General features: G+C 36.0%; 1 protein-coding gene and 1 non-coding gene across 2 annotated transcripts; both read right to left on the reverse strand.

The window, feature by feature from the left end:
* Positions 1–8,285: 8,285 nt before the first annotated feature.
* LOC138700205 (pro-resilin-like) lies at positions 8,286–37,953 on the reverse strand. Its single transcript, XM_069826647.1, has 3 exons — positions 37,906–37,953; positions 15,172–16,257; positions 8,286–11,556 (listed from the first exon to the last, which is right to left on the reverse strand). The coding sequence occupies exons 1-3, from the start codon at positions 37,912–37,914 to the stop codon at positions 11,323–11,325; spliced, it is 1,329 nt and encodes a 442-aa protein (XP_069682748.1). The 5' UTR covers positions 37,915–37,953; the 3' UTR covers positions 8,286–11,322.
* A 34,010-nt stretch (positions 37,954–71,963) lies between these two features.
* Positions 71,964–72,036, reverse strand: TRNAS-GCU (transfer RNA serine (anticodon GCU)). Its single transcript has one exon. It is a non-coding gene; the product is annotated as a tRNA-Ser (tRNA).
* Positions 72,037–72,089: the final 53 nt, after the last annotated feature.

Here is a 72,089-nt window from a genome sequence, read left to right on the forward strand (position 1 = left end):
GAAATGTCCGTCGCAAGTCCGGCAGGCGTCTAATTTTTCTATAGTCAGCGCCATTCCCACAGCCATCGGTGAACAGAACATTGGTTTTAAGTGAGCTCCGTCCTTTTACAGTAGGGATTCGAAACCCGAATCTTGTACAGTAATTGTTTCCAGCGCTAAATTTAAGACCCCGACATCAGAAAAAGCAACAGGAAGCTGAAGGATTATAACTAGGGACAGTATTTTGTCCCACAAGATTAAGTATCAGGTCTACTGGAGTTTTTAAGTGGACGTTGCGCATGCATCTAGCAAGTGAAGTACTTAACTGACGGCTCACGCGATTCTTGTTTCGTAAAGTAGGACAGAACAAAACATGGACCACTGTAAAAATTGCACTAATATTAACAATTTAAATTACAAATTTACACTATGAAAAAGGTATCTGACTCGGTTAAGAGAGAAGTATTATATGATATTCTTATTGAATTTGGTATTCCCAAGAAACTAGTTCGATTAATTAAAATGTGTCTCAGTGAAACGGACAGCAGAGTCCGTCTAGGCCAGTTTCTGTCAGATGCGTTTCCAATTCACTGTGGGCTAAAGCAAGGAGATTCACTATCACCTTTACTTTTTAACTTTGCTCTAGAATATGCCATTAGGAAAGTTCAGGATAACAGACAGGGTTTGGAATTGAACGGGTTACATCAGCTTTTTGTCTATGCGGATGACTTGAATATGTTAAGAGAAAATCCACAAACGATTAAGGAAGACACAGAAATTTTATTTGAAGCAAGTAAAGCGATAGATTTCGAAGTAAATCCCGAAAAGACAAAGTATATGATTATGTCTCGTGACCAGAATATTGTATGAAATGGAAATGTAAAAATTGGAGATTTATCCTTCGAAGAGGCGGAAAAATTCAAATATCTTGGAGCAACAGTAACAAATATAAATGACACTCGGGAGGAAATTAAACGCAGAATAAGTATGGGAAATGCGAGTTATTATTGGGTTGAGAAGCTTTTATCATGCAGTCTGCTCTCAAAAAATCTGAAAGTTAGACTTTATAAAACAATATATTACCAGTTCTTCTGTATGATTGTGAAACTTTGTCTCGCATTTTAAGGGTATTTGAGAATGTGGTACTTAGGAAAATATTTGGGACTAAGAAGGATGAAATTACAGGAGAATGGAGAAAGTTACACAACGCAGAACTGCAATCATTTTATTATCCACTTGACATAAATAGGAACATTGAATGTAGACATTTCCCGGCCGAGGTCGATGGCATTTAAGTGTGTTTAAATGCAACAGACTCATGTCAGTAGATTTACTGGCATGTAAAAGAACTCCTGCGGGACAAAATTCTGGCATACCGGCGACGCTGATATAACCTCTGCAGTTGCGAGCGTCGTTAAATTAACCATAATTTAAATTTTTCTAGACGTTTAAGATGGGCAGGGCATGTAGCACGTATGAGCTAATCCAGAAATGCATATAGAATATTATTTGGGAGTCGGAGGGAAAAAGACCTTTGGAGAGGCCTAGACGTAGATGGGAGGATAATATTAAAATGGATTTAAGGGAGTTGAGATATGATGGTAGAGAATGGATTAATCTTGCTCAGAATAGGGACCGATGGCAGGCTTATGTGAGGGCGGCAATGAAACTTAAAGTTCTATAAAAGCAATAAGTATTATTATTAATAATAATATTATTATCATTATTATTATTATTATTATTATTATTATTACTGTTATATTATTATTCCACTGTTTTCTGTATTGATCTTATTTATATTTGCTATGTATTTCTATTTTTGAGGGGAAGAGAAGGTCTTAAGGCCTTAACTCTCTCAGTACCAGTGAAAATAAATGAAATAAATAAATGAACAAAAAAAATTTAAATTTTAGGGAAGGTCATCTTAGTAAAATCTTTATCAATAGAATGTGTTTTCAATAACCTTCGAGGTCTAGTTTTGAATCATAAATAGAACGTCAACTGGAGGACAAACAAGATGCAAGTGTTTCCTTATAGTACCTGTGCCATGCACCAACTATGACGTGACGCCAATATAGTCTATGAACAACTAACCTAATCTCCGTATGCTCTGGAACATAATACGTTCCGTATTTACTATTTTCCCATTTTTCGTTTTATTGGAAAATGTTGTATTGTAAAGAGTTACGTATTTGAATAAAGCAAGAAACTTAATATTTGTAAAAGCGTACTCTCTTATTTTATGCTATATGTGAAAAAGAATACATTTGTAAATAACGTCGTATATTTAATTTCATTTTTGAAAAAGAAATGTAGGGCGACCAGGGTCTATAACATCAGCGACCAAAACTAGAACTGCAGTGATTACATACGACAGAGAGCCTATGAAGTAAGGAGACGAAGGAAAGGTACTCGGCATGAAAACTACAACCAGTGGTGGTTCCTGTACTAACATCTTGATCAATCCCGCGGATAAAAATCTCAAGCTTTGCTGTATCAGTAATGTCACAGCTGTAATCAAGAGCCAGTGAATAATATACAATTTTTCTTACTTCTTTTTTTTTAACCTTCCTCTTGAATACAATCAGGAATTTTCTAAATTCTTCTCTCGATATTTGGTCGAGAAATTCGCAGTTTTTCAAAATTAAAAAATTCTTATGGACAAGTTATTTAAGCTATTTTAATCATTACTTTTTTTAGAAATTCTGTTCTATTAAAAGGCTTTAGAGCACGAGATATTTCAAACACCATTAGGTAGCTGACTTCCTTACATTTATTTATGTCATCTTTCTCTTCCTGGCTATGATTTAAGACATGTCTATTCCTGGCGTTTAACAGTTCGTTGGCACATAATATTGAATCAGTTCTTCCGCAATATTACTATTACTCATCTAACGATTAAGAAGATTAAAATTGAGGTAGAAACTAATAATTTTGTCCTTCTAGGGGGAAGATCTAAAAATATCAATATTCATGGACGTACAGAAGAATTATAGAAACACATAGGTACTTAGTAGTGAGTAATAATAATAATAATAATAATAATAATAATAATAATAATAATAATAATAATACATTATGCAGCGTGGCAATTAATGTTTCTATATACTCTTAATTCAACCGTTGAGCAAAGTAAACATATCACATTTTGTCCTACAGAACAACAAAAAAGTTCTCCTCATTCTTTACGAAACCACCTCTTACTGCTTGTAGAGGCAGAGTTTGTAGAGCGACATGATACCACCACTGCTTGCCTTCAGTACGTCAATGAAACACACAGTAATGTACAGGAAACTCCTCGTACCCGTTTGAATGTCTTTGATTACACGATGTAATCATGACACCCGCTTTGGTCACCGCTGGTCTAGAACAAGTTATCGTAATCTAGAACTTCATTTTATAGTCTGTGGTCTCGAATTGCAGTTGAATCACGAAGCTCTGTTTTTTTTTTTTTTTTTTGCATTCGTTTTCGTTGGTCTACACGGCAAATTGAAATAAGAAGTGACAAGGTGAAGTTGTGCAGCTTTGAACGGAACGCGATAGCGGTTCGAATAGAACAGGAAGCGGTTTCGTATCGTGCTGCGTCGCCATTACTGTCTGCATTCCGTATAGCTTCTTAATTCCTTGTCCGAATGTTTTATTTACCTTGTGGGCGGTATTTGATACTCCTTGCATGCTTTGCAATCGTTTTGAAACCGTGGCACATCTTTTAAATCCCACAAGTGACTTCTCACGAGATATTTATAAAAAATATCTTTGTTGGTGTAATCCTACCAGAAGCAACTCCTGCAAAAACGTATTAGACTACCGGTATACGTTCTGTTGAGCACGCGGATTCAGAAGTGATGCAATCATAGGCCTAAAGAAAGTTTCGATTGTTATTAAGTTATTATCAGGCCTTTGTTTAGATATAATTTCTTTTTTTAATCTTTTGATGACTATTATCAATTATTTATTATAGGCCCGCCGCTCTTATTTCCGGCAGCCAATTACGTTGCAGGTCGGCTACATTTAAACGTGTGCGTCATGTGATTCGCTGATGAAGACGTTATTCATTTCCTAAGTCTCGATAAATACTTAATACAATCGCCCGCCATTTTGGTTCTTTCGTTGACGTTCGCAGAAAACACAAGAGGACGTTATTTGCCGCTCAGTTATTTGCTCAATTACAGTGCGTTTGATTTATTATCATAGGAGCTACGACATGATAATGTTTAACAGTGTGGCAAATAGATTTCTCGTCTGGTAACTCGGCAACGAAAGAACAAAAATGGCGAACGATACTACCTACCTAGACTTTATAGAGACTTCACTTCCCAAGACGTAAGCAAAGAGGAGGAGTCACGCCGGGAATTACAGCGTCGCCACTGTAGTTATTCATTTCATAATAATAATAATAATAATAATAATAATAATAATAATAATAATAATAATAATAATAATAATAATAATATAGAGAAACTGATTGAAAATTACGTGGTAGTGTAGCAATGAAGTGAGCTATTAAAGTCCAAGAACTGAAATCAGCCTTCAGTCATCGTCATGAAGAGAAAGATGACATAAATAAATGTCAGGAGGACAACTATCTAGTGGGGAACGAAATAGCTCGTTCTCTTAAGCCTTCCAACGAAGGAGAGTTTTATAAAAACGTAATGATCAAGGTGGCTGAAATAATTTCTCCAATGAAAGTTGTTAATTAATTTTGAAAAACTCTCATTTCTCGACTAAATATCCAGAAGAAAATTCAGGAAATTTCTGATTGTGTTCATTGAGAAATATTAAAAAAAAAAAAGCAAGAAAATTTTTGTATATTTTTTGTTGGTTCTTGATGGCAGTAGTGACATTGCTGATACAGCAAAGCTTGCTATTTTTATTTGCGGGGTTGATGAAGAAATCAATGTTAGTGCACGAACCACCACTGGTTGTAGTTTTCATGACATGTACCTCTCCCCGTCTCCTCACTTTTTAGACATTTACTCTCGCGTGTAATCACTGCCGTTTGAGTTTTGGTCACAGAAATGAAGTACGGGCTTTTGTGTAATAGATAACTGTAAGTTACCTACATTGAAACTCCCTTTTCTCTGTACCCAAAACTTCTGTTCGGAGATTTATCCCGTCTTATCAGAGAACTGTTGATTCCATGTCAAAATAAATCCGACTACGGTGTTCAAGTGTTCAACTGCTCATAACTCCAGGGAAATTTAAATTTAAGATTCCCTTTCAGGAACAAAAAAAAATGAAAATCTTTCGGGACGACATCGGCCTAAACGAGGAATAAGAATATTTTACACTAGTGATTGAACCTAAAAAGTTTTGAACACCTCGTTACATTTACCTGTCTAAATAATAATAATCATCATCATCATCATCTTCTTCTTCTTCTTCTTCCCATCACGTATTAAATATGGTGGTCTGTTACGGTCTCACTGTCTCGTTTCAGCGGACGCCCCAAAGTACTTGTTCCTAAAGGGCGGTAATTTAATGCTTGAGTATATTAGATTTCCATTTCTGTCTATAATTTTTAATTTTGTACAAAATTGGGTCAATGTTTAATCTTTCAAAATATACAAATTTTTATTTTTGTCTAATCTAGTCAGTTAAAAATTTTCATTTCATTGGCAGTGAATCGGTGTTCAATACATTTACGTATGGTCCAATCTCAACTTCCATACATGAGAACAGGTCTCGCCAATGTTTTCTAGGCTTTAAATTGTGTGTTATTGGACAAAGGAAGGTTTCAACATGTTATTAATGGTATTCACTGCATACTTACAAATGGCTTTTAAGGAACCCGAAGGTTCATTGCCACCCTCACATAAGCCCGCCATCGGTCCGGTATTCATTGCATAGTTAACGTAATTCAGTTTTGTAGAAATACACTTTTCTTGTTCATAGCTTAAATGATTATCCAAATATTTAAAAAATGAAACCTGTTTAAAGGTTTATTATAAAGGTATATTTTGCCGTGGAGATTATTTTTTTCCGATGAAACCCCAAATAATAATAATAATAATAATAATAATAATAATAATAATAATAATAATAATAATAATAATAATAATAACCATTATGATCCTTACAGAATTTAACCATAGAACGACATTATTTATCAATTTGTATTATTTATTTCCTTACATCGACCAATAATTGCATGACTCTTCTAAATTTGGAACTTCCCTATACTCATCCTTCTATATTGTATCACTGCCGCGTTTCTAGAATTCGTTGGGTACCTAGTGACGTCAGGGATTGCCGGACACTGTCACAGTTTAAAAGAAACTAGAAAAGTATATTTTATCTCACGAAGTCCGTTTCTGAGAAGTTGCTAGATTTATACCAAAGTTTTTATCTTTAGTACTTTGGAAGTAATTTCCTTTTGTTAGATTAACCCTTTCTCTTGTCTTTGTGCCAGGATACTAGAACAGCTTATTGTCCGTTGGTTAATAACTGTGATGCTGAGTGACACTGTTATTTTGTGTCTGCATTTGTTGTATACAGAATGTTTAAAAAATACGGGGCATAATTTCAGGTATGTATTTCCCACATGTAGACAATCAAAATAGTTCATTACAACATGTGTCCGCAAATGCTTCATTTCCGAGTTATGGCCTTCACAACATTGAAATTCACCGGAACGTTCTTCTTTCCGCACGTCGTTGTCATTACAGAAGATGTTCAAAATGTCCACCTCCTGCTTGAATACAGACCTCACATCGATGTCTCATTGACCTGCGAACACGATCCCAAACTCCAGGAGTATTGCGTATGTCCTCAGAACATGCCACAATTCGATTTCGAAGGGATTCCAAATCAGGCACCGGAGACGAATAAACCAATTATTTTAAATGGCCCCACAAGTAGAAATCGAGAGGGTTCAGATCAGGTGAGCGTGGAGGCCAAGCAATTGGGCCACCTCTACCTATCCATCGACCAGGAAACCTTCGATCCAAGTACCGGCGAGCCGTACGACTGAAGTGTGCAGGAGCGCCATCATGTAAGAAGTGAATGTGTTGACGATGGATCAGTGGAGTGTCTTCTAAAACATGAGGTATGGTGTTTTCCAGGAAGTTTGTGTACGCCTGCCCCGTAAGTCTGTTTACAAGTACATGGGGTCCAACTAATCGATCACTAATGATACCGGCCCACATGTTGAGGGAGAACCGCACCTGGTGATGAGATGGAACAGTTGCACGTGGGTTTTCATACGCCCATACATGCTCATTGTGGAAATTTGTTATGCCATCTGTGCTTCATCTGTAAATAATACTAAGGCAGGAAAGTTCGGATTTACACCACACTGCTGCAAGAACCACTGACAGAACCTAACTCGTGCAGGGTAATCTGCTGGTGACAGGGCCTGTACACGTTGCAAATGATAAGGATACAATTGATACTCTTTCATCAGTGTCCAGACAGTCGTATGAGGAACATTGACTTGCAACACTACCCTTCGTGTGCTGATATAAGGAGTCATGTTCACAGCCTCCAGAATCTCCTCCTGTACTTCTGGAGTTGTAGATCTTGGTCGTCCCCTTCCCAAACCAGGAGAGTTGAATTTTCCATACTCGCACAGACGGTAATGGAGACGTACAAATGTCTTCCGATCTGGACATTGTCGCTGTGGGTACCTCTCCTGCTACAAACGACGAGCCAGCGCAGCATTGCCGTCCGCCTTACCGTACATGAAGTGTATCTCTGCCAGCTCTTGATTTGAATACATGTCGCACAGTCTAACGCCTACATAATATTGAATGTAACCTTCGCCTCGGAATGAACTGTCAGAGTGCCCTCTTAATGTCTCCTTTGACGGCAACGACCTGCGGAAAGAAAAACGTTCCGGTGAATTTCAATGTTGTGAAGGCCATAACTCGGAAATGAAGCATTTCCGGACACATGTTGTAATGAACTATTTTGATTGTCTACATGTGGGAAATGCATACCTGAAATTATGCCCCGTATTTTTGAAACACCCTGTATGTTTTTTACATTTTGTGTTTTCATCTTTTTTTTTTACATAATTTAATATTTTAGGCTAATTTGTATTATTTTCAATTTGTATTTGTATGTTAATTTTTATGCCATATTCATTGTCACTCGTTATTACTGTAGATTAATTGCATTGATGTATATTTTTTCTTGTAGTTGTATTGCATTTCTGGTGGTTTGGAAGAGAAGGCCTGATGGCCTTGACTCCATCAGAGTAAATAAATAACTATTTAAAGTTAAATAAATAAATATTTAGTCGAAAAATGTCTTTAAATGTACCCTCACTAATTTCGTTGAATGAAATAAATGTGCCCACGTCATACATACAAAATAATTTATTTTACAACATTCAAATTTGAATACAATATAAAATTTAGAGTACCAGGACTTTACATTTATCTAAACTAATTACATTTCAGAGTGATATAATATATACAAAAAGAGTGTAAGATGGAGTAGAAAACTCACGCTGTTTAAGAAACAAGATTTATGAATTGCTATCATATTTTCAAGTACTGTTCCATTAATTTACAATGCTAAAAACTGCAATCACTATACGAAGTTTAGATTTATTATTTTTGCCGCTGATTGTGAGTTTGAAAGGTTACTCATTAATTTTACATAATATAGGCCTAAATAAAATTGCGACGTATATCAAATATACAATCTAATATATAGTAGGCTTTAACTTAGACTAGTAATATGCATGTACAGTATTTATATTAATATTATTAAAAAAATACTGTATTTTCTAATAGAAGCTACCTGAAGGAGTACATTGCAAGAAATCTGCCAAGTGTTGTCGACTAGAACATTCGAGAAGTAGTTTAAGTAGATACCATTGCATTAATATAGCTGCAAATACGGTCGAAGTTGATAAAATATTGCTTTGTATGCCTAACTTCGAGAAAATTAATAACCTTAAACGATTCCATACCGGAATGAGAATGCTCGATAAATGTACTTTTACATCTCACCAAAATAAAAATTTAGCTGTACTAATCAACGTTTTGTCTGTCATCCTATTAGCAGTGATAATACATTTTTTTAGAAATGTGATACCGCATTGTCAGAATATCAAAAAGTTTGTATAAGTGCACGGATGTGCAGAGTGGAAGTGAAAATATCCTGCAGGTTGAAAGAGACGATAGGGTACACTGAAATGAATACAAAACCTTTATTATGTTTTGTAATTAAGTGCACGTTAATTAGAAAATTAAGTTTGAAGTTTCAGCAGTCTGGCAACATCGCCACAAACACACTACCCTTTCTTCTCGTAACAAAGATATAACAGGTCAACGAACTCAGGTCTGTCTCCCTTGGTGAACTTCCTCCCACCTCCCTCTCTGATTAGAACGTTGAAATCTGTTCACAGCGTTCAGTGGCTTGAAATTCGTGGTTTTAAAATTAGATTTCCACGAAAACCATTTGAGCTACTGAAATACGCCAGAGGGATAAATGATTCTTTATTCGATTTTCTATCAATATGGACAAAAATCACGATCCCACTAGCATTAGTTATCGAATAAGAGGATGTTAAACATTTGGGGAAAACATTTTTTCTGTGAAAATTAGGGACTTTCCACGAATATGATATTAAACTTTTTTTGTTACATACCATTCGCTCTGAAAATCTGCAGGGTTATTTCTCACCAATCCTGTATAAATAGTTTAATAATGTGTGTCTCGACAATAACGCCGGATTTAATGATGTGAATAAATGTACCAAAAACAGAATAGATAATAGAGCTGCCAAACCAATAAGACAATGGCGCAATTTCCTAACAATATCTTGTTATTGTTAGGTTTTCGGCACAGCTATCTGCTCTGTCATCTGTGTTTGTTGCATTTATTCGCATTTATAAATCCGGCATTCTTGTTGGGATACCTTTTACAATATCAAGTTTTTGCATAAAACACACTTATACGTGAAAATGAAGTGAAGGGCAAAAATAAAAAAGGTATATGACTTTCAGAGAAAGAGTATTTCGTTTTTTGTTAGTCTACTTCTATGAATCAGATACCGAACTATTAAAAAATTAATTCCAGATTTCATCTGCAGTTTTAGAAGCAATGTACTATTATTTCTTCTTCTCAAAGTTACAATGAGATAGGTATAACTCGACCGAAGCGAGTGGAGACGCAGTCGTAATGTGAACTATAGCGATTACGCTATACGAACGCAGGAGAAGTACAAGTGGCGCTCCGGACTGCAGGACTCCACTGGCCTTGGTCGAGTAATATAACAGCATGATTCATGTTATATCGCCACATACAAAGTTCACTTCTAATAATGTTTTAAGTAGATAAAAATCCATATGAATATAGGTTTCATTCCGAAGACTTGTGTTTTTCTCTCAGAATACCAGAACTCAGAATGTAGCTAGAGGAATTTTCCTGTTTACCTTATAAGAGTCGCACACGATTCTCACTCGATGTGAAATGCATTGGAGTGGGAAAAAATATATTTTTTAACGTTACTCAAAACTTCGTTCTTCTTAAGGAGAACAAATTAATAGTATTACATAATTAATATAGTCATTATTTCATAAGCGGTGAAATAAAAGAATTAATTTAGAATAAGCTACTTAAGTTTTCATGAAAATAAATATCATTTAGCAGAGATAATTTTGGTATTTTTGTATATTATGCTTAATAGTGAACAAATATCACTTTCGTAATATTAAATTATTTTTATTTCTCCTTATATACCGGGAAAGTCACCTGCATAGCTCGGTCGGTTAAGGCGTTTGCCTGCCGATCCGGAGTTGCGCTCGTTCGCGGGTTCGATTCCCGCTTGGGCTGATTACTTGTTGGGTTTTTTCCGAGGGTTTCCCCAACCATAAGGCAAATGTCAGGTAATCTATGGCGAATCCTCGACCTCATCTCGCCAAATATATCGCTATCACCAATTCCATCGACGCTAAATAACCGCTTAGTTGATACAGCGTCGTTAAATAACCAAGTACAAAGAATCTACCGAGAATCAGACCCATGTCTATCTGAACAGAAAATGTTAAAAAAACTGTGTTCTCTTTGTGCCGATATAACTTTATGAATCATGCGTGATAAGTACCAAATAAGGGTCACACAAATATTTTGTTAATGGACCTGTTAGAATTAAATTTATTTTCATGACTGAAGGATTTGACTTTCTGGAGAATAATTTATGGCAAACTTCTTGCGAACAAAACTTTTCAACGTTTAATTAACCAGTTAGCCTCATATGTACTTGCACAGTTGATGCAACATCATAAATCAAGTTCCTCGTCCCAGTAGCTGATACATTCATTGCCGTTTAAAGTCCAGTTTCGATGTCCTCATCAGTACCAACACCCGCTGATACTCCAGGTGTTGTCAGTAGGGGCCTGAACCCTGACCCGCACGGGCGCTGGCACCGCCCTGGTATCGAATCTGCGGCTTATAGCCGTCTTGGTTGGCCTCGTATTCCACGATCTGGGTTCTGCCGTCAGGAAGAAGAACGTGGTAGGAGCCGCGAGTGAATTCGTCATTTCCGTTTTCTTCGTGGCCGAACTCTGTGCCATACTCCCTCGCCTCCACCTCGTAAGAGAATTGGTAGTTTGCAGGCTCCTGCAACACAACACAGCACGTACTATCATGGGCAACAGCTCAGATGTTAAATGTACATTTTTGACTCAAGCAAGGAAACCCCTGATCTCATATGACAGATTTATCAAAGTAATATCACTAGAGGTTTTGATTTATCTAGAGAAAATCAAAACTCGAGTGGGATTTAATTGACTATTACGCGATTAGAAGAAAGTATATAAAGATTAGAAGTAACGAAGTACTCCAATACAATAAAATATTGACTTACGAAATACAAACTGTCTTCAAATTTGTATCATCTCAACATTGTAACTATTACGCTAGTAGATGGCAGTAGTGTGTTATTATTAGTTATTTTATTGGTATCAGTTGTGCCAACTATAGAATCTTCATTGAACTCTGTGGAAGGTTACTAGTCAAGAAGGTTTTGTTGATTGAGTTTCATTTTTATTAAAACCTCTGCATTCCACTTCAATCATCCGGATCCCAGTAATCAACGTCATTTGACAGATGATTTTCAATAAATCTTTGTATTAAACAATCTCTGATACGTGACTATCCATAATGTCATATAGCAGAAGCTATAACATAACCTAAATAATATAAACGAGTGTTAGAAAAGTTTTAATTAGGGGTGATTAAATAAACAAGAGAAGTTTTAATTAACGATGATGACATAAAAATAAACATGAATAGTTTTAAAAGAAACAATTATTGAAAGTACAATTTTCAAATTTGAATATTTTAGTGATTGGAGTTTGTGTTTTATATTAGATGTGTGCGTAAAAGAAGTGGAACTCGTTGATGTACATGGTGTATTCCTCAACTTATTCAGGATTTCCGAATGGTGCTGTTCATTTATTTGTAAATAGGATTTCAGGTAAGATGCATAGGTATGACCAGTGATTTTTATTCATTCTTGTTCTTGAATGCCAATGCGAGTCATATTATAACTGCTTAGCATCGACTGGAGTGATTTGTAATTTTCTGTTTTTTTTTTATTATTTTTTTATTATTTTTTTTTGACGTCCAGACCAGTGCAGTTTGAAATGTTGCCAACAAGAAACAAATGCTAGGGACGCGATAAAATTAAACAAATGCTAGAGACGCGATAAAATTGTGGGATAAGCAGCCATGATTGGTTGAAATACGTCCTTTCGTACCGTTTTATTGGTCAAAAGTAGTATGACGTAGTAAAAGTGTAATAGACAGCCTAAATCACTTCCAAGACAACAACTTTTATCAGTTTCACTAAGCTGCTATCTAGTGACTAAAAAAGAAATCACGTTACCATATATTCGTTTTTCTGTTTTCAACTAGAATAATGTTCTTAATGTTGTGAGGTTTATTTCATTTTTTGAAAACATTTTATCGTAGGCGAATAATGAAAATGATTACTTACACGTTTTGCTGCAAGTGTAAGTTAAATTATCATATCATAATTCATAAAATTGAACGCGCATTTTGAATACACCTATGTTGCAATCAATAACGTTGTCTTTAGTTAATTTAGAAAGTCCAAAAAAACAATAATGATAGGCAGTAACATATCAACGTATTTCATATTTCATTTAATGATTCGTAGAATTATTGACTAGTATTTTTTAAATTTTGTAATATTGATATAGCTTAAGTGTACTTAGGTTAAAAAACATTTAGCTATGTTTTTCGCGTTCTACTTACAATAACGAAACGAACGTATCACTTTACATGAGGCAAAATTAATAAGTATAGGACAGCTTTATCCAGTATAGGGAAGCTAAATTTGTTAAAGGTAAAAGAGGAGACGGGAATGATCCGAAAAAATAACTTAAATGGGTAACATTGGAAAACAGACGTATAAAAACTAGAATAACATCAATGTATAGAGCACACCTAGGTCAATAAGCAAGGGTAGACATAACGACTAGGTTAGAAAAGCCAACGTACTATGGTAGGAACGATCATGATTTTATAATCAAATGTAGGAAACAGAAAACGGATGTAGGTAAATTCTCATTTTTAAATCGAACTATAAATAATTGAAATGACCTACCTTCAGCGGTCTTTGAGGGGTGTCCTACCTTAGGGAGATTTAAAAATAAATTAAAAAGTTGTGTAAAAAGTGTAAATTAAGAAAATGGACGTTATATTACTTAAGGTGATATGTATTTACTTAGCCTGATGAGTTATCCCCTTGGTTTGAATTATAACTTATTTTAAAATAGCTTGTAAGAGGGTCTTAAACTACAAATGTTCAGTTTAATGTAGTTCTGTATAAGTATGAATAAGGGTGTAATTGTTTCTTATTTGAACTGTTGTATCAGTGAAGCGTGGTGAGTCAGTGAAGTTATGGTTTACAATGGCAGTGAATAGTTTCGATCAGTGATAATTTATAGTGTGTTCTATAATGTCAGTGAAATGTGTTCTAAAATGTCAGTGAAATATGTCATAGTGCCAGTGCAGTGAGTGAGATCTAACATAGTGCCAGTGTAGTGAGTGAAATGAGAGTGAAGTCGAAGATTATCAGTATCAATGTGAAACTTATGTAGGGCCCATACATATGTGGGTTTTAACAGAAAATTAGGATCACTTATTAATTAGGTTATTTTATGTGTTATTATAAATGTAATTATAGTATATTATATGTATTGTGTATTTTAATAATCTTGTGTATTATTTTTATTATGTGTAATTAAGTTACTACTGCCACCGGGTGTTCGCCCACTTGCAGTGTAAATAAATATATACATACAATATGTATAGTTACCATTAAACGTATTAACGAGATAATATTTTTTGTTTTCATTTCACTTTTAATCTCTTCCTGTTGTTGGAATTACACACCAATGTCTGTAGAGCAACACAGTAGGCACCGATACATGTGTGGGTCTCTCCTAGCCTGGGTTAGCAGAACATGGGAACCTCCACAGAGAGAAGAACACACAGGACAGAACATTAACGAAAGACCTAAGACTAGCACGAGTGTATAGCCATCTGACCAGACATTGACAAATTGTCATATCGAAACACCGTTTATCAGTCACTTGCACTGAACTAAAAATAAGTATATCTGTTAAAATGCACTAAATTATACGCTACACATGAAATTCATAGTGTACAGCCATCTGACCCGACATTAACAAGATTGTCACATCGAACCACCGTTTATCAGTCACTTGCGCTAAACTAAAAACAAGTATATCTCTTAAAATGCACTAAATTATAAGCTACCTATGAAATTCATGGGTTTCACAAAGTGTGAAATTTCATAATCCTTTTATATCAAATAAAAGTGAAAAAAGTTTCTATCACTGGTTAGGAAAAAAAGCGTCTATTAAGACGTGGTTTTGTCACTTTTATTCTCAATATTGCTTGAAATATAAAACTATAAAAACCAGGATAAAAATAGATTAAAATGTTGTCAGAAAAGATTCTCGAATAAATTGTACAATGTGGAAAGTTGATTGCGAGAATTAGGCAGAATATTTTCTCAGAATGGACAACAACAGACGACTGAAATATCTTCGTATTACAATACGGAGGTTATGTGAGAACACTGAAAAACCAGAGAACGATGGAAAGATTTGTAAGTCGAAACAGATTAGCGTCTAGACATAAAAATAGAAAAATCAGAATACACATCCTTTAACTTACCGAGAGAGGGTCTTCATCTATATTATTTCCACCGCTACCTCTTCCGAAATTCGACCCAGGGACGTCATATTGATATGAGGGAGACCCTCCGAATCCACCAGAAGTATCTGAAGCAACATTTTGATTATATGGACCACTTCCGAACCTAGAAGACGGACTGGGTGCAGCATTTAAGTTGGAAGAGCTGTCTCCAAATCTGGAAGAGTCATACTGGTTAGACAGAGCTCCTCCGCGTCTGTTAGCGGTACCGACTGCACCATTTTGTGTAGATGAGCCACTTCCAAATCTGCTTGATGGCCTCGCAAAGCCATTTTGGTTAGGAGATCCCCCAAACCGACTTGAAGCTACAGAATCTTCTAGTTGATTGGCTCTACCACTTCCAGAACGGCTAGAGGCACCCGGTACTCCATATTCATTACTTGGTCTAGGTCCACCGAATCTACTTGAAGGTCCAGAACCACCAATCTGGTTAGAACTGCCGTCAGGTCGGCTTAATGCGCTAGGGGCGTTATATTCGTTTCTAGGTCCGCCAATGCGACTTGAGGCAACATTTGCTAAACGACTTGCCGCAATTGGAGCACCGTATTGGTTGGATGGAGCTCCACCATTTCGACTCGTGGCTCCTGAAGCACTGTATTGGTTAGAAGGTCCTGAGCCTCCAAAGCGGCTGGAAGGTGCTGGGCCTCCAGAGCGACTGGAAGGTGTTGGGCCTCCAAAGCTGCTAGAAGGTGCTGGGCCTCCAGGGCTGCTAGAAGGTGCTAGACCTCCAAAGCGGCTGGAAGGTGCTGGTCCCCCAAAGCGACTGGAAGGTGCAGGGGCGCCATTTCCTCTGGATGAACCACCAGCTGCTCGAGCACCTCCGAAAGCAGCCGATGTTATAGAAACAGAGTCTTCGTCGTCGAGTCTTGCGTCGTCGAGTCTTGTGTCGTCGTCAAACTGGTTGGAGACTTGATCTGGCACTGAGGGTAGGTACTGCCTGTCAGGATACCCGCGAGCCTGGTCGACAGGAAGGTATTGGCGATTAGGAGGCACTTGCCCTACAACTCCACACCATACCGCCGCAGCAATTAGGAGGAACAGCCTTGTCTGAAAAGAAGAATATTTGTAATGTGAAAAGCAGTGGGATAATTCACAAAGTCACAAAGCCCATTCCTGACATCATTTTGAGAAGAGAATATTACATGAATTTGCATATGATTCTTAATCATTACAGTTTTATAGATTTTTAAATATTAAAAATTAAGCAAATGTGCAAATATAAAATAAAAATAATTATATACAACAAGCTCATACCAAGCAATAATTCCTTTAAATCACAAAGCATTTCTAACAGAGCAGTCTCTAATTCTGGAATTTTACTTCCTTAAATTGCATTTTGTGTAGGACTAACAGCTTGATGAATGTATTGTAAATAGTGTGACTATCTGGTCTTAAAAATAAATATCATGAAGATGACAATTTATAATTCTACTTTGTTTTATGTAGCATATGATCTAGATTTTTATCATGTTATAAATGATAATTTCGTGATGGATTGGCTATCAAGGTCCGGTCATCAATCTTAACCCACTTGACTTCTGGTGGAGACATCTGAAGACCTTCGTATATGCCACATCAGTAGACCATGTCGATGATCTTCTTCCATGGATTGTTGACGCCATATATAGGCTACTACACCTCGCATATTTGAATAGGTGCTGCAGTCAATGTTTCGACGATGTCAGAATTGTTTACAAGGAAGAGGGCGTAAGTTCGAAGCTTTTCTGTAATGTACAAGTTGTCAAGCGTCATTGTCGGTTGTTTTTCATTGAAAGCTCAGTCATCAGAGAGTCAAGCCACTGGCCCTTGATTGAATGATTGCCTACTAGCCACAGCAATGAAATAAGTGTAGCGCCTTACCGGTGGCCGTTAGGAAATCTACTGCTTAATGAAAAATGTTTGTTTTAGTACCCCCTACCTACAGTATTTTTCTGTAACATAAGTTTTGAATCACTCTATATAATTATGTAAACTCGCTTTTAATGGTTTAGGAATGAAGACATTTCAACATTTAAATATTAATTTCATAGTTTCATATTTTGCCAAATTAATTTCATATTTTGACAAGATATTCTTTATGCTGTGCCGGTCTCTCATAATGAGCATCACGAAAGCCGATTCTTCGGGCCATTCAAAAGTGTATAGAAGCACGACAAAACATTAGAGTAAGTCATTAACTTACATGTTCCTCTTGTGCCATAGCACAATTGTTACGATTGAAAAAAACGTTTAGTTTGATACACATCCTATCACAGTTAATAAATTATTTTAAGGTCCCAGAAATGAGTAGTTCTAAGCAGTATCGGCCATATTTCTTCTTACTATAACGCAATACTGAAAGCATCACGTATGTTTTCATACTAGGTTGTTCAAATAATCCGCAATTAATTTTCGTTGACATAAAAAAAAAGCTGGGATTCAGAGTATGACGCAAACCACGTCGAAACTAGTCAATCAGATAGTTTACCACAAAAATTTATAATATTAACACAATGAAAATATCTGATTGAGGTTCTGGCTGATATGTACAGTTTTAGAAAAAAGCTTTGTCGCACATATACTTTATAAGTTCCAGAGTCCACACTTGTGGAGTAACGGTTAGCGCGTCTGGCCGCGAAAACCAGGTGGCTCGGGTTCGATTCCCGGTCGGGGCAAGTTACCTGGTTGAGGTTTTATCCGGGGTTTTCCCTCAACCCAATATGAACAAACGCTGCTTAACTATCGGTGCTGGACCCCGGACTTATTTCACCGGCATTATCACCTTCGTCTCATTCAGACGGTAAATAACCTAAGATGTTGATAATGCGTCATAAAATAACTTACTAAAATAAAAAAATAGTCCCAGAAAGGAGGCAGTGCGCATGATCAGGCATACAACGAAACAAAACTAATCTTATTACTTCAACTAGTCCTCTTGTGACCAAGGTCGCACGTCCTCTGATCATGCGCACTGCCTCTTTTCTGAGACATAAAATATCTTTGACACAACGTTTTTTCTAAGACTGTACATCTATTGTGAAGCAGAACATCTCACTTAACGATATGTATCAGCGGAAGAACAATAATTGCTTGTATAAACCTGAAGGCTGATTAGTGTAACAGGCCATGTTACTAGTCAGCGATGTATGCAATAGAGGGGGAAAGAAACTGGCCACTCTACCTCATTATTTTGTGGCTTAGTTACTTCATGAACGATGCCTTATTGGTGTCACTTATGAGATCCAGACCAGTCTTCGGACAGTTGACTAAATAACAACATAGTGAAAAGTAGTTATCACTTGTTCAATGAGGTTCATCAGTGATTAAAAAAAGTCAGTTATTTGGGTTTGTTCAATATAACGGGCTTAATCGAGTACTATTATTATTATTATTATTATTATTATTATTATTATTATTATTATTATTATTATTATTATCATTATCATTATCATTATTCATATGGTAACGCAAAATTCCTGCAAGGAAATATCATATGTACTTCGGTACATAATAATAATATGATATGCGTAAGTAATCAATTAGTGATTCAAGACGGCGCTCATCCCGTCGGATCCCGGCCACTTAGTCACTCATAATGAGTGCACCTCTGTACATAGTGCGTTGGACATTGTGCCACTGTCACATATTCTGTGACACAGTACATGAGGGTAGGCCACCGAAAGAAAACTGAGAGATAGAACTTAAACTGGGAGGATTCGATCCGGCATCGGAACTGGAATCCGGTGTGGCTTAGTGGATAAAGCGTCAGCACGTAGAGCTGAAAACCCGGGTTCGAGTCCGGTGAAGTATGCAGCAGTCTAGTTTTGCTAATGTATAATTACTGTGATTATTATGGAAAATTTGAATGTCTCAGTTTGAAGATACTAAATCCAAATATACGGTTGAAGAAAATATAACATCTTTCTTTAAAAAAGTTTAGACAAAAAAGTGATATTCTTACGAATGAGCAAAAGTTGTGGAAGTCAAAATTGGGTAATGAGGCTTAAAGTAAAAATTCTGTAAAATACAGCGCAAAGTAGCAATTAATATGTCCTTCTTGCTACTAATAGTTTAAGTAAATCGAATATTAATTGCTTCTTTGCGCTGTATTTTACAGAATGTTTACTTTATCCCTCATTACCAATTTTTTACTTACACTACTTCTGCTCTGAACGGCTCATATGTAGGTAATTGAAAACTAAACGTAAAAAAGTTGATATTTGAGGAGAAAAATTCGCTCCGGCGCCGGGGATCGAACCCGGGTCCTTGGTTCTACATACTAAGCGCTCTGACCACTGAGCTACGCCGAATTCAATCCACAGCACCGGATATAATGGCAGTTGACATTGGACATATACGTCAACATATATTCCTAACATGGAGTCAGGCCATAAAGAGAAACATTGAAGGAGGAGAATTCGGTCCGGTGCTGTGGATTGAATTCGGCGTAGCTCAGTAGTCAGAGCGCTTGGTACGTAGAACCACAGTCTGGTATATACAGTCACGAAGCTCAATGCGTAGTAAAAATGCATCCATAGATAGTTGCTAACCACTAGGATCGCTAATATCGCCTCATTACAGACAATGCGAAATAGTACCGACACAGTCTATTGTTCCTAGCATCCTCACAACTCAAGCTTCGTGACTGTATATACTAGACTGTGGTAGAACCAAGGACCCGGGTTCGATCCCCGGCGCCGGAGCGAATTTTTCTCCTCAAATATTAATTGTCAATATTACAGATATTATTCTTTCTGACAAATTAATAAATCTATAATATAAACATAAAAAAGCCTGAAGGTTCCGAAGAAAAACCCACAGAAAACAGAACTTTCTTGTGTACCTAGTAATGTAATATCATACATTTTGCAGATCAATGTGAGAAGCTAAGTTCTAAATAAAATTGCAATCGGACTTATCCTTTTTCTTAGTACATTGAGCTAGGGACATTGACTCTTTTTTTTTTAGGAGAAACTAATTGTCAAAGATATTGGTTCTTAATTATTTTTATGCTCGACCATACCGAAATTTAGTAATTATACACCTGGTAGCAGTCCTTTAAAGCATGTCATTAAAGTACACCTATTCATTATAGTTCAGGTTTTCGATTATTCTCGGATATGCAATCGAAAGACAACGAGGGAAACGTCACGGAGGCTGGAAATCCAATACTGTCGCATAAGGTTATGTTCTGTTACTATAATAACTAGCGTTAATTGTAAATAATATTGAAATAAATTCAATTTGTCATCTCGTTTTTCAATTCTAAATCAATTTCCAGTTTATATCAGAATTAGTTCATGTTATTCTCTAAATTATATCAAGGTCAATGACATTATTTTCATCGGAAAAAATAAACTTTCGCGTCTGCGCACATCTCACAATTTACGAGCTTGCACAAGGTCACTTCTCCTCTGCAGTGAGATGCGAATAAAATGAATACTTCTGAATAATTTCAAGTTAGAAATATGGTTGAGCATAAAAAGTCGTATGAAACTTGCCTATAATGTTAATTAAGACGCTCGTATGAAAATTACGAAACTCGCTTGCGCTCGTTTCATAACCAAACATACTCGCTTCTTAATTACTATCATTACAGGCTCGTTGCATAATGTAGGCTACTATTATGTTCAATCTTCAATTACTCGACATCAATTTATAATGTGTGTAATTCTGTATTAGTTAGAGTTACATTTTCAATACATTTGTTCCATTCTAAGTACATAGGTTACAAATTTACTTGCCATAACCTTTTCTACGGAAATTTATTTTGGAGCGCCAAATCTTTCTCCTAAGATCAACTTTGTGTCGTTCCAAGACAAACTGTGAGGTAAACTGCCCTAGTTACTTATTGCATATGAAGTTTCTTAGAAAAGAACAAAGTCGAAATTACTTTAAGGAGTTATTCAATTTCAAAGTAGTTATGTATTCATGAACCAGTGTCTGGAAATTTGATACGTCTTAGTTTGCGGTAACAGACTCGTTTTGCCTCCCACGAGCTCTCTGCGGTGGGCTTTAAATGCGATGAGTTGATGATTATCACACAAAGCAGTCATTATCCCTGTATTGGCAAGTTGTAACACATAAACATATTAGCTGCAGTGTCTTAATTCGCGCAGCTCTGAAAACAAAATGTATCACGACCGCTTCTATTAACAGGTTAACGCATCAGTCTAGGTTCCGGCTGTATCTTGTCAGTCATGCGTGAAGAGGCATTAAGAAGAGTACATAATTGCCTCCAGGAGAACATTAGGTACTCTGTGGTCCCAGTCACGACACGGCCATATATCTCCATGACGGCTAGAGGTGAAAAAAATGAACTTTAATTTGACGTGTGTTATTAAATGAAGAGTTTAATAGAAGAAGACGCTAAGTTCAGATTTACGACTAAATATTCCGCTAGCTGAAGGAAAATGAATTCCTGCAGGGCCAAGATACGAGTCCTTGTAACTGAAGGAACTTTATATTCTGAATATAAACATGAATTGTAATATTTTTGCAGTCTACTTCAAACAATCAACACTCCCACATACACCGAGACATATACAATTCTTCCAAATACACACATCTTAATTAAACACAGTAATTGAACAACGATATGCATTATAAAAGATAGATTTTTTTAGATCTAAAGGATCAAAGATAACCACTATTTGCATCGAAACTAGACAACATGTAAATTACAATCAAGCAAAGTACTCTATATGAATGATAATTTATACGAACATCACAATCAACCTACAACATCGATTACTGCAAACTTCGGTATGATACACAGTTCTCAAAGACGTGTCATTTTCTAAACATTGAATAACTATAATCCAAGATTTTATCCATTTATTCATTTTAACACGATCATAATTTGCATAACATTATTTGATAAATATGTATTATAATGTAACATGAGTTATATGTACACACAATTCCAATTTAATCATATTTGAATTTATACTACATTGAAATTCATCATTTTATCTTATTTCTTGCTACAATTAGTATACATAATGAAATTTTATCACCATGTATTACACACTGTCCGTATTTGCTTTTTACAAATCTAATGTAATCTAAGTTCAGATCACATAATTTTAATATATCTGATGATGCCCCACAAGGCGAAAACGTTTATATACCTTATATTCATGTAGCAAATAAACATTTGCAGATAGTTGTGTCATTGATTGAAAATTTATAACATTATTTTATGATGAATTGTAATAATTTTAAAGGCATATTGGTCCGTTAAGTACAATATCAATTAATGGGTGAGTTTTATACATTCAATACTTAACAATATTACATACATTAAATCTTTATGGGTCGTATTCATAGACATTTTTAGCGCGGGCTTTCGGTGGATTATCAGCGTTTTTCGTATTCATAAACCAGTGTTAGCGATAGGATATGATTTGAATTCTGTACTAGTAACCAGTGGATAGCAGGGGCTAGCTTAGTACGCTCGTAGCGCGTGCTGCGAAATGTCTATGAATACGGCCCTATGTTGCTACATGAGATAACATTTATAAATAATGACAAATGTTTTCACCAATAAATTGGCATATTCAGGTTAAAGTAAAACATATGTAGCATACATTCCAATGTAAAGTTCAGTCGTGTTGCCGCTTCTATGGACTCAAGTCAACCTCTTCTCAAACTTCTGACTTTATTCCATACATCCATATTCAGCAACACGATCGTTCTATATTGTAGCATTTTTCATCTTTTTGGAACTGTACCTGCAATACTTGAAGAGGTCATGCCTTCTTTCTTCGTCACATATACTTCTATGTTAATACATCGTCCCCAGTATACACTATGATATCTGGATAACTTTATCTTGCCATCTGTTTTTAATGGCATATTATTCAGATTGCCTATTATACCATTTTAATTTTTAACGACTGTTTTTAACTAGAATATCTCAAGTATTCATTTTATGTCAATATGTTTTACTTTGACCTGAAGATGCCAATTTATTGGTGAAAACGTTTGTCATTATTTGTAAATGTTATCTCATGTAGTAACATAAATATTTAATGTATGTAATATTGTTAAGTATTGACTGTATAAAACTCACCCATTAAATGAATTGTAATGTTATAAAGTAGTTATTTCAACAGTTTCTTAATTTAAGGTTTTTCTTTGCCCCTTTAATATGAAGAATTGTTATCTGCGAAATGACGAAGAAAAAATATAATCTATAGTTCAGTTTCCGAGATTCTGACCACTCGAGAAGAAAATCAATTTCATTAGCACCCCATGAGAATGTTTGTTTGTTAGAGTAAATTACAAATTTGTTTATGAAAGCAAGATATTTTATCATCTTTCTGTAAATGGCCCCAGGAAAACTTACTTTCTGGACGGCCTTCGTAATTGTTCTCGAGTGGCCAGAATTTGTACAGGGACATAATTTTAGTTTTACTAACATTTCTAATATCAACCTGGCTATACCTTTGGATTAACGATTGAGACCCGTTTGCTACACTCTTCCACTACTGGATTTTGATGTAATATACAAACAAATCACTTTACTAGGTATAGGAGGGAAGAAAAGTAGTTCATCCATTTACGTAAACTAAGAAATATCACGCTTTTGAGTTTGACAATTTTCATTAAGTTTTTGTTTCATCAAATTACAGTACAATATTAACAATGAGTGTTTTTACTCACGAACAGAGCTGTCCATGCGGACGTATTCATTATTCAGTGTATATTATATTGTCTATAGTGTATTAGCGTACACTATAGAGAATGAAGTTGAATTGAAAAATAATCATGATATGGATATTTAAACACATTTTTGAAAATGGTGGCCGTTCATTTCGATACAGGCTTCAGTTCTAATGTGCATATTATCGCACTATAGACTATTGTAGCCTACGTAATTCCATTTACCAGGTTCATACTTCGTATCGCACTATAGACTATTGTAGCCTACGTAATTCCATTTACCAGGTTCATACTTCGTATCAGTAATTCATGTTGAAATAATTCTGTACCTACTCTATAAAAGAGTATTTTACGTACTGTAAATTCAATCTTCACTTCTGCCAGATCCGAAAAGATAAAATTACTTAGACATGCTATGTACTGTCCGTCCAACTGGTTACGTCGCAGGGTTCTAGAAAGGGAGGAAATCACGTGACGGTTAATTACTTAAGGAGAACCTTTTGTTTAAGTTATTTTAAACAATTGTATGGGTATAATATTACGTAGACGTCCAATTCCTAACAGAAATTAATGTTCGCAGAAAAGATCTAAGACAGCCCAGCCACTAGTCTTCAGAGAGAGGCGAATAGAAGCAGGTGGGGGAAACCGGATATGACGTAGGCAAATGGACAACAGTACCTATGCGAAAATGATTCAATATTGAAAGCTCTTTCGTCACTGGAAAACGCGAACATATTTTTGGAACGTACTGTTTACTATCACCGTAAGGCTACTATGACTGTATATGCGGTCTTGGGTCTGTGTGGAGGACGGTCGAACTTCATTAGTAGAAGTATATTAAAAGTATATTAAAAAACTCAGGTACAATAAAAATTGAAGTAAAATAAAATGGTGTCCCTGTATAACCCATGTTTTGACATTATTAACATGGTGGAAGAAAAAAGATTAACTTTTTATCTGACCCCATGAGAATGTTTGCTTGTAAGTTATATTACAAGGAAGAGAGAGAGAGAGAGAGAAACAGATGTCAAAAGTGTGCAATGCAAGACAGTGGACGGGCTTAAGAACAACACAAGAACGTGTCCATTCTGCGAGAAGCCGGAAGCAGATATGCAAGTAATCGCGTACGTCAATTAGTAACTACAGAAAAAATAGTAATAAAAGGGTTATGATTCCATATTTTATTGGATATTTCATTGTATGCATTATACTTAATAGTGTTTCAATGAAGACGGCGATGTTGAATTGTATCTAACTGTTGCCAAGGTAACGTAGATGAAACCAACGTGCAGATGTTCAACAAATACTATGCCAAGTTTTGAAGGTAGCTACTAAACTTTTACTTTACAAAATGCTCTCAATAATTTCCCTCCTTCGTTGTAAAGAGTGAATGCATTTGTGTGTGGAGTTTGTTGCTTTACAAAGTACATACTCCGAGCGAGTCAAAGGTTGAAATCAGTATGGAGACCGCATTCTGGGATCCAGCTTATCAACAACACTGAGGTGCTATGTGTCGACATTATAAACTTCTAGCACAGAAGTCGTGGTCAACATAGCGGCTGCCTTTGTTGAGTCACTTGTAGCTTTGCTGTTATGCCTTATAAGTGGATCCAATTCTTTAGTAAATAATGAAGCAGTTCTATAAGAGTGAAGTCATTGTCACCCATAAAAGCTTCATGTATGTTATGTACAATAGTATAAAGGAATGTTGGTGCGATGTTGAAAGCATAATATACACATAGCCTATGACGTCGTCTGACTAAAATATAAAAACATATGGGTTGTGTGTGTGTGTGTGTGAGTGTGCGTGTGTATATATTTTAATGCATGAAAATATGTACTTCACAGCCGTACATAATAAAACTACTATTATTGATCCAACATAAGCGTGTTTGCGGACAGACTTTGGGTTCGGATAGAAAATAACATTTTAGAACATATTTTTATTAAGGAATAAATGGGTTGCGACTTTTCATTTCACTGGAACAAGGTTTTATGCAGAGTAATTCACGAGGATTTACCGTCACGAGATTATTTCCTGAGACTTTCAGGGCAAAAAATGGCATATAAACATTTGCCCTAATGTCAGTATTTTGACAGTTACACTAATTTGAAGTTGTTTGTAAAATACCATTATTCTTTAAAGAATATTACAGATAAAGAATGAACTATTCAGGTGCGTCATTTATTTAATTAGTTATTATTCTGAAGCTAAAAATGGGTTCTGAATTCCATAGTTGCTTCGTAATTGTTTTTTTTTTCTTCAGATTTTTAACTACAAAATTATATTTTTCTAATGCGTTTATCACAATAATTGTTACAAATCACGCCACTCTTGTAAATTATTTAAGACTGCATTAGGATGCATAATTGAATCCTATAGATTTAAAATCCCCTATATCCACTTTCACAAATTAAAGAATTTTGAGAGTAACTGGTACCAAATAGAGGGACTTTTGAACCTAACAGTGAATTTTAACAAGCCTTTTGCTTCAAATTTTGTGGCTTTTTGAATTCAAACTATATTAATCATTAGATTTCATTCTTAGCAAGCAATATATGGGCATAACATAACTGTGAACAAAATGGTCTTTAGGGGGTTTTGAATCTAGTGGATTCAATTAAACTGTAAAGAATCAAGTTCCTGAAGTCGTACGACTTGAAACAATTGTTGTGATAAGTGCAGAACAATGATGTAATTTTGAGTTAAAAATTGAAAAACAAAATCTGTACAAAGCAATTAACAATACATTTTTAGCTTTGAAACACTAGCCAAATAAAGAAATTATACTTCTGAATGGTTCATTCTCTATTCCTTTTACCCTTAAAACTAAAGAAAAAAGTATTTAACCAACAACTTCAAATTAATATAACTCTGAAAATATTGAGATTAGGACACAGGTTTAAACGATGTTTTTTGCTCAGAATGTCTTTGGAAATAGTATCCGTAAGTGAATCATCCTGTATAATTTATTGTAGGGATCTTACAGGATGAGAGTTAGGTAATCAGTTATTTGAAAATTAATTAAGTTAATAAACAAATAATTCATATTGCAAATATTACTTTGACCACAAAATACATCAAAACTCAAAACAAACAACAGGAACTAGTTGATATAGCGTCGTTAAATAACCAAGGAAAAAAAGAAAAGGAGAGGGAAAACATTTACTGCAAATTTAAATTAGCATTCTAAACGCAATAAACTGTAATTCAGTTGATTTGTAATAAGAAGTAGACAAAATATAAACAGTGCAGTGTGCCAAACTTTAATGCTCCTTTTCTTATTATTTGTAATAAGAAGTGTTTTAAAGAATGTTATGTTCGGTCCGATGCCAAAGTTTGCTGGTCTAATTTACAGATACTCTATACGTAGGGGTGTGGTTATATGGCCATTATTTTACCCCGATTTAAGTGAATAAAATGGTTTGATTTCAGACCTGTCTTCGGACAGTTGACTAAACAAACAAAACCAAGACTAGCAGTATGAGGCAGTATATCCAAACCTAAACAACCCGGAACAAGTGCTATGTCTCATAGGCCTATCTAATATGCTCGGTATTTGAGTTCGTTACATGATGTAACATTTTTATCTTCAATATAGTTTCATTTTACGAAATTTTTGAAGTTCTTCGGAACTAAAATAGAACTGATATAGAGGCATACATTAGAGGCCTCTATGTCAAAATCATGGATGTTGTCTTTATCAATTAAAAATTCCTTACTATGGCTTTGTTCAAAACAGTTCTGATGAAATAAATGCAATGAATTGGAACGACTTATGATTTTTCAACAACAAAGTTTGGCGCTCTTCCATTCAATCAATATCATGTTATTCTACTGTTAATAGTCGAAATGTACACAAGCGAATGATTGAAATCTACAACCTTTTAGCTCATCCACAACATTTATTCATAATTTTCTGTTCAAGGACAGGTATTTCAATGGAAACTCAGAATTCTCCAACCTCCCCTATTTTTCGCCTTCCATAACATGATCAGTTATCCAATTCGGAGACCCATCTTCAAACCCCGCAGAAACAAATCAATATTTAGTGGACAAAGCTAGTGTTTTCTGTAAGAAATTGCAAGGCATTACTGTTCCCATTTCCGCATTTCATTATTAATTCATTATTCATTAATAGACAGTGGATGCGGGATGACTTAAGGAAAAGTGAAGTTGTTTCGTATCAGAGTATATGGCACGTGCCGCACCGTCAGTCTTTTGTGTACCTGGCGAGTAAAGCAGCGTACAAAACTAAGGAACCCCGATCTGTTCATAGTAACATTGCAACGCAGTGTGTGCAGTTGTGTTATCCTGCTCAAGTATTTAGTACGCGTTGAATATGTTGTGCTGATCCATTCATAATGGCAAAACGTTTAATTCGCTCAGAGATACGAAATGCAATTAAGAAGTATTAACGAAGACAATATCGTGTGTAATGTATGTAAAATTGAAATAAAAACCACTCAGGCTATAGGAAACATTGCAACAGTACATCGCACAGGAAATTCGTTGAAATGAAATATGAGGAACCATCTACATCATCATCATTTAGTTGTGCGGGTCTAACGACACGTGCAACATGATGCTCAGTGCAAATATTCCTCTAAAGAAATTGAGTGATCCCCATTTTCGAGGTTTTCTTGAGAAATTCTCTCGATACAAAAACTGTTTAGGCGATAGGCGAAGACGATTCAGCTTCGACAACTTACGAGAATATATCGTCGTTTACTGCAACGCTGGTAATTCCATCAATGATGACGAGGTATGTGCTACAGTACGTAATTTTCATTTTCCTTCTGACTGTACGGAGATACAGTAGCATGTTGACGTCTGTTTACGTTTAAAACCTGTTCATCCAATGGTCTGAAGGAAGAAAAAATATAACATATAGTAAATGTGCACTTACATTCAAGGATGTCATCCCGCATCCACTGTCTAGTCCACACCTGTGGAGTAACGGTCAGCGCGTCTGGCCGCGAAATCAGGTGGCACGGGTTCGAATCCCGGTCGGGGCAAGTTACCTGGTTGAGGTTTTTTCCGGGGTTTTCCCTCAACCCAATACGAGCAAATGCTGGGTAACTTTCGGTGCTGGACCCCGGACTCATTTCACCGGCATTATCACCTTAATTTCATTCAGGCGCTAAATAACCTAGATGTTGATACAGAGTCGTAAAATAACACAATAAAATAAAATAAAAAATCCACTGTCTAATCATTAGTATTATATTCCTGGTGTGACGCAAATCACCTTCCTTGGTTCACCAGATTCAACGCCCATAACGGTAAAATAATGTATTACAGTGTGACGTGTCACACTGGGGTCAATGAAAGTAGAGATATTCGTCGTTAGAAAAATAAGAAGGAAAACAATTGTTTTTATTTCACTTCCTTGTGATTTATACGCCAATACAGCCTTTCTTTAACGTTATTTTATAAGAAAATAATTTTTGGAATATGAAACATGAGATGTTACGTAGTAGAAACCTAATTACATGTTTCGTTTATAAATATCGAAATCCGCCCTAGGCACAAGCGGTTAATAATAGAATGTAGGCAAGAAACAAATACGGAAACACACAATACTGTTACAGGTATGGAATATAACTGTAATTTCTGCTATCCCGCGGCAAGTTGTGGAGCGTATTGCAAACAAAGTTTGTTTTTAACGCCCACTCAATTCTGCCAGCAGCCAGAAGAGGAGAAGAACGCAAATAGACTAATTACGTTTCCAAAAATATATCCCCTACAATTTTAAAGATTCTGTATAATTATTTGTCCACAAGCATTAAGTTTCGCACGGAATATTACACACGCAATATATTACAACACGGAATGGGTGAAAATTTATTAAATTCCAAATAATAAGATCTTCTTTCTCAATACGATAATTTAAGGGAAAATTCCAGTATTGTTTCCTTAAGTTTAGGCCTATACAAAGTTTGGCTATCTGTCTGTCTGTAGGTCCGTTTGTGTCTCTGTCAAGGTAGTACGAGTATTTATATTCATTCTTCCTTTGTTCTTATTTTGTATGTCTGCTTCTAATTAGCGACGATGAGGTTGAAGTTAAAAGACGAGGGTTGGATTTTGAAGGAGTAATGGATTTCTGTCATGGATCTAATTCTTCCTGTCACAGAAAGTAAGACCTTGTATGTGGATTATTGTCAATTTAAAGATTTTAGTAATGGCACTTTCGTTAGTTAAGGCAGTGGTTCCCAACCTTTTTTGACTGGTGACACACTTCGCTGAAGCCCCACTATATCGTGACACACCTATTTGTTTTTATTAATGATATACGAATAACAACCAGTGCTTTTCTTCTGGAGAAAAATGTGGTGGAAATCTGTGTAGAATATTTTATAGCGGGCGGGGAGATGATTAGACCTACTGTTCACTGCACGGGAATTTTGTCGTTTTTAACCTCCTTTTCGTTCAAGCAAGACTTTCAAAGTCTAAGCCGAATTCGAAGAAATGTTATATTAAAAACATAGTTATTCGCACATATTTCGGTTTCATGACGAAAAATGCAGGAAGATACCGGAACGTTCATGCGCATTTCGGCAGAAGTAAAGCACTGATAACAACTTCTTTGTAGTGTCGGACATTCAGTGCTGTAAATGGGTCGATGTTAACACGCAATCGAATATCCTAATAAAAAAAAAAAAAGTAGCAAATTAAGTGGCATTAAAAGGAAACAGTTATGTGTCAAAAATTCCAACCTATCTATGCTGGATGTCCAATAAAAGATTTTTATTATCGTTTTTGAAAATTAATCTATTTAAATTAATGTGACGTCTGCGCTTGGTGGGTTGCACAGAGTTTCTCTATACATGGTCTCATGATTGACAGACCAACATGTAAATCATCTTCAAGATACAGCAGTCTGTTCCTTTGTTTAGATTTCACTATTTCCATGGTAGAAAATGCTGACTCAACAATTATGACGTTGAAATCGGCAGTTATAAATATTTTTTTAGTTTATTCAGCACTATCGACTGATTTGACAAAAATTTCCACTTTTAAGACACTCGGGATTTTGTTTATATTCATTGCCACATCACGTAAAACTATACTGCAAGTATCCATCACTATATTTATGAAGCTCAATGCGTTTTTGTGAATCCTGAAGGGAATTTTCGCTCACATTATTTGAATTGGCACTGCTGTCATCTAACACAGAACTTGATTACAATTGTCTTTTTCGAATTAAAAATTTATCCATGATAAAATCTAAATAAAGCACTTTGATTTTAAAAAAAGTCGCACTATCACTTGCTCACAGATATACTGAAACCTACCAATTTCTTCTGACGATTCTAAACTCTGTTTTTATTAGTGGGAAGAGTAAACGAATTACTAAGCATTGTTGCAGTGTTCACTTTCATTCGATTTACCGCCAGGCAGAAAAATTAAACTGAACATTGTCGCAGGTGTTCACGTTTCATTGATAAACTCTGTCTCAAAATAAAATGTACCCTACCAAAGACTTCGTTGTAAATTTAAAACTGCGTTGTAAATAGACTTTCTGAATTATATAAAACTTATTTTTCAATTTCAAAATTTCGCGACACTCCATGGGGCTGAGTTAAGGTATAGTTTTGAAAGCTGCACTACACTTCGTAACCATTAAACTAGAAATATTATCTGCAGTAACGTATTTTCATAACATATTTTCTTATGAATAGTGCAATTATTAAAAATTGTTGAAAGAATGAGATTTACAGACCAGAATAAAACTGAGCAAACTGACCTCCGATTGTTCTACAAATCTTACGTATATAATATCTTAGTTTAACATTAAATCATATACAAATTAATAAGTAATTAGTGTTTGCTAAGTTTCATATATTTAATAATACTAACTTAACAGATTTATGTACACAACTCAGAACTGCACGCATTATATTCCTCACCTGACATAATTAGGAACATTAAATCCAAACGTTTGGAATGGGCTGGGCATATAGCACGTATGGACGAATGCAGAAACACATATAGAGTGTTAGTTGGAGGGCCGGAGAGAAAACGACCTTTGGGGATGCCGAGACGTGTGTGTATGTGTCTGATGCCTATCCACTTCACTTTGCGTGATTCGGATTCCGCATACTGCGTATAGATGGCAGGACTGTGACCCATTTTCAAACTGCACACCACTTCGGCGGCCTGATGTGTATCTGTGAAGAGTTGTCCTGTATTAGAGTGAGCGTATGTTAAGTGTTCGTGTAAGTGTAGTGTAGCGAATAGGTGAGGATGATGATGAAGGGGGAAGGGGAAACCAGGTGCCGGCACGTAGCCTACTCCTGTCGAATAACACCAAGAGGGCTTATGGGAGGATAATTTTAAAATGGATTTGAGGGAGGTGGGATATGATGCTAGGAAATGGATTAATCTTGCCCAGGATAGAGACTTGTGACGGCTTATATGTGAGGGCGGCAATTAACTTCTGGGTTCTCTAAAATCCATAAGTAAGTACGTAAATCAACAGATTTATGTGTTGTCGCTAGAGCTAAATGCATTTGAAGTTAGGAATATCTTGGATATTTATCGCCTATTTGCGGTATTTTAATCGTGAAATTATAAGTATGTGCAAAACTAATCTCAGTGACAACATTGGAAACTACAGAAGTAAAGAACGACTAAAGACTCGTTTATAATCTTACTACTAATCGAAATTTTTAAGGTGTGAATCCACTATCGTTGATTACTGCACTTGTGTCAACTTCGAATAACTTTAATGGAAAAAGGTTGAAATATAAATTATAGTCAAATATGAAGAGAAAACGTTTCCGCCACTGCCATAGTTCAGAATTCTCAACTGTAAATTAAGTCTAGGCACTGATATCTCTCCTACAGCCCATGTTCTCAATCTTGTGGAAAGCTTACAACACAAAATGTAAGGATCTAATTCCTTAGTAGCTGTAGGATGGGGAAAAATGTTCTTCCCTTTCCATTAGCAAATAGGACTTGCCTCACGACATGAAACCCCACATTATGAAGTCGTCTGATGCAGCTGGTTCGTGTCCCTTACTCAGGAGATTCCTCGTTTCGTATTTTTTAGTAATTAATTTTACGATACAAGGAACAGAATGATGTTTCTGTATCTAGTAACAAGTTTTGAAAAAAATAATTCAACAGCACGTGTTATTACTTCTTCAGGCAAACTAGGAGAAATTGTAGAATAATTTTATGCATAATTTCTGTGCATTTTCTAAATTTAAGACGCTTCGGTGCACTTTCCTGATTTTATTTTCTTGACATACATACTGAACAGTAAGTAATGACATTAATTTCGGGTGTTATTTTTTTAGATATATTTAGTACAATTTGGTTCGTTTTCACTTCTTTTCCAGAAAATAATTGTTTTGTGTAAAACATTTTTCATGGTGTGTATTGGTAAAAACATTTATTTAATTCCCAATATGTTCGGTCAATTTAAGAGAGCAGTGTATTATGACAATAAATTATTGAAAGAATTTTAGTTTTCTCCTTTAATTGTGCAGAAATTTGTTCTGAATAAATTTAACTTTTCCTTCTTAAAATAAATTTTACATTGTTACATTTGTTCGTATGAAATTTGTACATATTTCAAGGACAAAACTGAAATTATTTCAGTGATTTATCATCATAATACACTGCTCTCTAAAATTGATTTAACATATTGGGAATTAATTCCCAATACATACTATGCAATGTTTCATATAAGTTTTTTTTTCTGGAAAAGGAAGCAAAAACGAGCAAAATTGTATTAAACTTTTTTGTTTGAAATATCTCAAAGAATAACACTCAGAAATTAATGACATAACTTACGGTTCATTCTCTATATAATAGCCAGTGTCCCTATTTTGGTAACCAATAGTACCACAAATACCTGTAAAATAATCCTTCACGTCTATATGCCTCAATAGAGGTGAACGATCATTAAACCAGTACAGAGGTTAGTTGTGGTTAGCATGATGATCCCGCTAGCCGTTATAGCTCATTTTCGAAATCGAATTTTGCTACCTATAATAGCTCCCCAAATACATGATGATGCTGGGTGGGCACCGGTACCATATTTTGGTCGATATTTCATGAGATATTCTTTCCTCATGAAGAATCGAATTAGCGCTTATTCAGTAACGCGAGTCCAGTCTTGATTTCATAAACGACTGCGCTACGGCGCAGGACAGAACATCTTTGCAATAGACGAAAAATGTCCCTAGAATTAACAGAAATTAAAATTTTTGATGGCATTTTAGTAGGAACATTTAATGTGATTTTGAATATTTGAGTTTTTTAAACACATTTCTTCATATCGGAAAAGAGGATACCGTACGTAGATTCATTGAATTTTAATATAACTCTTTTTAAATGAAATTTGCCTATAATCGTAATATAGTGAAATGTTGTATTTTATTGATGCTGCGTTTTCTTATCATACAAGACAATGTCTTAAGTAGGTACCGATAAACAATTTATTTTAATTATAGGTCTTCCTAATAGGCCTACCGATATTCAATTGAAAACAAGCACATACATATCAAAAATAACATTAGACACAACCATCGTTCAAATTTCATAATGTCCGGTGAGGAAATGTTCTTTCGCTTCTCATTCTATATTTTTTTGATCAATGGAAACATATGGAGACAGTTTCTAGAGCCATTTGGATTGGTATGAATGTTATTATTATGATATACCGAAATACGTGTGATATTTGCGTGCAGGAATTCTGCGTTATTCTATAATGAGGAATGGATAGAACAGAGAAAATTTCTCTCCGGCACCAGGACTTGAACCTGGGTTTTCAGCTCTACGTGCTGACGGTTTATCCACTAAGCCACACCGGATTCTAATTCCGATGCTAGTTGTTACTGCTGAAGGTATAGTTTCAGATTAGAATAAATACGTGAATAAATATATAGCTACTCAGTCAATTTTTAATCACAAATTGTACAATTAGAAAAAATAAACTTGTAGGCCTAATGCAACATTGTATATTACGATGAAACTATGACACTAAGATAATATGGTTACGCCTATACAGACGGAATGACGGCAATCAAGGGCGAATCTGAAATGGCTGCCTGATTATACGAGGGTAGAGGACATTTCCGGAAAGGAATCTCCAAGATGGCCAACAACTAAATCGGTTCTTCCTCCCATTGTGTATTTTTTTTTTTTGGATGAAAGAATGTGTGGATTGTAGAATAAGATGAATGCAATAAATCGTTTTCATAAGTCTTGGCTTGGTTTTGACGTGATTTGCATTTAATTAATTAATTATGGTTTATTTAACGACGCTCGCAACCCCAGACGATATATCAGAGTCGCCGGTGTGCCGGAATTTTGTCCCATAGGAGTTCTCTTTCATGCCAGTAAATCTACTCACATGAGCCTGTCGCATTTAAACACACACAGTAAATGCCATCAACCTGGGCCGGGATCGAACCCGCAACGTGGAGCATAGAAAGCCAGAGCTATACCAACTACGCTACCTACGCCGACGATTATGTAAGTATGTATGTATGTATGTATCCATCAGCAAAGCTAAGAGATTTGGCTACTCTTTTTGGGTTCGTTTTCGATTCCCACTTCAGTTAATTATCTGGATAACTTTCTTGCGAGGTTTTCCTCTACAGTAAGGCGAATGTCAGGTAACTTGTGGCGAATTATCTGCCTCATCTCGCAAAATATATCCTTATCTCAGTTTCTTTCGACACTAAATAACCTAGTAGTTGATACACCGTCTTTAAATAACACTGGTCAACAAAATGAAACATATTTTTTGTTAAATCATAAATAATGGATGATTTTTATAGCATTATGTGCTGATTTCAAATCTGTTTTCAAAAATTTTCTATCACCCAGGATTTTTGAGTAATTATATGGAATGTAATTCAAATTTTCTAGTATTGATACTTTATAATATTTTACATAAAATCATATTTATTTACCAAAAATGTGTGTGAAATAGATTTTAGGCTATACTTCGCTTGAGAAACAACTCTTTGGAGTATCCAGCAATAGTCTGACAGAATACTTGGGCTGCAGTTTTCCTGGTAGCGGCTTTCCATTTCAGAAAAATCCTGATGAAAACGCTCCCCATTTTCATCTCTCATTACCCGAAGGTTTTGAGGAAAGAAAAAATAGATGAAAAGCCAAGAAATTATTTTGAGAGATACTACAACCTCATCACGTTATAGTTCTGAATCAGCTCGTTGACAAGTTCTCTGTAATCTTCTGATCTGTGGTTCCTAGAAAGTGACTGTCTGTTGAATGATCTTTGGTTCCTGCCATATCATTGGAACTGGAAAAGCCATATAGCACGATTCTTTTAGCCAACCAGTTAATAGAATCACATGGAACGCAACAGATTTCAGGGCCCAGTTCATCTTCTCATCTACTTTATAATCAAAAGCACACGCGTAATCTCTTTTAACTAGTGTAGTAAAATTCAAAGTTAACTAATCACAAACGTGGCAAAAATTGTTTATGTGACTTATATAGTATTTCGAGGTATGTTTCACTTTATAAGATACTTTTATCACACTTAAAATTAGGGCAAAGAAAACATGAATGTAAGTTCCAACTCAACTGAGAATAATATTACCTAACTCGCACACCTAATGAGAAATAAAATTTATTTTTATGAATTCTGACTTCACAGGCAACAATCATCTGAAGTTATAGGTCAACTGTTAAAGCAGTATATTGAAATATTTGAAATATTTTCTTTCCATTAGCACGTTAAGGATTGTTTATAGCATACCTGCACAAACAGAGCTCCTTCGGAGCGGAGACCCGTGTTTACCGCTCGCCGAAACGGAGAGGAAGATATGTCAGAATGACATAGACTTGAAAAACGTAGAGGAGAGGGAAACGACCACTCAGTTACCTAGTGGAGTGCAGTGTGTAGGCCTATTCTCAGTAACTGTTTCACGTTGCTTACCTACTGCTACAGTACAGTATGGAGGAATCTAAAAGACGGAACGGAACATAACATTTAACGATTTACAGCTCGAACTTATTGATCTTCAATATGACCTAAGGGCTAAAGATCGTTTGAATAATGCTACTAGCCTGGTTGAGTTTTACAAGACTAAACATTATCAATAATACCAACGACTGCACAGGCTGGCTGTGAAAATGATTGCTATGTTTGGCTCAACATTTATATTTGTGAGCAACTGTTTTCTATAATCAACTTTAATAAAGGCAGCATCGAACATCTGTAACTGATGTTTCATTACGATCAGTAGGCTACTTTCCTTTCAGCTGCCAACAGCATAAAACCTCGTTTTGATGTACTGATAAATAAAAATATAACAAAATGATATTGTACATTTAAGTAGCTATAGAATTTCTATTATTTCTGTAAAATAAATATTTTTTTATTAATTAATAATAGTCCAAGATAGTTTTACAAACACTGAACGGGAATTCATTTCATAAACACTCTTACGAGTACTGTATTTCCTTTTGTGTATATTTTCTACGAGATCACCCCTTCTTCCAGTCCACCTTATACAGAGCGCAGCTAATATCTGCATTCCGCTCATGAGCTGTGAGCCGGCTCGGAGAGCGGAAACCTTGTGCAGGCCTGGTTCATAGCAATAAAAATAAGTCAAATATTTAGAAATTACGAAAAAAATGGCGGGTGAGTGGTAGAAAAATTCTGACTTTATTTTTGGAATCGGCAGATGAAATTACATACGAAAAAGCAGAAATTTTACATTTAACAAAATGTTTGTTCACCAGTGTAAAATATGTGTAAAGTTTTATTTGTCTGTACGCTCGAAGTATATTTATATGTGTATTTATGATGAAGAAATTATAAGAGAAAAGGAACTATAAATATTTAATAGAAGGTATGTCTATAATAGACATTCAACAGTGGTAACCTTTTATCCTCGAGAAATCTTTGGGATCGCAGTAAAACAAAGAGTGCTGCAATACTCTACTAGCACTCTCGCCTCTGAATGTTGTGCCTGTGTATATTCCGAACATGAGTTATTTCTCCCTTCATCTACGAAAAAATTCCCGAGCGTTACGTGCGTACATACCTTCCTCATTCCGACGAGTGGAGTGTTCTTGAAGGATCTGTTCAAACGACTGTGAATAAAAAGCGGGATGCCTCATCTATTTATACACAGCTACCTGTGCGGGTAACACGGTGCGTTATACACATCAATCACGACTTAGGGGCATAGTTGAGTTAACAAGTAATAAAAAAAAAAGATGTAAGCTGCTTTACTGGTCTGGATTTCGTCCGCCGTAATGACTCGATCGATGCCGAAATGATGCGGTGGGTCGCGCTTAGGTTACGTTGCAACATCAGAGCATCTCAATGCCCGGAGCCATCACCTTGACGTGTTACCTCACTGTAGGGTTTGCATGACCACCTCTATTTCACGTGTCCACATTCAGTATAGCCCGAGATAGTTACCACCTGATCATTTGACTTAGTGTTGGAATCGACATGACGACTAGAGAACAGGGTTTGTTTCTCCTAATTGTATGTTTGTACTTATTCACTCTCCAAATGGGTAAATACCCGGTGGCAGTGGTAATTAATTACATTCAATAATGACAATTAATAATAAACACAGTTAATATTAATACTAATAATAATAAATACTAATAATAATTAATAATAATAATAATTTACTTACTTACAAATGGTTTTAAGGAACCCGAAGGTTCATTGCCGCCCTCACATAAGCCCGCCATTGGTCCCTATCCTGTGCAATATTAATCCAGTCTCTATCATCATACCCCACCTCCCTCAAATCCATTTCAATATTATCCTCCCATCTACGTCTCGGCCTCCCTAAAGGTCTTTTTCCCTCCGGTCTCCCAACTAACACTCTATATGCATTTCTGGATTCGCCCATACGTGCTACATGCCCTCCCCATCTCAAACGTCTGGATTTTAAGTTCCTAATTATGTCAGGTGAAGAATAAAATGCGTGCAGTTCTGTGTTGTGTAACTTTCTCCATTCTCCTGTAACATCATCCCGCTTAGCCCCAAATATTTTCCTAAGCACCTTATTCTCAAACACCCTTAACCTATGTTCCTCTCTCAGAGTGAGAGTCCAAGTTTCACAACCATACAGAAGAACCGGTAATATAACTGTTTTATAAATTCTAACTTTCAGATTTTTGGACAGCAGACTGGATGATAAGAGCTTCTCAACCGAATAATAACACGTATTTCCCATGTTTATTCTGCGTTTAATTTCCTCCCGAATGTCATTTATATTTGTTACTGTTGCTCCAAGATATTTCAATTTTTCCACCTCTTCAAAGGATAAATCTCCAATTTTTATATTTCCATTTCGTACAATATTCTGGTCACGAGACATAATCATATACTTTGTCCTTTCGGGATTTGCTTCCAAACCGATCGCTTTACTTAATAATAATAATATATTTATTAAGAGGGTTACAATGTAAACTACATCTTCCTATATCCAAAGTGTTTAACTTCTTATCTTCTTCCTCCATTCTTCTCTTGCCTCCCAATCCCGTTCTTCCAAGCCTCTCTCCTTCATTCCACTTCTTATATCGTCCATCCAGGTTTTCCTTGGTCTTCTCCTCTTTCCTCTTCCTGGCGAAATCCATTCCAAAATCTTTCTGGACAATCTTGTTTCTGGCATTCTACGTACGTGGCCATACCATTCTAATTGCTTGCAGCTAACAAAATCTAATAATATACTATTAACTCCCATTTCTTGTCTAATGGTTGTTTCGAATTTTTTCCAATTTAGAATGTCTAGTGGAACGTCTAAAACAGTTCATTTCAGTGGAGAGGAGTTTCATTCTCAGATTCATGTTTAAATGCCACGTTTCCGCCCCAATTGTTATAGTACTCCTTATTATAGATTTATAGATTTGGAGTTTTGTTTCAATTGTTATTGTCTAATCCCAGCTTATCCCATTGAACATAGCTATTGCCGATCTACCTTTCTGAATTCTATATTTTATGTGACTTTCCTGGCTGTATGTTGAGTTAATTTTTACCCCCAAATATTCACACTCCTCACATCCTTTGATACATCCCATTCCATCTTCCAAAACCAAATCTTTCATTTCCTCCCCACAGGACATATATAGTGTTTTCTCTAAATTTATTTTTAAACCCCGTTTATTATATTCTTCTATAAGTAATAATAATAATAATAATAATAATAATGATAATGATAATGATAATGATAATGATAATGATAATGATAATGATAATGATAATAATAATAATAATAATAATAATAATAATAATAATAATAATAATGATCATCCCAAATTAAATGAAGTGCGATCACTTAAAATAATATTTAAAGTAAATCTAATTTTTATCTTAACCCTAAGTTCGAACTAAAACCCACGAGTATGATATGTTCATACCTGTACAAGTATCTTTCACCACTGCACTGATTTCTCTGTCAACTCACTTCACTGGAACTGCGACACGTTTCACTGATACTATCCTGATTTCACTAATACTTCAAAGAGATTTCTCTGTTCAAATACTTTGCACTACCACTATAAACTATAAAGCTTCACAGACACAAACACACTTCACTGTCACAACACACTTCACACTTCATTGACACAACACACTTCTTCACTGATACAACACTTTAAATAACAAAACATCAATTAAACCCTTTAAATAGTGTGTATAATATACTACCGTCTAGTAGTAAGTCCTTAACCCTATTTTTAAATAAATTTTTGGTTATTGGTAAAGCCTTTAGTAGGTAGGCAGGTGAAGGTAATTCAAGTAGAATTAGCATTCTTTCTTTGTTTTGAATTAAATTTTTTAGTGTATTGTCATAAAAATTGTAAATAAAGCAAGTAAAATCACATTTACACTAACGAAGAGTAAAACAAAGTTACATTCTTTCTTCAGATTTGTTTCATCTACACATGAATTAAAAAAAATTAAAATTCCATGAAGAAACAAATAAAGAAATGAAATAGGATAAAAAGGAATTATTTGAAAACATTACTATATGTTGATGACCAGGTAACAGTAGCAAGTACAGAAGAACTGTTTTGAATTACATAAAATATGTAAACAGTACAATTTTTAAATAGATTATCCATTGAAAAAAACAAGGTTATGGCATTCCTAGGCAAAGAGTAAATTAAATCCAAAATAGTCATAGGAAACAAAATCATCGAACAAGTAAACCTGTTTAATTACCTAGGATGTGACATCTCATTTGATTACGACAGTGATATAATGAATACGATAGCAGAATTTTAAGACATGGAACGATAAAATGACCACTTAATATCAAAGCAACAAAAGAGATAAAATTAAAATTTTGTAAAACATTAGCAATACCTACAGTTTTGAATCCTGTGTCAGAAAAATACAAGATCTGAGTAATATAACAGCAGCAGAAATGAAACTGTTATGTTTTTATGTTCTGTTAAAGGCTCTATAAGGAAAGACAGAATTAAATAACATAGAAATTAGACAAACCTTGAAATATTTGCAATAACAGACAAAATAGAAACATAAATATACAAATCCAGCAATCTAAAATCTTTCCTGGTTTCTGCCTTCCTCTTTATCTCCGCATATGATCCATGTATCTTAATGCCGTCTATTATCTGATATCATTTTTTCTGCCCCGACCTTTTCTCCCGTTCACTATTCCTTCCACTAGGAAACCCAACAAATTCCATTTTTTTTTAATCTCTTCTTGACCAGTTTCGGCAACATTCCTTTTCATCCACTTTTTCCAACACAGCTTCATTTTTATTCTGTCTGTCCATTTCACACGTTCCATTCTTCTCAATCTCCACATTTCAAGTGCTTCAGTTTGCCTCTCTTCACTTCGTTGTAATATCCATGTTTCTGCTACATGCAATGTCACACTCCACACAAATCGCTTCCATATGGGGAGGATCTCTATTTCACCCAGAGGTACAGTTTATTAGGGTTGTAGATAAAGGTGTTGTTGCAAATTTAATGCAGACACTAGGATTTTGATTTTTTTGTATCCCCATGTTCCTGTATCATAAATCAATGAACTTTTGCTCATAAGCTGGGAAAGGATTTATATGTAAATACATATTTACTTATAAAGCTAATATAATTTATATTTTGCATTATCTTTATGTTTCACAATGTGTAGGGTTGAAAAATCCTACTTTTATTTTCCATATTTTTCCATATTTTAGAGTTTAGTACATATTTTCGTTAATTTCCATATATTTTCCATATTTCATATAAAACAGTCCATATTATATTAGGTTTAACAATAAAACAAAACAAAATTCCATTAACTTTTAAAAATACATTTCAACAATAGAGATTTAAACACATGTTCAGTAATCCCTTTAACATCAGAGTTATTTGAAAATTAGCAGTCCTATCAACAATGGGAAAGTAAGTTACAAAACTGTATTAATTTAATTTAAAATTTTTAACAGACTTCAGTTGTGCAGCTCAACAGTTAAATGCCAGTCAGAGTACACATAGGTTCAGTTTTGTAAATCATACTATAAAGACGGTAAATATGCCAAAAGTACGTCATTCAGTCAATTTAAAATCAAAACTAACAAGTTACATTTCAGAATTTAAAGAAGATGGTTTATCAACTGACAATAAAATATTATTTTGTAATTTGTGTCATTGTGCAGTATCATCTACACAAAAGTTCCTGGTGCAACAACACATTACAACTAGTAAACATCAGGCCAACAAACAACTAAATTCCAAGCAGAGACAATTGTTTTTAACACAACCAACAACATCGAATGTAAGATCTGAGTTTAACATCGACCTGTGCCGTTCTCTCATCTCTGCTGATATTCCTCTCTACAAACTAAAGAATAAGGTCTTCAGGGAATTCCTTGAAAAATATACTCAACATACAATCCCGGATGAGTCAACACTTAGGAAGACGTATGCTCCATCCATCTACGATGAGACAATACAGAAGATAAGAGATGAAATTAAAGATAGTTCAATTTGGGTTTCCATTGATGAGACTCCCGACAAAGAAGGTAGACTTGTTGGTAATGTAGTTATCGGTTTGTTAAGTGAACAATATTCTGAACGAATTCTTTTACATTGTGATGTTCTAGAAAAGTGCAATAACAAAACTATAGTTAAACTGTTCAACGAAGCTATGGGTATCCTGTGGCCAAAGGGTATTATGTACGATAATGTGTTATTCTTTATTAGCGATGCTGCCCCTTATATGGTCAAAGCTGGACAAGCATTATCTGTTGTATATCCTAAATTGACTCATTTTACTTGTGTGGCGCATGCATTTCATCGTGTGGCAGAAGTGGTCAGAGACAATTTCCCTAAAGTAGATTTGTTGATTTCATCAGTGAAAAAAAGTATTTCTCAAAGCTCCCAGTAGAGTTAACGTGTTGAAAGAAATGTACCCTGAAATTCCATTGCCACCAAAGCCAATTTTAACTAGATGGGGTACATGGCTAGAAGCAGTTGAATATTATGCCGAACATATAGACTCTATTAACAATGTTCTCCTTGCATTGGACTCTGAAGATGCAGTCTCAATTGATACTGCGAAAACAGTTACCTGTGACATAAGTGTGAAGAATGACTTAGCTCACATTCAGCATACATTTTCATGCATCATAAAAACGCTCAAAAGTCTCCAAAATAGGCACCTTTCACTATCTGAAAGTTTTGAAATTATAAATAGTACTGTGGAACAACTGAATCGTGGTAGAGGTAAAGTTGCAGATGCAGTAAGAGCTAAGGTGGACACTGTACTTTCAAAAAACCCTGGATATGAAGAACTACAAAAGGTTGTTGCTGTGATGAGTGGTGAATCAACAGTGAAGATTAACTTGGACTTATCCCCAGCAGACATTGTGAAATTGAATTATGTACCAGTTACTTCTTGTGACGTCGAACGCTCTTTTAGTCAGTATAAATCTATCCTCAGAGACAATAGAAGAAGATTCACTTTTCAGCACTTGAAAGAAATGTTTGTAACCTATTGTTATGGTAACAGACAATAAAAATTGTGTTTTGTTGAAACTACATTGGAAGATAAGGTACGTCCATTATATTTTTTGTTTAGTTTGATTAAAATGTACCAATATTTAACGTACATAGTCATTTTTTTATAATTTTAAGTCCATATTTAATTCCATATTTTGGTAAAAATCCATATTTAATTCCATATTTTGGTAAAAATAACTACATATATATTTACATATTTCATATATTTTTAGTCCATATAAATCCGTTCCCTGCTCATAAGTAATGAAAAAAGGTATTAATTTGCACGGACTACGTATTATATGTCTTTCTCGTGTTAAATTTTACCGTACCTGGTTATACTGTTTCAGCCTGTTATGGGCCATGTTCAGAACTGGTTGGTGCTGGTCCCGGTGCCTTTTGTTTTGCTTCCTGTGGGGATGCGTTTGTCTAGTGTAATGTGGAGTCAAAGAGTGTGTGTGTTCTGAAATTGAGTTTTCAGACAAATTTTGAGTATTCCCTTTTGTAGTAAATGTAGCGGTTTTCTTATGGATTTAGAAATACTGCCTCAGCCAATAATGCCATAACGTAATACAGATTGTACCAAGGATAAATAAATTAATCTCAAAAATATATTAATAGGGAGGTAAGAACGAAGTATAACAAATCTATATACAATTTTGCGTAATTTATTACATAACATGCAATATGTGTGTCCCATCTAAGGTGCTGGTCAATTAGTATTTCTAAAAGAATTGGTTGAACATGGACAGTCAAGAATTTAACGAAATTGTACAATTAGGATTGCGAATATAGTCAAGACGTATTGCATTGTGTGAAGTTAGTGAAAAGAGTAAAACCATAAAAGTGAATGCAAATTTTATATTTACTGTAGAGCAGTGGTGGGCAAAATGAACGCAACCCACAAGACAGAATTTAAATGGCAACTACATACTGTGGGAGGAGTTGCACTCTACAGTGCAGTGACGGATTTACAGACAGTTGCGCCACTACACTCCTACCTACCATATGTAATTAGAATAGTCCATTAACGTGAGATTTATTTAATCATTTTTCAAAGCAATTTCTTCGAAATTGGGATTGATATCTGTGCATGCTATTTTCAGTTACGCAAGGAGATGAGCATCGCTTGAGCGGGATCTGTGGCTGGACTTTATAAATTTCATTTTAGAAAACAGCTGTTCGCACTGGTAGGTTGATGAATACCTACCGTCATTTCCCATAACTATGGTCCTGGAACACAAATATAATCCACGATACAACCATTCAAAGATCATTGTAGAAGTAACATAGACCGTTCGTAGATAGCTGCAGTGACTTGAATTCAAACTACAGTACAGCAAGAATACAGATAAACGAGGCACTACGTTATGGAGTACAAAATTTGAATAGTTGTATCGTGGACAATAGTTATGTTCCAGGACCATAGTTATGGGAAATGACGGTACTCATTATTTTTAAGCAAACTGTCTAAGCAGTGGATATGTAGTACTGGACATCTTTTAAAGAATTTTAGCCCCCAGTAGACTTCACATTCTGCTTTCAAGAAGCCATCATTCTGCAAATCCAGTACCTCTAACTGCAATTCTTGAATAACATTTTCAATTTAAACATGAAAAGGAGTGGCAAAAATATTGAAATCTTTCTCCATCCTTTGAAAATCACTGAGTCTGTGCTCTTTGAACTCGTATAACAGGTGACCTATTTTAAGAATATACATATTTAAGTTCGCGTCCTGGATATTTGTAACTAATCCTAAACATGAGAAATGAAAGAACCGTCTTTCTTGCAAGTGTGATATCCTCTCGATTCATATGATTCTGCGAAAGACATTGTATCACTAATGGAGCTCCGAAGTACAGCAATCCAGTATATTCCGCCACGTACACGCGCAATGCCGTAGGAATGTCCACCATTGCTGTAGAACAACTACATTTATAACAATTCACCTGTAAAACCATACTAGATTTCATTGACGGAACGGAATTTTTCTTATTGCAGTGAGTCTATGGACAACCATGGAACAGTAAAGAAGTTTTATGAATTTGAAAGAATATTATTTTGATATTGAATTTATATTGTAGAAATTAACGATTGTAAGTTGTAGTGTATAATTCAACAAATACAGAGTATCCGTTTGGATTCCTCTGGTGATACTGTGATAGCAAACTCCGGCAAGGATCTTCTGTTTTTAATAAGAGTTAAAAAAAAAGACTGTGCTGTATTCTTGAGGTAGAACGAATTTACGATGCTGTTATACTCGTACGATGAGCTTAGGGTCCGGGCCTTGGAGCTTATTACGCTACTCGTCAGCGAGTGGAACCTGGCTCTATCAGGCCTAAGGCAGGATGGCGCACGTGTCGCCATCTTACTCACGGATGTCACCGGGATTACTCGTAGGATTTCGACAATCACCGTAAATACAAGGCGCTGGGTGATTGGCTTTACGATGGCAGGACCCTGGACGGCTCCGTATTCTTAGGCACGATTTTGTCTATTGTGCTCTCTATTTGCGCGATAATTGTCCAGTCCGATAGGTGGTCCGGGTGGTATTCGTGAATCCGACGCTGAAGGTGGGCTATCCTGCCTCAGCTCCTCATAGAGCTAAGCCCCGTTTCACGACGAACAGCCTGATAAGTCCCAGGGCCCCGAAGCCCCAAGCCCTTCCTATACAAGCATCGGATGAGGGATGAAATGAGGGGGAGATGGTGTGTGTTGGTGGAATAACTGGGAGAAACGAGAGTACGCCGAGAAAACCCCTGTGCAACGTCCGATTTTTCCACCACAAATTCTATAACGACTTCACTGGGGATCGAACACGGGAAGCCTAGATGGAAGATCAGCGCTCTACCACTTGAGCCATAGACGCCGCAAAATATAGGGCGCACAATGGGCCGAAGAAGCGTAACTGGAAGGACCCGTTCCGGATCGAGCACTCGAAATGTTAACCAATGTCTTCTTTTACCCTTACCTTAGTGGTCAGATCTTCAGCCTGTCATGTAGACGGCCCGAGTTCGAGTCCCGGTTACATCTCTGATGTTTTCTAGGAAAATTCATAATGATACTTGTGGCGGACAAGGTCTTAGTTGGGTTTTTTCTCAGGGTTCTCCCATTTTCTTTCCCTATATTGAGTATCGTATAGTGAGTGAACACATGTTTGTGCAATTGGCAGAGTCAAATAATGTATATAAAATAAACAAGAAACATAAAAGACAATAAAATTTTATCAGAAACACTCAACAATATTATCATTAAAAACTCATTAATATCATAAAAGGGTATCTTGATCAACCTACGAGCGACACGTCTGTTAAAAGACTTCCTTTCGAGATTGAAAACATATGTCGGAAATTTATTTGCAATTTTTTAAAATATAATAAAATGATTATTGATTGCTTTGGTTAGCCTACATATTAGGCATCTGTATCATTCCGCCACCATTTCTCCATTTCGTCATCAATCCATATCATTCCCCGATCACCGGCTGGCGACGTACAGAGGGGGCTGTCTAAGGGTCGAGGATTGCCTGCTTGAAACCTGGGGACTCGGCGAAACTTAGTGAAGTCAGCCGATGTGGGTTTGAGAATGCGTCTTGCTTGAAGATTAGCACAATAGATCGTAACACTTCGCAGTGCTGGGCAATAGAGTCTCCCTCCCGTAAATTCCATTTCATTCCCTTCCAAAGTCTTCTTTTAATGGGTATAAATACTGAACATACGCAACGTCCGGCACACTGTTTAGAGAAACAAAATATGTCTTTGCAGTAATAAATTTTCACAAAAGTTTTCAAACCATGTGCTATTATAATAATCCGAGAGGCTGGCGCTATAACTGACGAGTGCCTTTGCAGTAATAAACTACTATACTAGTTCGTTTTCAAACCGCGTACAAATGTGATGTGATGCCCCGTGCGGCTGGCGTTATAATCAGTTGACGAGTGGCGCTGTTGACATACGTAAGCACGGGGAAGACTCCTTTATAGTAATAAACTAATGCAAGAGTTTGTTTTCAAACCGCGTACGAATGTGATGTGATGCCCCGTGCGGCTGGTGTTATAATCAGTTGACGAGTGGCTCTGTTGACATACGTAAGCACGAGGAAGGCTCCTTTGCATTAATAAACTAATGCAACAGTTCGTTTTCAAACCGCGTACGAATGTGATGTGATGCCCCGTACGGCTAGCGTTATAATCAGTTGACGAGTGGCGCTGTGGACATACGAAAGCACGAGGAAGGCTCCTTTGCATTAATAAACTAATGCAACAGTTCGTTTTCAAACCGCGTACGAATGTGATGTGATGCCCCGTGCGGCTGGCATTATAATCAGTTGACGAGTGGCGCTGTTGACATACGTAAGCACGAGGAAGGATCCTTTGCAGTAATAAACTAATACAACAGTTCGTTTTCAAACCGCATACGACAGTGATGTGATGCCCCGTGCGGCTGGCATTATAATCAGTTGACGAGTGGCGCTGTTGACACACGTAAGAACGAGGAATGCTCCTTTGCATTAATAAACTAATGCAACAGTTCGTTTTCAAACCGCGTACGAATGTGATGTGATGCCCCGTGCGGCTGGCGTTATAATCAGTTGACGAGTGGCGCTGTTGACATACGTAAGCACGAGGAAGGATCCTTTGCAGTAATAAACTAATACAACAGTTTGTTTCCAAGCCGCGTACGACAGTGATGTGATGCCCCGTGCGGCTGGCGTTATAATCAGTTGACGAGTGGCGCTGTGGACATGCGTAAGCACGAGGAAGGCTTCTTTGCAGTAATAAACTAATGCAACAGTTCCTTTTCAAACCGCATACGACAGTGATGAGATGCCCCGTGCGGTTGGCGTTATAATCAGTTGACGAGTGGCGCTGTGGACATGCGTAAGCACGAGGAAGGCTTCTTTGCAGTAATAAACTAATGCAACAGTTCCTTTTCAAACCGCATACGACAGTGATGAGATGCCCCGTGCGGTTGGCGTTATAATCAGTTGACGAGTGGCGCTGTGGACATGCGTAAGCACGAGGAAGGCTCCTTTGCAGTAATAAACTAATACAAGAGTTTGTTTTCAAACCGCATACGACAGTGATGAGATGCCCCGTGCGGCTGGCGTTATAATCAGTTGACGAGTGGCGCTGTGGACATGCGTAAGCACGAGGAAGGCTCCTTTGCAGTAATAAACTAATACAAGAGTTTGTTTTCAAACCGCATACGACAGTGATGAGATGCCCCGTGCGGCTGGCGTTATAATCAGTTGACGAGTGGCGCTGTGGACATACGTAAGCACGAGGAAGGATCCTTTGCTGTAATAAACTAATGCAACAGTTCGTTTTGAAACCGCATACGACAGTGATGAGATGCCCCGTGCGGTTGGCGTTATAATCAGTTGACGAGTGGCGCTGTGGACCTGCGTAAGCACGAGGAAGGCTCCTTTGCCGTAATAAACTAATACAAGAGTTTGTTTTCAAACCGCATACGACAGTGATGTGATGTTCCGTACGGCTGGCGTTATAATCAGTTGACGATTGGCGCTGTTGACATACGTAAGCACGAGGAAGGCTCCTTTGCAGTAATAAACTAATACAAGAGCTCGGTTTCAAATCGCGTACGATTGTGATGTGATGCCTCGTGCGCCATCAGTTTACGAGTGGCGCTGTGGACATACGTAAGCACGTGGAAAGCAGGAAGGCGCCCTTACAGTAATCAGTTGACAGTGAACAAGGGACTGGCATCGTGGACGAGGTCTGCTGTGTTATGGTGGGACATAATGGGAGAAATCTTCTATCAGTTGTGGTTTTAAACTTTATTTCAGACATGAAGTAATTTATATAGTTTATATAAATAGTGCTGTGTTAAAAATGGTGTCCGAGCAAAGTTTTTAATTAAAGAATTGTTTACCGGGACATATAATTTCAAAAATCTAATCTCCAACACAACCATGAACGAAATAAGACCTTAAACAGTCAATGTGTTTCTAAAGTACCGAAAAAGAAATTGAGAGAAGACGATTCCTGACTTCATAAATAAGCGTCTAATGTGATAAAGAAATCTATATGAAAGTGAACTTTCATTAACCAATACAGATCTTTCCTGCATTCGACGCGATATACAAAACCTGAAGCAATCTGCAATATCACCATTGGAGAACACAATAGCTGATGTGGATGAAGATGCCGAAGTCATAACCACACAACGAGCCGCGTACAAAATCTGTCTATTTCTAAACGATGAAGTGAGTAATATTATTATACTTTTTTGTTACATAAATTTACAATTATTATTCCTCTGTTTGTGTGACAAAGTGTACGTCGATAAACATTACGGCTTTTCCATAGCACGCGACACTGAAACTTCCAACGAGAATTGTTCTATGTCCTACAGTGAGGGAAACTGTGACAATTTAGGTTAGGCTTTCTGTATGGATTGCGTATACGAATCTGTGACAGGTTAGGTTAAATTAGTTCAGGTTTTTGGTATGCCTTGCACATACAAAGTGAAGTGAAATGTGCGTTTCGCGTTCATTTTGAAGTGTTCTACCTCTTTATTTAACGTGTTAAATAATCACTCTTATTTTAAGTACACCGATATATTCTTTCCAATGTAATATGTTTTCAAGGCAACTGACATTCTGCATGAATTCTTCACATTCCAAACTACGTTCCTTCTGAAAATTTAACCAATTTTCTCTTTTAAAAACTTCTCAGTGTTGCGTGCTATAGAAAACGCCCCTCGAAGGGCGCTCTTCCGAACAGGGGCAGCGGCATTTCTCCTAAGGTTAGAGCTCAGTTTAGGTGTGTGTGTATTAATCGAAAAAAAAAGTCATATAAACATGCGTCCTAATATTGTTTAAGAAGAAGTCAGAATATATCACCTTTGAGGACCTTACAAAAGCACAGATAATCGAGCTTATGTTGTCCAGCATATAGGTTTTGACAATTAAAGTATTCGCATTTTCTCTCATAACTATATCCGGAGTTAATGTGCAGAAATCTGAGTGAACACAACGATATAAATTTTCTTTTAATATTTTCTAATTTAGCCGAGTCCGTAGTTGTAATCGAGTTCCAAGCTACAGATGCATATTCGAGTTTCATCGCACCAATGTATAGTAGAGCATTAAAAGAGAATCGGGCGTAGAAAAAGAATAAGTTAATTTATTGGCCTATTATTCCCAACATTCTGATTGCGTGATTATAAATGTAATCAACGTGACTATGAAAATACAATTTAGTGTTAATGAAAATTCCTAGATATTTTACACAATCCGTTCTGTTAATTAGAACATTATTTAGATAATAATTAAATTTCAATGAAGTTTTTCTAGAAAAGGTTATTACATTGGTTTAATAATAACCCGACCTAAAAACTCTGCTTAACCTCCCCTTTTATCAGACTTGCACACCACTGCGAGTAGAAGAGGGAGATTCTTTAGACCGTAGGCCTACACTAGATATCCCACAGAGTGGGCCTCTCTGCTCATGGGATCGACATGACTCTGAACCATCGCAGATACATCACAGGACGATCACAATACAACGCACAAACGCCCAGTCCTGTGGACAGTGCAGGATTTAGGACTAGGCAACCCAGGCAATTGGTTAGGACGGCAATTTCCAGGGTGCGGTCTCTCTCTCTCTCTCTCTCTCTCTCTCTCCTTTTCTTTTTTCTTTTTTTTTTTTAAATCTTCATTTTACAGTGAAATTTGTTTTTAAAACACTTGGTAAATATCTTCTGAAGTGTGTTCTTGAACATCTTGTGTAAGTCGGATATTGTTTTTTCATCGCATTGTCGCGGTCGCGGCGAGAGTAAAAGGAAAGTGTGCAGCTGCATAATAAAATTACATTGTAATACCGGTATCACATTATTATATTATCGCCGCGCTCTCATGGTTAACATTCGGCAGGTCTTTGAGTGGCCTCGTGCATAACATTCGGCAGGTCTTTGAAATTTAATTGCATTATTCTTTTCAATTCCTTATGTCGCCGCTCCAATCACTGGCCTCAATTTCAATATTCCAACCAATAAGCTGCTTCCATTATTAAATGACACATACTTGTCTAATCCACGTGGACTAAAACAGAGGTTGCAATGTCTTGTGCTGAGGACGAACTTTAAGGTATGTAATTAAAAATTATCATTAAGAGTTAAGAATGTCAACGTACTCATATATGAAATAAAATAGTAATTATAATAACAATAATAGCCATTTAACAATATAACAAACTAGTGCTTATTCTTATCGAGGAAGTAGACTGACGTGACGCTTAGAGTAAAACCTACACAGCAACAATCGGTCGGCAAAATTATGTTTTAAAAGAACACCGCATGTTATTGTATGATGCCGACATGTTAACCATGAGAGCGCGGCGATAATACTCTGAAACTGTTTAAAATTAACTGCTTGTATAAACAAGAATGCATTGTTGAAAATCAAATTGGATGTGTCGCTATGAATAGTAACCACAACTCTCAATTACATTTCGAATAGCCTATATATCGTCAACAATACTATTTAATCACATTCCAACATGTGCACTATATATTTCCTTATAAAACGTTTATTCAGCAAAGAGTTGGAGTTCATTTTTCAGTTTACTTTATACATCCTATCGAAGTAAGAAATAGTTGTAAAAATTATTCCACCAACAAAACCAGTGCTTAAAAATAAACCACAGCTTGCCTTTCACAAATCAATTTTGTTTCAACAATAAATAAATTTGAATATGTTTCTTTCTTCAGATGGACATTGATGACATCGTCAGTGCTTTCTGTGAAGAAAAAGCAAAGGAAATCTAAAGATAATTCACAAGATAGGTGTATGTATTTATATTCCAGTAATTTGTTTTATGAATTGTAACATTTCATTTAAAACTAATTTAAAGTAAACATGACCTATATTTTAACTGCTTATAAATTGTTTGTGGGAGTTTGGGGGGGGGGGGGCTGCAAAGTTTAGCACAGCCTAGGGGCGGCACTATAGCTAAATCCGGTCCTGCCCGTTGATGGAAGATAGATTTTTAGCATTGCCCACGCCGAGAATCGAATCTACATTACATAAATTGAACTTACATATTATGACAGAATTTAATTTTTTTGAAACACTGTGTCCTTCGTTTTTTTCCACTATTTTTTTCACAGATCGCGTTTCAAACACTTGATTGTGCAGCATAATATGTAATAGAAGATTGTAGAGACTTCATATAAAGTAGCACTCACTGATGACGTACTGTCTCTCCGACATTCCTACTTCAGCTTCCAGCAGAACATGTTTTGGAATTATGTATTAACATTTTTGGAATTTTACTTAAACGAATATAATGCAGTGAAAACTTTAAATATTTCAATATTAGAGGAATTAGAGAAAATAGGTCTATCCACAATTTCCGAAAGCGAAAAGCAAGCTACGCTTTTAACAAATTATAATGTTTAACATTAATTGAATTTAAATATTTACCGGCACCTGAACTTTATTTACATTTCAATACAAACAATTGTCTTTGAAATCTGCAGTAATTAATGGGGAAATTAAACAAATTTCAATATTTACGTTATCATGTCAACATATAGAGAACAGCATGCCCCGCTGTACGTGAATAGTAATTGGAAAAAATAATATGGTCAAATGTGTAATTAATTTTAGTCTCCAATATTATAGGTATAGAGAAATTGAAGGGCTCCCTGCAAAAAGGGGGTGTCTCCACTTTTCGGTCAAATTAATGTTTTGCTTGTTTCATATGTTAAAAAATATGCCCGACCTTTCAGTGCAAGAACGGTGTAATTCCGAGCATTTGGTATTAAATTACAGAAGAATTGGAGCTGAGCTCCGAATCATTTATTTACAAAAGAAAAGTAGCTCCTAGACCTATATACAAAGTGAACCTTAAGTAATATCAATGATTTCAGGAGGTTATTCTTTGAGATATTTCAAACAAAAATGTTTAATTAAATTTTGCTCCTTTTTACTTTCTGTTTGAGATAAAATTCTTTCGTATGAAACATTTTTAGCGTGTTATCGCAAAGCCATTGATTTAATTCCCACTATGCTCAGTCATTTTAAGAGAGCATCAGATTATTTTAATAAATTATTGAAATAATTTTAGTTTTGTCCTATAAATGTGTAGAAATTTGATCTGTACAAATGTAACTTTTCGTTGTGCAATAACTGTTTATGCAACAAGTTGCGAAATGATACGTTTTAAGTACGAGAAGTGAAGATAGTCTACTAACCCGAAGGGGAGGTGAACAACATAGCGAGTGCCTAAAACGATATTTTTAGACAGTCTCTCGAGAATCGCTAATATATTTATATTTTTAAGACAATATTTATTGTAGATTCATTTTTTCGCACTGACGAACTTCTGGACTTGGTCTTTATAAAGCAAGCTGGGAAGCTTATCAACGCTTTCAAATTGCTTGCAAAGACAAACAACATATATGTTTCAAATACACGTGATTTGACAAACGAAAGACAAGCAAGTCTGGATAAACTTGGATTGGCAAATATTGACTCCTCTGATCAGATAAATGTACCATCTTTACGAAAACTCCTACGAGACAAAGAATTTGATTCCTGGTGTACGTTGCCTCAGAAAGAAAAGGAAGTCATTCTATACAAAGAATACATGCGTGGTAATAAATGACTATCTAAACCGAATGGATTGACCAGCAGCGAATGGAAAGACGCTATTAAGATGACTGCCAATGATGTATGCCCAGTACGTGCTCTACCAGGTAGGTCTCAGAATGGAACCCACTGCCGACATTGTCGGAGTGAGAAAGAAACACTTGCTCACATTCTGGGAGCCTGTCCTCGTGGAGAACTACTGAGAAATAGTAGTCACCACAAGATTCGATCCCTCCTAGCATCGGCCCTGCGAGGAAAAGACTACCAAGTAGAGGAGGAGATCCATGGTTTGTCCATAAATACATCTACAAGGAGCATTGATAACATCGCTATCCCGACAAGATCAACAAGCGGATTCATAATTGATCCAACTATAAGGATGGAAACGTACGAAAATCAACCTGCTGAGGTACATACATCATGAAAAATGCGACATATACGACCCCACTATACCATATTATAAGGGAAAATATCATCTAACGTCGATTGAAATTATTGGATTACTGATTGGGGCTAGAGAGACCACCACAAAAAGATTCGCGCATTTTTCCAAGCAGTTGGTCTAGGACAAACTCTTGTCACTGAAGTATCTCTGTCTGCAGTGAAGGGATCTATAAAAATCCTAAGAAACCATCTCTACACTTAAATAGATTGATCTCTTTCCTATGGCGATCTGCTCACTTAAGTTGGGTCTTGCAGCTAGTGCCAAATAGAAGACTGTGATCACCTTATAGCAAATAGATACCGTACTAGGAAATTTTCTTTCTTCTGGAATTAATGATCTTTTGTGTAGTCGTCTTCAATTATTTATTATTGTGTTATTTCTTTTTTTTTCTCTCTCCATTGTTTTTTTTTCATTATAATTGTGTACCTACCTTTTACTAAAAAAACAACAATTTTTTGGTAAGCTTTGTCTTCTAGACAGCCTTCACTTGGAGGAAGCTGAATAAAATTCAAAATAATAAAGACGAAAGAGTATTAAATTCGTATGGAAAGAGATTTCACGGCCTTCGGATATATAGTAAGCTATGGTGATTGTTTAACTGTTGTGAATATTTGTAATAAATACAATAGTTCGAATAATTAGTTTGTGCGAGATAGTGCGTATTTGCTTGGTTTCCGCACAAAATCAATCCGCGGAAAGTCTAAAATTCCACATTCAGTATTCCCAACGTAACACACATAACAATTTCCCTCTTCTTACCGCTTAAGTGACATATTGATTTTACTGCTTTAGGCTTTTAACATATTATTTTTAGAGACGTTCAATATAGTAATAATTATAAATTCGAAACTTACCACTGCAATTTCAACTAAATTGCACTGTTAATTATTTTTTTTAAATATTTGCAAAAATTAAGGAAAATCTATAACTCAACTAAAGTTACTGCATTCGTGATGCAAGTAACATTAAGGAAGCCGTGAAAAAATCAACAAGATTCCAGACTCATCATAGACTGGAGGAAAAAAAGACAGACATATCACGGTCTGCTGGAGTATATTAAACACAGAAAACATTTTAAAGCAACAATGTTGAAGATAGATAATTGTTTTGCAAATTTGCCGTCATTTAACAGAAACGAAGATGGAGATTTCATTGCAACTAATTAGAAATTCTTCTTTCAGGTATGTAATAAACGATCTTCGTACAAAATAATGTACGACACATGAGAGGTGTGTTTTCTTTCAATTCTCGGAAATTAAAAAAGCTCAACTACGTTTCGCTTTTTCAAACTTTTCCTCGAACATGAAAACTTCAACTTACCGCTCTTGTAACGCATATTAATATTTCAGTATTCCTTATTAGCGTGCTCAAATGTATTTTAGGGACGCAGATTTAATTTTAAGCACGCTAATATATGGATGCGGAAATCAATAATTTTTCGGAAGTAAAATCAAAATTGAAGAGTCATCATGAAACTGTCTAAAAAGTAATTTTACAATGATATAGCCTATTTGTTCGCATCAGATTTCTAAACATTTAAAGGAAAAAACTAAAATTCTTTCAATAATTTATTACCATGATACACTGCTCACTTAAATTAACTCAGCATATTATAAATTAATTCAGTAACTTTGTCAACATACGCTATGAAATGTTTAATATAAAATATGTGCTTTCTCGATTACTTACTTACTGGCTTTTAAGGAACCCGGAGGTTCATTGCCGCCCTCACATAAGCTGCCATTGGTCCCTATCCTGAGCAAGATTAATCCATTTTCTGTCGTCATTTCCTACCTCCCTCAAATCCATTTTAATATTATCTTCCCATCTACGTCTCGGCCTCCGCAAAGATCTTTTTCCCTCCGGCCTCCCAACTAACACACTATATCAGCTGTTGCGAAAATGTGACTCTCGAGCACATTGTGGCTCGCAATCATAGCTATGTATTTCTCTTGCTTCCTACTTCCCCAACCCCCACCCTCTCACTCATTGGAGTAAAACTCCGTTCCATTTGTATTTGTCCCTGACCTGCGAGTGGCGTACCGTCGTTATGTGTCTCTCTAAACCAAGTAACTCTAAAAAACCAAACTTTCAAATAGGATGGGAGGACGCATTTTTTTTTCCTGCCAATATGATGAGAATATTAAACGTATGATTTGTTCACAAGTATTACGAAGAAAACTGTTGTAAAACATAAAACGGCATTATACTACATGTCACTCATGAAACATTGAAAGATTAAGTATTATTATTATTATTATTATTATTATTATTATTATTATTATTATTATTATTATTATTATTATCTCTGTACGTCGATCCTTTTTCACCAGATGTGCGAATAATGCGGTTAGATCTTCAATTTAAACGCACAGATTTACAATGTGATGTTAAATGAAAGCTAGATGTAAGGACTTGACAAATGTTGAACTTTTCAAATCTTTGCCAAAAAATTAATATCTGAAGCTTCGTTCTTTCGCTTGCTGTGTTGAAGCCATGTTCGCTACAACTCACGTTTGTGAAAAATTATTTTCAACAATGAAAATAGTAAAACCCAAATTTAGATCACGACTGACACACAAATACCTTTGTGATCAACTGCTACTGGCAGTAAGTGACATAATTCCTGATTTTGAAACTCTGTCGCAGAGACATTCTGAAGACAGTTAATTTTAGGTTGTGATAATGTGTCCTATGTTTTCTTATTCATTTCTTTCTTCGTTAGACGTACTAAACATTAGTTTGTAACCTGATACAGTATAAAATTATATTTAAGTGCTTGACGTGAGGAAAATGAAAATCCGTTATTAAGTCAGACAGTTGAATCACTTCACCTTCGGGTGTCCGCCTCCTTCCTTAGGTGCTATGCACGTTGCATGCTACACAGAGGCTTGGCGCACGATCACATTTTCGCCACGGCTGCTCTATATGCATTTCAGGATTCGCCCATACGTGCTACATACCCTGCTTATCTCAAACTTCTGTATTTAATGTTCCTAATTATGTCAGGTGAAGAATACAATGGAAATCTCCGAATGTATTAATTTTATGGCACATGTTTATTAGATATTTTCTATTGTTTTGATTACTACCACCTCTGAAAACATTGAATTTTTTAACACCCTGTATGGTGGCAATATTTCTCCGTAGTACTTTTATCCTTGTAGGTACTTAATTCGAATGAAAATGACGAAGATATGTCTTCGGCTAGTACAGGGAACAACACAGCTTTTGAAACTTTAATAGAAGCCAAATGGGTTGTACCTTAATTGTCATGCGATGCATGAATACTAATTATTGCAGTTGAGCTGCGTGCTGATCCCGAGACAAGAGTTGTGATTCATAACAGCTCTGGCTTTCTCGTTATTAAAACAGTTTTCTTTATACGAGACTACACTTCACATTCAGTACTTCTTTTGAAAACTAATTTCACCATAAATAGTCTAACAACGATCCCGACTTAACTTCTAGCTTGAAGTGTGTTCGGAAGACTGATGCCTGTCAGATGCTTGTCATGCCAGAAATCAGACTCTAAATGTGCAGTTTTGTGCGCGGATCGCCGGTCTGTGCAGACTGCATCATTCGAGCGTTCCTCTTACCCTTTCTTAGCTGGAGGGGTGTACAATAATCTATTCTGCGCTTCTAGGATTGGATTAAATAGGCATTTGTACATTATAAACACACTTAGCAGAAGGAAAAAAACACGGTTATTATCATTGTCTATACTTGACAATAGTAATACAAGAAAGTTTAGGCTTACTCACAAGGAGAGGACACGCTCTGTATATCACCGAATTAAATAAGATTATGAGAGATGAAAGTACAAGACGTACTGTTTAAAGTCATACCTGGTATGGGTGGCCAATGGCCCCTCGTTTTGGAAATATTGGCTATTGTTTGTGACATACTTCCGTTAGGTGCCAAATAGGGAAATATTATACCACAGTCTAGTATATACAGTCGCGAAGCTCAATACGTAATAAATATGCAAACATTAGATAGTTGCTCACCACTAGGGTCGCTAATATCGCCTCATTACAGGCAATGCAAAATAGTACCGTCACAGTCTATTATGTCTAGCACCCTCAAAACTCAAGCTTCGTGACTGTATATAGTAGACTGTGATTATACTATGTAACAGCGTAGCTCATACGGTTGGATGCTGAGTTGTCATCTAGGCAACCCAAGTTCGAATCCCAATGCCTTCTCATGTTTTAAAACTTGATACTATTATTATTATTATTATTATTATTATTATTATTATTATTATTATTATTATTATTATTATTAAAACCAAAAGGACAATTTGCCCCAAGAGTGCAACTTCAAGTAGATGAACTTACTTCTAAATTCGGAAATATATGTGTAACTCGTTCTTCATCAGTGAAGCTGACATCTCAACTCCATAAGCAATGCCTGGAGAAAGTAATAAAGACATATGTGAAAGAGCAGGCATTTCTTCTAATTCTAGACTGGCGGGAAGGGCAGGTAAATCCTTCTTTGTATGATGAAATATTTACAAATGAAGAAAATGAAGTAACGTGCAATCTGAAACTGATTTCACCCAAATGTACTGGATTATGCCAGTCTTACGATGTTTATTGCTTTAGACAGGTGAAGATTTTTATCAAATATTTGCTAAATAGCTCTTGCCTTTTACAAACTGGACGACAAATTACTTCAAGGGAGGATGCCCTGAAAATTCACTCCTTAATTCACTTTCAGTTGTCAGCTCCTATATTCAAATCCATGTTGAATTATGGGTGGTATGCATCAAAATTAATAAACGAACGAGAAGTGTTTGTGAATGTGAAAGATGTCTGTTTCGCAGCAGAAGTGCGGAAAAATGTGTGACTATGGACAACCTTCTTTCATTTGCTGTGCATGGTGCAGGAAATATGTAGGCCTATGTTCTGTGTGGTTTTATGACATTTATCATAATGAATCATGCACAAAATGAAATGGAATAGAAACAGAACAGACACCAGTGACCTGCCTACGTGAGCAAAATTTTCTTTGTTTATCCTCTAAAATATAATGTTAGTTAATTAATAATTTGTTTAAAACATGATGAAGCGTTCAATACATTGAGAAATATCATATATGTAAATAGATTACTGTGATCACACTATTAATCATTATTAAAAGAAAAAAATATAGGACCAGTTAAGATTCGAACTCGGGTTGCCTGGATAACAACTCAGCACCCAACCATATGGGCTACGCTTCCACACAGTATAATGCTTCCCTATTAGGCACCTAAAGGAAGTATGTCACAAACAATAGCCAATATTTCCAAAACGAGGGGCCATTGGCCACCCATACCAGGTATAACTTTAAACAGTACTTCTTGTACTTTCATCTCACACAATATTATTTCATTCGGTGATATAAAGAACGTGTCCTCTCCTTGTCATATTTCACAAAGTAGTGGTTTGTAAAGCATTCTTTATTAATATGATTTTTATATAGTATTTGAAGAAAAAAATATTGCAGTAATTTCGAAACAACAAACAATGAACAAGTATTTCATTTCACGTAGTAAGTACTAATTATTTTAAAGTAATAGACTATACTCTTTCATTGTTCGTCGAGCATTATTATTTATAGGGACCATTGGTACACAAATGTTGAAGAAAATATTATACTCCCAATTAATTACATGCAGTAGGACATTGTGAAATTTTTACACTGATATAATTCCCTTGCTGCATGTAAATATAAATTAACATTAATATTAATAAATGATATAAATTAAGCTTAGAATTTAAATGCACATATGAAGTTTATTTGGAAAACGTTGAGAGCAGTATCGTCAAGTTGGAAGCATTACTGAAAGAAATTAAAAGTGTAGTTCACAAGCTGTGAATCAACGATATTCTATTTATGTCAGGTTTAAAGGTTTATTAATCTAAGTATTTTAGCATAATCTAGTGACGTCAGATGGAAAATTTGCCATTATATATTTTTCCAGAAAATTTTTCCGCCTTGCATATAGTTGCTTTCTCCCCTCTTTACAACCTCAAGAGCCTCATATGTATTCCTTAGTATATTCTCATCACTTACCAGCTTATGAAATGAAAGTCGTAAGTCGTCTAGTCTTTGATGACTGTGTTAGTACAGACTCCTAAACAACACCATTGTCAAGTTCGTTTTGCCGTGATTAAGAAATAAGCACTGGCAATAACATATTTTGAGAACTTTACTGATCTGATCTAAACTGTCACAACAATATTACCTCGACATGGAATGATAAAAGCCTTTCATTTTAAAATAATTATTGTTGGCTGAGGAAAACATTATAACAATTATGTTAATGATTCGTAATTTCTCTTCTCCTTTATGTATGTATTTATTTACACTGCAAGTGGGCAAGCACCCGGTGGCAGTGGTATATACAATATAAACAATACACAATAAAATTTACAATACACAATACAATTTTACAATACATATACAATTTTATACACAATACAATAAGAATACACAATACAATTTAACACAATAATAATAAACATAAATAAAATAACTAATTTTACAATACAACCTGCATAATTATGTATAGGCCCTACATAAGTTTCAATAGTCTTTCACTTTACTCTCATCTCATTCCCTGTAGTGGCACTATGACGCATTTCACTGACACTTTAGCACATTTCACTGACACTCTGAAACACATTTCACTGACACTATAGAACACTTTTCATTGACGCTATAAATTCACTGATCGGAACTGTTCACTGCACTGTAAAACCATAACTTCACTGACTCACCTCGCTTCACTGATACAACAGTTCAAATAAGTCAAATAATTACATCCTTACGCATACTTATAAACAGAACTACATTTAAACTAAACATTTCTAGTCTAAGGCCCTCTTACACGCTATTTTTAAATAATTTACAATTCACACCAAGGAAGTAACTCGCCACCTTAAAAAATTAAATGTTGAATGTCACCTTAATTTTAATTTGCACTTTATACACAACTTTTTAAGTTATTCTTGAATCTCCTTAAGGAAGGACAGCCCTCAAAGACCGCTGCAGGTAGGTCATTCCAATCATTTATAGTTCTATTTAAAAATGAGAATTTACCTACATCCGTTTTCTGTTTCCTACATTTGATTTTAAAATCATGATCGTTCCTACCATAGTACACTGGCTTTTCTAACCGAGCCGTTATGTCTACCCATGCTTTCTGACCTAGATGTGCTCTATACAGTGATGTTATTCTAGTTTTCCTACATCTGTTTTCCAAAGTTTCCCATTTAAATTCTTTTATCGTATCGTTTCCATCTTCTCTTTTACCTTTAACAAATTTAGCTGCCCTATACTGGATTCTTTCTAAGGGATTTATCTGATATATTCTATAGGGATCCCAACATGTAGTTCCGTATTCCATTAACGGTCGCACTAACGTTAGATATGCTATTTCCCTCGATTTGGGGCTAGCCTTTCTCAAGATTCTCATAATAAAGTGGTGCCCTCCATGCTTTACCCGTAACATTAACTTTACCCGTAACATTATCTGTGAACTCCTCACTTTATTTATCATAACTCATTCACAGACACAGCCAAATCAGCTCTCGTATTGAAACTGCGTTACTGAAAGAAAAGCTGATTTGCTGTTGCAGGTCTGTATAGCCCTGTCGCGTTCCCCTCCAAGGCGATCCACTCCCTCCAGGTAGGGGATTAGGAAGGGCACATCGCACAGAGACTACTGCACAATGTGCAGGGTTTTGGCATGCCTGCTGTAAGGTGTTACTTAAAGTTATATTTGAGATTTTTGGGCCTTAACACGGATGCACATGCGATAGGACTCTTGAGGTGCAGGATCGAAGACATGCTGTAAAATCTAAAGTAATTATCTCCTTGAAAGAAATATTGATCTCTATTAATATCTATCATACCATACTTTTAATTTCCAACAATTAAGCTTATTTTCACGTTATTGCGAGGTAATGTTTAAGAATCACAATACTGAAACAGTACTGGCAGATTTTCCAGTGTCCTTCTGAGTCCCGATTATCCGGACTATACGGACCGAAGGACATCCGGGTGAGAAAAAATCCAGATAATACGGAGGGTGAGAGCGATATGTGGTTCTTTATCCTGTAATCTTAAAGGGACAACAGTCGGATGCAGTAAGGTAGAAAGTCGTTACTCTCATATACGTAATAAGCGAGTATTTATTTATAATATAGTACAATATAGGCTACAGGATTTTCATTTCAAAGCTTCGCAGTCTAAATAACTAATTATTTAAATTGAATTCAATTTAAGCAAAACAACAAGTCTATTTAGATATTGAGGGGGGGAAATCTAGAACCAAGTTTAATTGCATTTTAGATTTCACCTTCCACCCTCAGCCAGCACAAATGGCACACCTATATTTTTATACTTAAATATAAAAGACCATTCAATTGTTTATACATCTCATTCATTTTTGTTTTCGCATCGTAAAAGACATGCATTTCATAACCTCAGAATTTATGTTTTCGGTCACTGCAAGAGATAGGTTTTGATAAATAAATTATTTGTATATATTGTGTAAAATGTAAATATTGCTAATTTGTATATTGTTTTCTCTTATTATTATTATTTTGTCCCTGTAAAGTTATGTGACGTAGGAAGGATATTTTCTTAACTTAAACAAATTTTTAATGGTAGTTATAGTAAAAGATATGAATTTCATAATGTCAAAATATACGAGTATGTTTTTGTTCACCGCAATGGAGTTCATTCCGTTAAATAAATAGATTGTGTGTGTATATATATATATGTATATGTATATATATTATACAGAGTATATATGTTATGTTTACTATTATGTTCTGTAATATATTGTCCATACTAGTTCAGTAAAATGTCGATCTAATTATATTTTCTGTCATCTGTAGCACTAATATTTTGTACAAAGCTAGTTTCGTAGTGTTAGTGCGTTTATATGATTAAAAAGTAGCTGGACAGATCATTTCAATTTAAGGCTGGTTCACAATAAACCTGCAACAAAAACGACAACGACAACGAGAACGAGAACGGAAATATTGTTAAAATAAATGCATTTAAATGTGAGCATTCACAATTATCTATTGTGAATGCCCACATTTAAATACAGTCATTTTAACATTATTTCCGTTCTCGTTTTTTTGTAGTTTCCGTTTCCGGTTTATTCTGAACCAGCCTTTAGTAGCAATCCTACTTACAGTTTTCGTTCTCCACCATTATTATTATCATTTACCGAACTAGGTTATGCCTTTCATAGCATCTTGACGAAAGTATTTATGATCAGAGTTTGAACCTAGAACTCCAGGATATACTAACCGATAACTTTCCTAACTTGTTTGGGAACGAAAATTCGCTGCCTGCTTATGAAACGATCCTCGTTTCATTAACATTCTTTTATTTTCGTGATATGTATTATATTACGGCCAAAATGATGGAAATGTGATTGTTGTTGGAAAGATTTATTTTTTTACTTTCATAATGCCTTTTATTCAGTCATATCCAAAAAAAATGAAATAGATAAACTTCTTAATAAACATGATGCAGGAAGCCTCAGGGAAAAGTGGCCCGAATATTGAAGTTATGGGCTATTAGCATATTCCTTGTGGTGTACTATCTTACTTGCAAATGGCTTTCAAGAAACTCGCAGGTTCATTGCCGCCCTCACATATGCCCGCCATTGGTCCCTATCCTGTGCAAGAATAATACACCTCTACAATCATATCCCACTTTCCTCAAATCCATGTAATATTAGCCTCTCATCTACGTCTCGGCCTCCCCAAATGTCTTTTTCCCTCCGTCTTCCCAACTAACACTCTATATGCATTTCTGGATTCGCCTATACGTGCTACTGTACATGCCCTGCCCATCTCAAACGTCTGGATTTAATGTTCATAATTATGTCAGGTGAAGAATACAATGCGTACAGTTGTGCGTTGTGTAACTTTATAACTTCATCTCTTTTAGCCTCAAATATTTTCCTAAGCACCTTATTCTCAAAGGGCCGCATTCATAGATATTCTTAGCGCGGGCTTTCGGTGAATGGTCAGGGAACTAACGTTTTCCGTATTCATAAACCAGTGTTAGCTATATGATATCATAGGAAATCCTGTTTAGCACGCTCGTAGCGCGGGCTAGCGAAATGTCTATGAATAGCACCCAAACACCCTTAATCTTTGTTTCTCTCTGAAAGTGAGAGTCAAAGTTTCACAACCATACAAAACAACCGGTAATATAACTGTTTTATAAATTCTAACTTCAAGATTTTTTGACAGCAAACTAAATGACAAAAGCTTCTCGACCGAATAATAACAGGCATTTCCAATATTTATTCTGCGTTTAATTTCCTCCCGAGTGTCATTTACATTTGTTACTGTTGCTCCAAGGTATTTGAATTTTTCCACTTCTACGAAGGATAAATCTCCAATTTTTATATTCCCATTTCGTACAATATTCTGGTCACGAGATATAATCACATACTTTGTCTTTTCAGGATTTACTTCCAATCCTATCTCTTTACTTGCTTCAAATAAAGTTTTCCGTGTTTTCCCTAATCGTTTGTGGATTTTCTCCTAACATATTCACGTCATCCGCTTAGACAAGAAGCTGATGTAACCCGTTCATTCCAAACCGCCTCTGTTATCCTAAACTTTCCTAATGACATGTTCTAGACTAGAGTGAAGTTAATAAGTAAAGGTGGTAGTGCATCTCCTTTCTTTAGCCAAAATAATAATTATGATTTATTGAAATGTAACACCTAAGAATTATATTCATTTAAACTCTAATATATTTCACATACTGAGAGATAAATTTAGATAAGATTCGACACGCTCGAATCTGAACAACTGTATCATTAAATCAGAGTCATCAATATATCTTCGAACGTGTGCTCTTATCCTTGCCTGAGGTACTGCGTTTTGTTGTTTTGTTTTAATCAACCTCGCGTGGATTGGAATATATTATGAGTCTGGTTATAGCTGTAAGGCAAGTGGGTTTTGTTGTGTTTCGTGGCATGATATCGTGAATGGGATGCACGCGACAAGGTGATGCAGACACTTGAGGCGTGATTCGTAACAAGGTCCACTCTGAGATTTTTTGATGCTTCTATTAATCGGCCCTTCTATTAATCGCACGTTATTACACCTTAAACGAGGATGTGAGCACGGAATGCGAAATAGCTGGGCAGTCTTCATGTTACACAAATGTGGTGGAATTACTTTCAGGGACTACGACTGCTATGAAGCGATGGCACAGTAGTTGCACTTAAAAGCAAACATTTCATGGGGGGAGGGGGCAGATAAAAAAGTTTTTTTCCAACATGTTAATAATACGAAAGCAAGTGCTTATACAAATTTTGGCCACTGGAGCGTAATTGCGAGAGCCGTCCAGAAAGTAAACTTCCATGAGGCCGTTTACACAAAGAAAACACAGTTTCACGGAAAGATTTATTCGAACAGATACAACAATTGCTGAGTTATTTTCAACATATTTCCCACCGGAATTGAGACAATTATCGTACTTTCGAACCCTCTGCGGTGGTTCAATGGTCAGATCTTCAGATTGTCAGACAGCTCGGGTTCGATTTCAGGTCAGATCTGGAAATTTTTCATTGAAAAAATCCGTAGTGACACTTGTGGCGGACAAAGCCGCAGTTGCGGTTTTTCCCGGGGTTCTCCCGTTTTATCCCAAATTAGGCATTTACATCATTCAGTCACCATTTCTCTATTTCATTATCATTCCGTAGCATTCTCCAAACGCCAGCTGGTGACGCATGGAGGGTGCTGGCCTAGGGACGAGAGGGTTGCCTGCTCGAAACCTGGGCACACAGAACCTTAGTGTGCTCAGCTTGGTGTGGTTGGGAATACGTCACCCGAGGGTAAGCGCAATAAATCTTAACAGGTCGCAGTGCTGGGCCATAGTGCCCTCCTCCGTTAAATTCAATTCAATTCAAGTACCGTGGGATCAACAGAGAGGTGCGGACGGCTGTCACATACAGGTTCCGATCCCAGGCTGCAGACTTCTAAGACATAGGATACGAAAGTTGATCTTATGGTATGACAAATGTCTCAATTTCGGTGGAAAATATGTTGAAATATAGCTAAACAATTTCTGTGTCTGTTGCAATAAATCTTACCACGAAATTGTGTTTCCTTTCTGGAAACTTCTTTTTTCACGGCCCTCGTAATTGCACTCGAGTTGCCAAAATTTGAATAAGCATTTGTTGTGATATTCTTAACATGGTAGAAGAAAAAAAATGTATCTGCCCCTATGAGATTGTTTGCTTGTTAGTGCATAAAATAAGTTCAATTATGTTGGATAAAAGTTTGGTAAAATTGTGATAGTTCTTTTTTGAGAATCTATTACAATTTTATTGATCGAGAGGAAGGTCGGTTTTTTGCGTCAACGTATTGAGGGAATGTTCGTGGACAAGTTTCTGGACAAAACCGGTCCTTCTCTCGCTAAGTAAAATTGTAATAAATTCTCAAAAAGAACTATCACAATATTACTCGTATCACAATATTACCTACCTTTACCTTACTTTGTTTGCTTTTGTAAAATCGTCAGGCATACTGTATTAATCCTGATTAAACATCGAGGGGCTTGTGTTGAATTTAAGATGACTGATTGCACCGACGAAAACGTGCTCGTAAACATTCCGTAACCTTGCAACATTGCGCTATGCATTAATATAGTATATTCATAAAGCTCATGTTGAAATATTTTGAGACTGTATAATGATTCACAAAATATTTTATAGGCCTACGTTATGTTAAAGTGCGCATTTGATGAATTTAACACGTATCAGAGATTGTTTAATATATATGGATAATTGAAGTTGAATGCAACTGTTTTAATAAAAATTAAACTGAATCAACAAAACCTTCTTGACTAGTAATCGTCTATAGATTTCAATGAAGATTGTACCATATATTGTAGAGTTGACACAACTATTAACAAGAAAATAGCTGATCATAACACACTGCTGCCATGTAGCGGAATATTGTAAATATGAGATGGTACAACAAGACTTTTTCAAGACAGTTCAGTATTTTTGTAAGTCAATATTTTATTGCTTTAGAATACTTTATTTCTTCTAATCTTTACATACTTTCTTCTAATCTTGTAATGGTCAATTAAATTCCACTCGAGTTATGATTTTCTCTAATTAAATTAAAATCTCTAATGAGATTAATGTAGATAAATTACCTGATTGACTAGTTTCGACGTGTTTGCGTCACTCTCTGAATCCTAGTGAGTTCTAGCGCTATCTTCTGATTTCTTGTTGTGTTGGGGTGTGTTTATGATTGTATCGAAAAGGATATGTGTTTTGAAATTTAGTTGAGTATTCAGGATGTGTTGTGGGTGTGTTTTTGTGTGTTTATAAATTTCATATTGTTCTAGTGTGTCAAGTTTCTGTTTTCTTGGGTGGATATACAGAGTGATTCATTATTACGTGTAAATACTTTGTGTGTGTAATGTAGAGATGAAACTAAGACTAAAACGTTCTATACAACTTTTTCTCAAAACCTTTAATTCCAGAGTTAACGCAATTTTGCGTGGAACTTGCTCTCCCAAACAAAGAAAGGGTAACACACCAAATGTAAACTAATTATCACTTTCATACTGTGCATTTGGACTTCAGTACAAAAACAACCAGTCACTAAACCCATATCCTCGGAAGTCTACTTATGCAAGTTTTGTAAACTAAAACCAAACACAGTAAAGAATGTAAAGCAATTTCTTCTAGACTTTACACATTTGCACAATTCTTAGTGTAATGCATGTTCAAAGTGCTGTCCTTCAACTTGAAGACATACCTGTGCTCGCCGCCTCAGTGATCTCTGAACGTTACGCAGCCCGTTCATCTCATCACGTTCAATTCGCTGTTGTAGTAATTCTACGTTAGGTACAGCAGAGACATACACAAACGACTTCAGGCGACCCCAAAGGTAGAAGTCCAGAGGGTCCATGTCGGGTGATCTGGCTGGCCAAAGAGTTGGCCCTGCGCGGCCTATCCATTGATCTGGATACGCAGCATTGAGATACGTCCTTACGTTGCGGCAGTAATGCATAGAAGCACCATCGTGCATAAACCATACGTTCACTCGCGTTGCAAGAGGAATATCATGTAGCAGACCATGCAATTCGTGTTCCAAGAATGCGAGCTACATTTCCCCATTCAATCGCGGAGGTAGAACTCGAGGTCCGAGTAACTGATTCCCCACAATACCACACCAAATGTGTGGGAGAACAGTAATGCCTATGCAGTTACTGCGATATAGGTGCCATCTACTGAAACTCTGGAATTAAAGGTTTTGAGAAAAAGTTGTATAGAACATTTTAGTCTTAGTTTCACCTATACAATACACACACAAATAATGAATCACTCTGTATAGTATTTTCTTGTCAGTGTCTATGTTGCTGTAGTTATGGTTGGAGTTTGTGAAATGTTTTGCATGGTTTGATTATGGCTGTGATACGTTATTGCTAACGTGTTTGAAATGATCTTCCAGTGTGTCCAATGTAGAAATGAAGTATTTGAACACTTTTCTGAAGAGACTAAAAAGAACTGCGAAACTTTTTTCTAGTCAGATTGTCGAACCAGAAAATGAAACGATGTATTCAGAGAAGCAAACGTCAGAATGTACCTTTCATAACCTGCCTCATTAACTATGTAGGTGCTTTTAAATTACGTATAGGTATTGCATTAACTAGAAAATTAATCGCTGGCACTGTCTGAATATTTTCGTGTGTAGTACAGGAACCAAGATATTGCGCATCTGTTGCACAAGACAACATGTCTCAGCATGTCTAAATTTCCCTTAGTAATTAATATCAAAAATGGTCAATTTACTGCAGGCAGATGTACCGCCATTACGAAACCGACAATCAGCTGAAGGCTTCCTAACTGGTTCTAAGCATTCCTTGAGTCTTCCATTGTTCCCCTCTCAGGTGGCCGGCTCAAGGGTACAACGCTCACGCCTCCATGTTCCAGATCTGTCATTTTTTCTCATATCCACTAATTGATTGTTGGTTTATCTTCCTTTTCAAGCCTGCCAAGTGATGTAACATATTTGCTTCCAGTACCATCACGAGTTTTGAATTACATGTCGCTCTCTATTCGCTTTTCTTGTGTTCCTCTTACTCAACATGCATTAGTTTCACTGCAGGACACTGCGGGATGCAGCAACGGACTGAAAGCTTGTGAATGATTAATGTTCAGTGTCTTTCCCCGTAGTTTCTCTGTCAGCAAACTTGTCAGAGGAGTGGCTCACACACGTAAGAAAGTATGGAAGCAGTTCCTTACCTAAGAATATTTTAAATCGCATGTGTTGCTTACAAAGCATATAGTGATGGTAACAAATAATGACGCAGATTTGGATGGCAATGAAATCGAAAAAGATCCGACTAATGTCGCGTCTTTCAAAGTGACCTGGAAATTGACTGAATGACTATGTAAGGTTTCAATCTGATGTTCATTTAATCCACAAACGATTAGGGAAAACAGGGAAATTTTACTTGATGCAAGTAAAGCGATAGGTTTGGAAGTAAATGCCAAAAAGACAAAGTATATGATTATGTCTCGTGACCAGAATATTATACGAAATAAAACTATAATAATTGGAGATTTATCCTTCGAATATCTTGGAGCAACAGCAACAAATATAAATGACACTCGAGAGGAAATTAAACGCAGAATAAATATGGGAAATGCCTGCTATTATTCGGTTGAGAAGCTTTTTTCATCTACTCTGCTGTCAAAAAATCTGAAAGTTAGAATATATAAAACAGTTATATTACCACTTGGTCTGTGAGGTTGTGAAACTTGGACTCTCACTTTGAGAGAGGAACAGAGATTAAGGGTGTTCGAGAATAAGGTTCTTAGTTAAATATTTGGAGCTAAGAGGAATGAAGTTACAGGAGAATGGAGAAAGTTACACAACACAGAACTGCACGCATTGTATTCTTCACCTGACATAATTAGGATGTTTGAAATGGGCAGAGCATGTAACATGTATGGGCGAATCCAGAAATGCATATAGTTGGGAGACCGGAGGGAAAAAGACCTTTGGGAAGGCCGAGACATAGATGGGAGGATAAAATTAAAATTAATTTGAGCGAGGTGGGATATGATGGTAGAGAGTGGATTAATCTTGCACAGGATAGGGACCAATGGCGGGCTTATTTGAGAGCGGCAATGTTCCTGCTGGTTCCTTAAAAGCCATTCGTAAGTTATTATTATTATTATTATTATTATTATTATTATTATTATTATTATTATTATTGTTGTTATTATTATTATTATTATTATTATTATTATTATTATTATTATTATTATTAATATTGAAACTCAGGAGGAAATTAAACGCAGAATAAATATGGGAAATGCGTGTTATTATTCGTTTAAGAAGATTTTGTCATCTAGTCTGCTGTCAAAAAATCTGAAAGTTAGAATTTATAAAACAATTATATTACCGGTTGTTCTGTAAGGTTGTGAAACTTGGACTCTCACTTTGAGAGAGGAACAGAGATTAAGAATGTTTGAGAATAAGGTTCTTAGACAAGTATTTGGGGCTAAAAGGGATGAAGTTACAGGAGAATGGAGAAAGTTACACAACGCAGAACTGCAGGCATTGTATTGTTCTACTGACATAATTACGAACATGAAATCCAGACGTTTGAGATGGGCAGGGCATGTAGCACGTATGAGCGAATCCAGAAATGCATATAGAGTGTTAGTTGGGAGACCGGAGGGAAAAATACCTTTGTGGAGGCCGAGACTTAGATCGGAGGATATTATTAAAATGTATTTGAGAGAGGTGGGATATGATGATAGAGACTGGATGAATCTTGCACGCTATTGTGACCGATAGTGGCCTTATGTGAGGACGGCAATGAACCCGAGGGTTCCTTAAAATTCATTTGTTAATAAGTAGGTAAGTTCATTTCCTTCATTAGGGGTATATTGTTTCACTGAGAGTTCTCAGGCAATTTTTGAGAACAAATCTGTAAGGCGGACTTTAATAATTTCAAGGGAAAAATTGTTCCGGGGCCGGGTATCGAACCTGGGACCTTTGGCTGAGCACGCCAACGCTCTACCGACTGAGCTACCCAGGAACCCTACCAGTCCTAGAATCAATTATTCCATTTTTTTATCTACATACCTCAAG

This window comes from Periplaneta americana, chromosome 5, assembly GCF_040183065.1.
Source record: "Periplaneta americana isolate PAMFEO1 chromosome 5, P.americana_PAMFEO1_priV1, whole genome shotgun sequence".
Classification (NCBI taxonomy): domain Eukaryota; kingdom Metazoa; phylum Arthropoda; class Insecta; order Blattodea; family Blattidae; genus Periplaneta; species Periplaneta americana.

What these genes read in the sequence shown, in the direction of transcription:
- LOC138700205 (XM_069826647.1), bottom strand. An exon ending in TAGATGAAGACCCTCTCTCG is followed by an intron (nt 11,557 to 15,171) that starts GTAAGTTAAAGG and finishes GTTGTGTTGCAG; the next exon opens with GAGCCTGCAAACTACCAATT.